Here is a 64,139-nt window from a genome sequence, read left to right as displayed (position 1 = left end):
TGGGTTGGTTGTTTCTGTTTTTTGAGTTTTGTTGTTTTTTTTGTTTTGTTTGTTTGTTTTGTTTTTTTGTTTTTGAGACAGGGTTTATCTGTGTAGCTCTGGCTGTCCTGGACTCACTTTGTAGATCAGGCTGGCCTCGAACTCACAGCAATTGACCTGCTTCTGCCTCCCAAGTGACGGGATTAAAAGTATGTACCACCACCGCCTGGCTCTGTTTTGTTTTTTGAGACAGGGTTTTTCTGTGTACCCCTGGCTTTCTTGGAACTCACTCTGTAGACCAGGCTGGCTTTAGGCTCACATAGATCTACCTTGCTTCTGCCTCCTGAGTGCTGGGGACTAACAGTGTATTCCACCATGGCCCAGCTATTTTTAGGATTCTAATCATATTGGTTACACCATAAATTAAAGCAAAGTTCCTTTTCCCCTCCTTACATGGCAAGTTTTTGTGTCTTAGACGTCTTTGCTTTTTAGTTAAGTATTTGAAAAGCAGAAGAAAGAACAGGACCACAAACAGAGAGAATGAGTTCACCGTAAAACTCCCAAACAGAATTGGGGAACCTGGTATATCACGAGCTCAGTGGGTTTTTTGTTTTGTTTTGTTTTGGGGAGGGGGCGGTTTCAAGACAGGGTCTCTCTGTGGCCTTGACTATCCTGGTCTCGCTTTGTAGACCAGGCTGGCCTCGAACTCACAGCGATCTGCCTGCCTCTGCCTCCTGAGTGCTGGGATTACAGGCGTGCGCCACCACGCCCTGCTGCCTGAAGCATTCTCTAGAGAGAGAAGTATGACAAACAGCAAGCAGCTGGGAAAGCTCTGAGTCCTGAAGGCTCCCTTAAGAGCCCAGCTACTCATGAAATATTTAGAGCTGAGGGAATATAGCTTGCTTATCACTCATAGGGTCTCGAGCTCACTTCCCAGCATTGCATAAACAGGGTGTGGTGGCATACTATGTAATCCCAGTACTTGAGCAATGACAGCAGGATCGGTTAAAGATCACTTTCAGCCGGGCGTGGTGCCTCAAGCATGTAATACCAGCACTTGGGGAGGCAGAGGCAGGGGGATCTCTGTGAGCTTGAGGCCAGCCTGGTCTACAAAGTGAGAGCAGGACAGTCAAGGCTACACAGAGAAACCCTGTCTCAGAAAACCAAAACCAGGGCTGGAGAGGTGGCTCAGTGGTTAAGAACATTGTCTCCTCCTCCAGAGGTCCTGAGTTCAAATTCCCAGCAACCACATAAATGTGATCTGATGCCCTCTTCTGGCCCACAGGTGTGTGTGAATGTATGTATATGAATAGAGCATTCGCCGGGCATGGTGGCGCACGCCTTTAATCCTAGCACTCAGGACGCAGAGGCAGGCAGATCGCTGTGAGTTCGAGGCCAGCCTGGTCTACAAAGTGAGTCCAGGATGGCTAAGGCTACACAGAGAAACCCTGTCTTGAAAAACTAAAAAAAGGGCCGGGTGTGGTGGCGCACGCATTTAATCCCAGCACTCGGGAGGCAGAGGCGGGCGGATCGCTGTGAGTTCAAGGCCAGTGAGTCCAGGACAGCCAAGGTTATACAGAGAGACTCTGTCTCGAAAAACAAAAAAAAAAAAAAAGAAAAAAAAAGAAAAGAAAAGAAAAAGAAAGAAAAACAAACAAAAAATGAACAGAGCATACATAAAATAAATAAATATTTAAAACAACTCGGGAGGCAGAGGCAGGTAGATCTCTGTGAGTTTGAGGCCAGCCTGGTCTACAAAGCAAGTCCAGGATAGTCAAGGCTACACAGAGAAACCCTGTCTCAAAAAACCAAAAAAAAAAAAAAAAAAAGAAGAAGAAAAGAATTTAGGATAGAGCCAAGTCTGGTGATTGATGCTTGTAATCCCAGTACTTGAGAGGTAGGGGACAGATTGCCCAAAGTTTGAGGTCAGCCTGTTTAATTTAGCAAATTCCAGGCCAGCCAAGGTTCCATTGTGAGACCTTGTTGTAAATTAATTGCCCTAAATTTTCAGATAAAAGACTTGAAAATCCAGAGTGCTTATTAACCTTTATCTATCTGGTTTTGGCCATATTCCCACTCCCCAGCCACGCGACTCGGTCCCTGGATCCAATTCTCAGTACCAGAAGGAAAAGCAGAAGTTACCAGGGGTGTTCATTCCTAGCAAAATCCTCACTGTACAAGAGACTAAAGCAGGAAGCTGGAAAATGCTGCTCTTTCAGAGGACCCACTGTAAATCCCGGCACCCATAGGGTGGCTCATAACCATCTGCAGCTCCAGTTCCAGAGGATCTGATGCCCTCTTCTGACCACATGGGAACCAGAGATGCACATGGTACACATATATACGTAAGGGCAAAACACTCCTCTAAGGAAAACAAACTTTATTTTTTAAATTTAAAACAAGCCAGGAAGTGGTAGCCCACGCCTTTAATCCCAGCACTTGGGAGGCAGAGGCAGGCAGAGACAGGCAGATCTCTGAGTTTGAGGCCAGCCCCATCTACAGAGGGAATTCCAGAATAGCCAAGGCTACACAAAGAAACCCTGTCTCAAAAAACCAAGAAATAAAAAATAAAAATAAAAGCAAAAAGAGGAAACTAAAGCAGAGTGACTACCACTGGTGTGAGGTCCAGGCTGGTCTACACAGTGAGGTCCAGGCTGATCTACACAGTGAGGTCCAGCTTGAGACACAGAGTGAGGTCTTGCTCATTCTCACACTTTCCAGCCTCCCAAACAAAAGAAATCAGTTGACTAATAGTTTTCAAAGCAACCATTACATTTTCCTTTGTGATCTTTAATGACACTAATGCAACCGGAAGTAGCCCTGAAGGAGTGGGTGCACGGGTGGTGGTCACCTGTAGTCTGAGCTGCCGGTGTGGGTGGCCTAGGAGGATGGTTTGAGCCCAGCCGTTTGAGTCCAGTCTGGGCAACAAAGTGAGATTGCTGGGCTGGAGAGATGGCTCAGAGGTTAAGACCACTGGCTATTCTTCCAAACGTCCTGAGTTCAGTTCCCAGAAACCACAAGGTGGCTCACAATTATCTACACTGAGATCTGGTGCCCTCTTGTGGCAGGCAGGCAGATGTTCGGACAGAATCCTTCCGAACATTTTTTTTCCTCCTTCGAGACAGGGTTTCTCTGTGTAGCCTTGGCCATCCTGGACTCACTTTGTAGACCAGGCTGGCCTCGAACTCACAGCAATCCACTTGCCTCTGCCTCCTGAGTGCTGGGATTAAAGGCATGGGCCACCACACCTGGCCTCATGAATAAATAAATCTTAAGAAAACAAAACAAAGGCCGGACATGGTGGCACACACCTTTAATCCCAGCACTCAGGAGGCAGAGGCAGGCGAATCGCTGTGAGTTTGAGGGCAGTCTGGTCTACAAAGGAAGTCCAGGAAAGCAAAGGCTACACAGAGAAACCCTGTCTTGGAAAACAAAACAAAACAAAACAACAAATGAACAAGAAAAAAAAAGTGAGATTACTGCTTCTACTGACAAGAAGACTTGATAGGGCAGTACACATCTGTAATGGTGCACATCTGTAATCCCAGGAAGCTGAGGCAAGAAGATCGCTGCCAGTTCAAAACCAGCCTGGGCTGTAATAGTGAGAGCCTGCCTTAAACAACAACAATAACAACAACAAAATATATGCTAAATTTTTCCTTGGTAGACTCCTCAAGAATAAATCAGTTATTTGTGATGTGTTTTCTTTTCTTTTTTTTTTTCTGTTTCCCTCCCTCCCCAGACTGGGTTTCTCTGTGTAGCCCTGGCTGTCCTGGAACTCATTCTGTAGACCAGGCTGGCCTCGAACTCAGATATCTGCCTGCCTCTGCCTCCCTGAATGCTAGGATTAAAGGCCTGTAACCTAAAAGTTCTTAAACTGAGCCTGACTATGTAGCTGAATGAAAGATGTACAACCAGGTATGTCTTCCGGCATTTTCAGAATTTCAAAGAAAACTACACCTGGTGACCACACCTGTAATCCTGGCACTTGGAGAATCAGAGGCAGAGGGAATCTCTGTGAGTTTGAGGCCAGTCTGGGACAGCTAAGGTTACACAGAGAAACCCTGTCTCAAAATAACAAAACAAACAAACAAAAAATCAAAACAAAAAAACCATCAAAGATAGAAGTTTCTAGAATTAACAATGCAACCAGAGCAGGGAGTGGTGGTGGCACACGCCTTTAATCTCAGCACTCAGGAGGCAGAGGCAGGCAGATCCCTGTGAGTTCCAGGCCAGTCTGGTCTACAAAGCAAGTCTAGGACAGCCAAGGCTACACAGAGAAACCCTGTCTTGAAAACAAACAAACAAAACCCAAAACAAAACAAAAAAAACCAATGAAACCAGGTCCTCACAAATGTATATTGTTTAGCAGTTATACTGGAAGGTGGGACATGATTTACAGACTTAGAGAAAAGTAATTTCCAATTTAGAATTATATACTCAGATAAAATTATGACATTAATCAAGTGAGGTGTTCAAATAAAGATCTTGAAATTTTTTTTTTATCAACTTACCCCTTTCCAGAAACTTACTGGAGGATGTGTTTTACTAAAATAAAAGACTAAAATAAATACAGAATCCAGAATACAAGGGACTCACACAAGAAGGGAAGTCCCAGGATAACAGTGAAGAGAAATCCCAGAACAACAGTTGTGCAACTGGCTTAGTATTCAACAATTAATATCATATTACGAAGGCATTGTGAATATTTACAGTTCTAACAGAGCTTTTGAGGGTAAACAAAGCTTAAGAAACTAAAAATTGCAATAACTGATCCCGGGGGAAATATAAGTTTGATAAAGGAAATACACACACCGTCTGTGAATAGTAACTTTGAATTCATAATAATGTAAATTAAAATTTTATTTAGCTTGCGAGCGAGTTGACATTTGGAGAGGGTGGGGAAAGATGAATGAAGGGCAGAACTGGCGAGGGACCAATAAGAAAATACCACAGTTAGTGGGAAGCCGACTCCGGCTGGTCTCCGTAAAGATAGAGGAAGTTTCCCTGCAGTCTTGAACCCCATCGCATTGATGGAGACTTTATAAGGAAGATCAGGGATGGAGAGTGGAGGGGTTGGTGGAGGGGACTTGGGGAGTGGGAAGGTGCGGCCCCCATCTGTCCTAGAGGAAGCGGCAGGGGGTGCTATCCCCAGCTCGGAGCCCCCGCAGGGGCGGGCGTCTAGGAAGCCTGCCGCCCTGGTGCCGCCCAGGGCCCCGACCTGGCCCTACTTTCACAAGGAACCTGTGGCCGTAGAGGCCGATCCGCCTGTGGGCAGAGGTGCTCTGCGGTTGGGCAGGAGCTGCTGGCGCGGACCCCCCGCCGCTCGGAGACAGACCATCGGGATGGGCCCGGCCGGGAGCTTGAGGCCCGACCCTGTAGTCCGGGCGCAGTCCGTGGTCTGGGGCTAGCGGGAGACTTCCGTAAGGCGGCGCCTGCCGCAGGAGGGAAGTGTCAGTCCCCCCCCCCCGTTCCGCCCCCCCCCCCAGGCTGGACGCCTAGCTAAACTAAGACTACACTCTCCCGACTCCACCCGAAGTCTTCTGCTCCCGCTCCCACCTCACCTCAGACCTGTTCCCTCTCCCAATTCTAGCCTTATCCAGACCATCGCTTAAGACCCTCAGATCCATCCTCCCCAGGACTTTCCCTTCAGACAAGGATCCCTCTCGCCCCATCACCTCAGATCTCTCATCCCCACCGTAGGTCTCTCTCTCCCCAGCCTCACACCAGACCTGGAACCCTCTCCACACGAAGGACCAATCCCCCCATCCTCACATCAGACTTCACCTCTCCCACCTGGCCCGGCTGAGAGTCTCGCTTCTGAGCGGGATCACTCACCCAGCCCTCAGCCTTGAGCGCTGCCCCGGCTTGTCCTTCTCTCGCCCCACCCTCAAACGGCTGGGAAAAGCCAGCCAGCCGCAGGCAGGAGGAGGGCGAGTGCGGGCTCTGCAGCCGCTACCCGGGTTCGTCTCTCAGTCCTGGCTCCGTACCCACTGCAGGGAGTGTGTATTCGGACCCCAGTGAGCCACAGCGGGGGATGGTTCTCGACGGAAAAGCCGGGCCCAGAACAGAGCCGGCAACGTGGGCAACTGCAAGAGGAATCCTGACAGGGATAGAAAAGAAGCGAGGAGGCTCTCGGGAGGGTGGTATTTGGGCAACGTCGAGGTGCCACGCGTTGGTTTTAAGGAGCATCTATAAATTTGGTGGGAAAATCAGCAGAAATAGCTGGAGAAGTTCCATAGGCTCGCTCAGTGAAGTTCAAGTGTGAGAGAGGGATGCAAGCCCGCAGGGAATGCTGGGTTTTTTTTGTTTGTTTGTTTGTTTTTTGTTTTTTCACAACCTTAGAACGCTCCTTGGCTTTTAAGATGAATGTAACAACAAACAAAAAACAAATAAACAAAACAAAAACTGTTGAAAGGAACCGTTAGTCACCTTTGTTTCTCCAGGTCTTAAATTTCCCAGCAAGCTCCCAGCTTACTAGCTGTGTGATCTTGGCCAAGTGACTTCATTGAGAGCCTGGCTTGCTTCTCTGTTAAATGAGGGTAGCGACACACAGCTGCTTAAGAATTCATGACAAGGTAGGCAAAATGCTTTGTGATGCCCGTGATGGGGACAGACTGGCCGTCCAACGAACCCCATGAATAAAGTTATTCTAAATGAATAAGGCAGTTTGTAGTCAAAAGAGCGGCCTCTGGTCCACAATACCTGTGTGTTGAAGAGCTGCAGCGGAGGCGATCCAATTTGAGTGAGGGGTTTTCGAGCTGAGCAAAGTTGTAAAAGAGCGACCGATAATAGAGCTGCTTGTGTGAACAATTGGAGGTCTTTTAAAATGTTAATTTGTACCTGGACAGTTCCCAGGTTGTAGAGGCTTAGGGTGAGATGGGGAACAAATAGAGACAGAATCTTCCAGAGGGGCATTACTTGTTATTATGAGAATCGCGTTTCACCTTACAAAAAGTGTTTCTCCTATGAAAAAAATGAATCTTGAGTTTCTCTAGGCAGAAGGGATCTTGACAATTACAGCTAACAATGTCTAGAAGAAACGCTGAGGTTATTTGCTGTGAATTATCAGAGAGAAATTCACATAGAGTATAAACTGCCCTTTAATATTGTAGCTAAGCCTAAAATTATACTGAACATGGGATTTGAACCTTAGCTTAATTTTGAAGCTTTTTTTGTTTCTTTCTTTCCTTCTTGTTTTTGTTTTTGTTTTTGGTTTTTTGAGACAGGGTCTCTCTGTATTAGCTTGGCTGTCCTGGACTCGCTTTGTAGACCAAGCTGGCCTGGAACTCACAGCGATCCACCTGCCTTTGCCTCCCGAGTGCTGAGATTACAGGTGTGCACCACCACGCCTGGCCTTTCTTTCCTTCTTTTTTGGTTATTTGAGACAGGGTTTCTCTGTGTAGCCCTGGCTGGCCTAGACTTGCTTTGTAGACCAGGCTGGCCTCAAACTAACAGTGATCTGCCTGCCTTTGGCTCCTGAGTACTGGGATTAAAGATGTGTGCCACCACGCCCGGCTTAAAATGTTTTCCTTAAACAGAAATTACAAAACCAATATGCCTTTATTATATTATTCATATCAGCTACACAGTTCCCTTGATAAGGAATATGAATGGTCTGGGGAGCAATCCTCCAAGATTTATTTACCAGTGAAATTCTACTTGTTTGTTGTATGTGGGATTGCATGATATGTGTGTGTAGCACTCCTGTGGCGGTCAGAGGGCAACTTTGTGGGGTTTATTCTTTTTTCTTTTTTGGTTTCTTCAAGACAGGGTTTCTCTGTCTAACAGCTCTGGCTGTTCTGGAACTCACTCTGTAGACCAGGTTGGCCTTGAACTCACAGAGCTCCGGCTGCCTCTGCCTCCCAGGTGCTGGGATTAAGGGCAGGCGCTGCCGCTGCTGCCACCACCACCACCTGGCTGCAGTTCATTCTTTTCTCCCACTTTTATGTGGGTCCAGGGATCAAATTCAGGTGGCCAGGCTGAGCAGCCAGTGCCTTTACCCACTGAGTCACCACGCCAGGCTTAGCCTGCTTTTATTTATTTTGTTTAAACATCTCCCAGATACTCCTAAAGTAGATTGTACAACACATTGCTCTTCGATTTGCTATTGAAAACATTTTTTTTTTATTTTTTAAAAATTTAATTTTTTGAAAACTTTAACAATGTTAAATGTTAAAGGTTAACATTTCTATTTCATAGTATATGTATATTCACACACTCTCCGTTCTTTTCATTGTTGTGGCTCTTCTATTCTGTTGTTGTTTTTGATGCTGAGCCTTTCTGTGTAGTTGAGGCTGTCCTTAAAATTACGATCCTGGGGCTGGAGAGACGGCTCAGTGGTTAAAAGCACTCACTCACTGCTCTTCCAAAGGCCCTGAGTTCAATTTCCAGCACCCACATGACAGCTCGCAACTGTCTGATGCCCTCTTCTGGCGTACTGATGTAAATGCAGACAAAGTACTCATACACATAAAAACATAAATAAATCGGAATAAAATACATAAATTAAAAAAAATTATGGTTGGGCGTGGTAGTGCATGCCTTTAGTCCCAGCACTAGGGAGGCAGAGACAGGCAGATCACTGTGAGTTCGAGGCCAGCCTGGTCTACAAAACTTAGTCCAGGACAGCCAAGGCTACACAGAGAAACCCTGTCTGGAAAAACAAAAACAAAGCCGGCGTGGTGGCGCACGCCTTTAATCCCAGCACTCGGGAGGCAAAGGTAGGTGGATTGCTGTGAGTTCGAGGCCAGCCTGGTCTACAAAGTGAGTCCAGGACAGCCAGGGCTACACAGAGAAACCCTGTCTCGAAAAACAAAAAAACAAAAACAAAAAAATTCAATGTAATTCTAATAGCAATTAAATACTTAGCTGGGGGTTGTGGCACACACCTTTAATCCCAGCACTTAGAAGACAGAGGCGGGCAGATCTCAGAGTTTGAGTCCTGCTTGGTCTACAGAGTGAGTAACAGGAGAGCAAGGGCTAGACAGAGAAACCCTGTCTCAAAAAAAAAAAAACCAAAACAAAAAAAACCCAAACAACAATAAATATGCATAAAAATAATGAAAAAACAAAAATGGGTAAATCATCAAAGACTAACATGCAGGCTATAAAATGGATGTAAATTATCAACACTATCGTTATACGCACCACTATGTATGTAATATTATATTACAAAAGGACAAATGACCCTGGGGTCATGAAAGAGGTAACAAAGCTAACTTGTTTTTCTAGTTTCTTTTCTTTTTCTTTTTTTTTTTTTTGGCTGACATTTGGGGGCAGAGCCACATTATTTTAGTATATACAGACAGACAGACAGAGAGAGATGGAGAGACAGATGGACAGATAGACAGATAGGTACACGCACGCACACACGCACACACACACAGAGGCCGCAAACTGTAAACTACACCAGTGTTTTCTGACTGAGCATGTGGTAGTGAGGCCAATCAGAGCGGGTCTAATTGGGAAGCAGGATGAGAGGAAGGTAAAAGAATTTTCCTTGTCCTTGTAAGTCGTGAGTGGGAGCAGGTGCAACAGCGAGGCCTCCAGAAAAGCATACTGCTTCCCAAGGTCTTTTCAATGATAAAAAGCAATGTGATACGCACTTTGGTTTCGTGAGAGTTTTGTCCAAAAAGGATTTAAAAGGATAGGACATAATTTTGACTACAACGGGGTAGGTTGGGGGAAAAAATAGCTGTAACTAATCAGGCATAGCTTTGCTAGGGTTGCATTCATTCACGCACAGACAATTGCTAGGTCTAGAAGGCTGTCTTTCTGGAATATGGTTTTCAAAGATGGCAGCTAGTTTTAATAGTTAGGTTGTTTACCCAAACTGCCACATTCTTGCTCTTCCTTTCCTCACCTGCTCCTGCTCCTTTTATTTATTGATTGATTATTTTTGAGTTTACAAAAGCATAACTTCAACTACAGAAAAGAGACACAAAACTAATGTTTTTCCAATTAAGAGAAGACCTTTCTACTTACATGTGCTTTGAACTACAGTAACTTAAGAATGTGAAGATTTCATTAGAGGGTAAAAAAAAAAAAGTTAAGAAGTAGAATCTACGAGAACCTCACATTGTCACGCTGTGCTCCTGCAGTTAAAAACCGGCCCATTACTGCCATTATACATACTTACCTCCTAATTTCCAGGCCTTATTAGCTGGGTTGTAAAAACCTGTTCCAGTTGAATTCTGGCAAGCTGACAAAGGCTGAGTGCCAGGAGTAATTTACTACCCAGAGTAGTTGGAGGAGCAAAGGGAGCTAGAGATAATAGAAAAAGAAATGAAATGTTGCTCGTTCCAAGTTTTTTAATGCATGTAACATATGTCATCCAAAACTTGGACGCTTTTGTTTTCCACGCTTGCTAGATGATGTGGGAGATTTGAAAAGTGCAGATGTTCACTTTGGAATCAAACCTAGGGCTCTGAAGTTCTTAGCGATCAAAGGCCCGGCTGTGTCTATCGCTTCTGCCTAACTTTGAAGTCTATCAGGCCTCTGTGTGTGGGGGAAGCAGGCAGGGGGATTTTGAACAAAGTGTGGAGTGGGGGGATGGGATTCCAGGTGCTCTGCCTCTCTTTGTGTCTGAAATTAGGCATTTTCCTTTTTCAAATAATAACAGGGTAGGCTAGCGTTCTTTCTTCGCTATTCAGAGCCACCGAGCTCGTCTTCAGATGCACAAGTGACCATTCCAAGGAAAAGTTCAACTTTACTTTAAAGTTGGCATTCAAGCGCTTTCAACGCAAGAAGAGATATTTCAGCCTCTGGTGGGCTCCTTATGAGATTGTCCGGGACCTTAGCTGATGGCTGTTTGCTGTTTTCCCACACGGGCTCAATCAGGACCAAAATGGGACCAACTGTTCCTCGAGGGCTACGGCTGATGAGCAGCAGTATCTTTCCGGCATCGCTCTTTCTTGGTAATCAGAGCACGGGGTGTGGATCATGAAAAGCTATATTAAAATAAGCACTGGAGGGGCTGGAGAGATGGCTCAGCGGTTAAGGGCACTGACTGCTCCTCCAGAGGTCCTGAGTTCAATTCCCAGCAACCACATGGTGGCTCACAACCATCTATAATGTGATCTGATGCTTTCTTCTGGCCTGCAGCCAGAGCACTGTATAATAAATAAATAAATAAATAAATAATTTAAAAAATAAGCACTGCCGCCAGGCGTGGTGGCGCACGCCTATAATCCCAGCACTCGGGAGGCAGAGGCAGGTGGATCGCTGTGAGTTCTACAAAGTGAGTCCAGGACAGCCAAGGCTACACAGAGAAAAACCCTGTCTTGAAAAACAAAACAACAACAACAACAAAACAAAAAACAACAACAAAAAATAAGCACTGGATTTGGGAGCTGGTTGTGTAGGTAATGTGCTTATCATACAAGCACGAGGACTTGAGTTTGACTGCCCGGAAACGGAAATCCCTAGAATTCATGCAAAGCACCCGCCCGCAATCCAACTTCTACACGAGTGGACAGAGGAGAGTCCCTGACCTCAAGGGCCAGATAGCTGGGTTCAGGCAGCAACTGGAGGAAGGTGGAAAGTAGGAACCAATAGCTGAAGTCCCATGGCTCCACACACTCACACACACAAACACACACCACACACAAAGGATTAAAAGCAAACAAAACAACTACTTAGAAAAGCCAAGCCCGCCGGGAGCCGGAGAGATGGCTCAGCTCGGCTAAGAGCCGAGTACTTGCTATTCTTGCAGAGCACTTGCCCCAAGGTAGCCCACAACATCAGTGACTCTAGTTCCACGCTGTCTGCCGCCTCCCTCTGACTTCCTCGGGCATCATTAGGCACGTGAGTGGCGCACATACATAGATGTGTGCAAAACATTCATATACATCAAAAAGAAAAAAGCAAACCGTGGTCGCCTGTAGTCCCAGCACTTGGAAGACAGAGGCAGAAGGATCAGAACAAGCTCAGTCTTGGCTATGATAGCAAGTTATATGAAATAGAGTGCACAGCTCATGCAAATTCTCAAAAAGACTTACTCATTTGTCATCATGCATACAGTGCTCTGCCTGCTGTACACCTGCAGGCCAGAAGAGGGAGTCAGATCACATTATAGATGGTTGTGAGCTACCATGTGGTTGCTGGGAATTGAACTCAGGACCTCTGGAGGAGCAGTCTGTGTTCTTAACCTGTGAGCCACCTCTCCTGCCCTCATGTAAGTGGGTTTTTTGTTTTGTTTGGTTTGGTTTTGTTTGGTTTGGTTTTTCGAGACAGGGTTTCTCTGTGGAGCCTTGGCCATCCTGGACTCACTTTGTAGACCAGGCTGGCCTCGAACTCACAGTGATCCGCCTGCCTCTGCCTCCCGAGTGCTGGATTAAAGGCGTGTGCCACCATGCCTGGCTCATGTAAGTGTTTCTTAAATGTTTTAGAATAAGAGGAGACTTGATACCCTATGAGCATATAAAGGGGGAGGAGGTCCCCCTCAGTCACAGTCATGGGGAGGGGAGTAAGGGGAAAATGGGAGGGAGGGAGGAATGGGAGGATACAAGGGATGGGATAACCATTGAGATGTAATAAGAATAAATTAATAAAATAAAATTAAAAAACAAACAAAAACAAAATGTTTTAGAGAAGAAGGCTGATATGTTTTTTTCTTATTCCCTTCTTTTTTGGGGGGGGGAGGTCCTGGGGATTGAACTCAGGGCTTTCTGTATTCTAACTCCATCACACTGATCTAGATGTCCCTCTCAGTCCTCAGTAGGTGATTTTAACTTTCTTAGGATATTTGAGAGGGGGTGTGTGTGTGTGAAGGTGCATGTCTGTAATCCCAGCACTCAGGAGGCAGAGGCAGATGGATCTCTAAATTTGAGGCCAGCCTGGTTTACAGAGTAAGTTCCCAGAAAGCCTGGGATGCATATAGAGACTCTTGTTTCAAAAACATAAAACAAAACTCCAAACAAATAAGAGGCCACCTGTGGCCCAGCATGTTGGTGCATGCCTTTAATCCCAGCACCAGGGAGGCAGACGCAGGTGGATCGCTGTGATTTCAAGGCCAGCTTGGTCTACAAAGTAAGTCTAGGACAGCCAAGGCTACACAGAGAAACCGTGTCTAAAAAAAAAGAAAAAAAAAGAAAAGAAAAGAAAAGAAAAAAAGTACTGGTGTGGTGGCAGAGGCCTTTAATCCCAGCACTCAGGAGGCAGAGGCAGGTGGATCATTGTGAGTTCAAGGCCAGCTTGGTCTACAAAGCAAGTCCAGGACAGCCAAGGCTAACACAGAGAAACTCTATCTTGAAAAATCAAAAAACCAAACCAAACCAAAACAAAGGCTGGAGAGGTTAAGAGCACCGGCTGTTCTTTCAAAGGTCCTGAGTTCAATTCCCAGAAACCACATGGTGGCTCACAACCTTCTATAATAAGATCCAGCACCATCTTCTGGTCTGCTGGCTCACAATAAATCAATAAATCTTTTTTTTTTTTTTTTTTTTTTTTTGGTTTTTCGAGACAGGGTCTCTCTGTGTTAGCCTTGGCTGTCCTGGACTCACTTTGTAGACCAGGCTGGCCTCGAACTCACAGCGATCCGCCCACCTCTGCCTCCCGAGTGCTGGGATTAAAGTCAATAAATCTTAAAAAAGAAAAAAAAAAAAAAAAAGAGGCTACCTATTTCTGCTTTCCAGCTGCTGGGATTAAAGGTGTGGCTACCAGAGCTGGCCAAATAGATAAAACATTTATGGGACGTGATTAGGTGATTTGACACCTAAAGGTCTTAGAGAATGTTGGTAGGATTTCCCACAGAGTGAGGAAGGGGTGAAAAGGAGATTTTGCCATTTTTATTAAAGTAATTCTATAGTAATAGCGGCAGGATAAATACGACATAGTGGGCTGGAGAGATGGCTCAGAGGTTAAGAGCACTGGCTGCTCTTCCAAAGGTCCTGAGTTCAATTCCCAGCAACCACATGATGGCTCACAGCCATCTATAATGTGATATGGTGCCTTCTTCTGGCCTGTAGGTGTACATGCTGACAGAGCAATGTATTTATAATAATAAATACATCTTTTTTTTTTTTTTTGAGACAAGGTTTCTCTGTGTAGCCTTGGCTGTCCTGGACCTGCTTTGTAGACCAGGCTGGCCTCGAACTCACAGTGATCCACCTGCCTCTGTCTCCCAAGTGCTGGGATTATAGGTGTGCGCAACCATGCCCGGCTATAATAAATAAATCTTAAAAAAACAAAAACAAAAATAACCAAACCAAACCAAAACAAGAACAATCTGTCACCGCTTGTTGACTTCCTTGTACTTAACGAAATGTGTAAATGCCTTGCACTTGTGAATTTATTTGTTGGTCTATTCCAAGCTGGGCATTTCTCTGCCCCTGAGTGTTGGGGACTCCCTGTCCCTGCTGGGCTTGCTGTTCACCCTCATCTCTATTCTGGCTACTCCTAAGTCTTACTTTCTAGTACAAAGAAATTGTATCTTTAAATTGCTTACGTGGTTTCCTTCTACTTCTCAGATCTTAGCGCTGAAGGGGCTGAGAAGTGATGAAACCCACATCAACCTGTCTCAGTTCTGACCCCAGTGGGACAGAGAGGTGAGATAGAAAGAAAGGGGCAGCAAGGACCTGGGCGCATCCGGGCAGCTGCTAAGTCTAGCTCTTTCATAAATTACACGAAGGACCAAGGTGATGGCGCCAGTGTTGTAACAACAGGTCAAGCAAGAAGCCCTGCTTTCTTTCGCGTTTTATCCTCTTCTAGGACCTAAAAGAGAACCAAACCACAGAGACTTTTAGATGTTGTCGTAATTAAGCCAGTAATATTGCTTTCAAGTTGGGTTCTATTAGAAATTTTAATTTGCGCAAGGCGTGGTGGTGCACACCTTTAGTCCCAGCACTTGGGATGCAGAGCCAGGTGGATCACTGTGATTTCAAGGCCAGCTTGGTCTACAAAGTAAGTCTAGGACAGCCAAGGCTACACAGAGAAACCGTGTCTAAAAAAAAAGAAAAAAAAAGAAAAGAAAAGAAAAGAAAAAAAGTACTGGTGTGGTGGCAGAGGCCTTTAATCCCAGCACTCAGGAGGCAGAGGCAGGTGGATCATTGTGAGTTCAAGGCCAGCTTGGTCTACAAAGCAAGTCCAGGACAGCCAAGGCTAACACAGAGAAACTCTATCTTGAAAAATCAAAAAACCAAACCAAACCAAAACAAAGGCTGGAGAGGTTAAGAGCACTGGCTGTTCTTTCAAAGGTCCTGAGTTCAATTCCCAGAAACCACATGGTGGCTCACAAACTTCTATAATAAGATCCAACGCCATCTTCTGGTCTGCTGGCTCACAATAAATCAATAAATCTTTTTTTTTTTTTTTTTTGGTTTTTCGAGACAGAGTCTCTCTGTGTTAGCCTTGGCTGTCCTGGACTCACTTTGTAGACCAGGCTGGCCTCGAACTCACAGCGATCCGCCCACTTCTGCCTCCCGAGTGCTGGGATTAAAGTCAATAAATCTTAAAAAAGAAAAAAAAAAAGAGGCTACCTATTTCTGCCTTCCAGCTGCTGGGATTAAAGGTGTGGCTACCAGAGCTGGCCAAATAGATAAAACATTTATGGGACGTGATTAGGTGATTTGACACCTAAAGGTCTTAGAGAATGTTGGTAGGATTTCGCACAGAGTGAGGAGGGGGTGAAAAGGAGATTTTGCCATTTTTATTAAAGTAATTCTATAGTAATAGCGGCAGGATAAATACGACATAGTGGGCTGGAGAGATGGCTCAGAGGTTAAGAGCACTGGCTGCTCTTCCAAAGGTCCTAAGTTCAATTCCCAGCAACCACACAGTGGCTCATAACCATCATATAATGTGATATGGTGCCTTCTTCTGGCCTGTAGGTGTACATGCCGACAGAGCAATGTATTCATAATAATAAATACATCTTTTTTTTTTTTTGAGACAAGGTTTCTCTGTGTAGCCTTGGCTGTCCTGGACCTGCTTTGTAGACCAGGCTGGCCTCGAACTCACAGTGATCCACCTGCCTCTGTCTCCCAAGTGCTGGGATTATAGGCGTGCGCAACCATGCCCGGCTATAATAAATAAATCTTAAAAAAACAAAAACAAAAAAAACACCAAACCAAACCAAAACAAGAACAATCTGTCACCGCTTGTTGACTTCCTTGTACTTAACGAAATGTGTAAATGCCTTGCACTTGTGAATTTATTTGTTGGTCTATTCCAAGCTGGGCATTTCTCTGCCCCTGAGTGTTGGGGACTCCCTGTCCCTGCTGGGCTTGCTGTTCACCCTCATCTCTATTCTGGCTACTCCTAAGTCTTACTTTCTAGTACAAAGAAATTGTATCTTTAAATTGCTTACGTGGTTTCCTTCTACTTCTCAGATCTTAGCCCTGAAAGGGCTGAGAAGTGATGAAACCCACATCAACCTGTCTCAGTTCTGACCCCAGTGGGACAGAGAGGTGAGATAGAGAGAAAGGGGCAGCAAGGACCTGGGCGCATCCGGGCAGCTGCTAAGTCTAGCTCTTTCATAAATTACACGAAGGACCAAGGTGATGGCGCCAGTGTTGTAACAACAGGTCAAGCAAGAAGCCCTGCTTTCGCGTTTTATCCTCTTCTAGGACCTAAAAGAGAACCAAACCACAGAGACTTTTAGATGTTGTCGTAATTAAGCCAGTAATATTGCTTTCAAGTTGGGTTCTATTAGAAATTTTAATTTGCGCAGGGCGTGGTGGCGCACACCTTTAGTCCCAGCACTTGGGATGCAGAGCCAGGTGGATCACTGTGAGTTCGAGGCCAGCCTGGTCTACAAAGTGAGTCCAGGACAGCCAAGGCTACACAGAGAAACCCTGTCTCAGAAAAAAACCAAAACACATATATAGTTAAATTTGCTTGGACAAAGCTGTAAGGAAGATCTGTGTAAATACTGATTTATTTTACCGACTTTCAAACATTTCATCATCAAAGTCCTGTCTTCTAAAACAAATAACAGTTTCTGCTATCTACCCAGTGCCTAATATTTTGAAATAGTTTGTCTATGTAAGTCAAGGTATTTATTTCTTATTTTATTTTTTGGTTTATTTATTTTTTGAGACAGGGTTTTTCTGTGTAGCCTTGGCTGTACTAGACTCTTTTTCATTTTTTCGGGACAGGGTTTCTCTGTGTAGCCTTGGCTGTCTGGACTCGTTTTATAGACCAGGCTGGCCTCGAACTCACAGCGATCCGCCTGCCTCTGCTTTCGGAGTGCTGGGATTAAATGTGTGTGCCACCACGCCCGGCTCGATGGCTAATTATTTAAATGAAAAAAACCTTTCACCATCTTAAACCCAATCAGAGTCTTTATTTTTTATTTTTGAGACAGGGTTTCTCTGTGTAGCCTTGGCTGTCCTGGACTCCCTTTGTAGACCAGGCTGGCCTCGAATTTACAGTGATCCGCCTGTCTCTGCCTCCCGAGTGCTGGGATTAAAGGCGTGCGCCACCACGCCTGGCTCCAATCAGAGTCTTTAATTGCCACATGAAAATCCACTGTTACGGGCTGGAGAGATGGCTCAGTGGTTAAGAACACTGACTGCCCTCCCAGAGGTCCTGAGAGAGGTCCTGAGTTCAATTCCCAGCAACCACATGGTGGCTCACAACCATCTATACTGAGATCTGGTTCACATGCAAGAAGAACACTGTATACATAATGAATAAATCTTAAAAAAAAAAAAAAGAAAGAAAATCCACTGTCACCACACTGGTTTTACAGACGCTAAGACTGGGGAGGCTCGTGCTCCGTGTTAGAGCCTCATCAAATTTGCATAATTAACAATATCATCTTCAATTACAATTTTTAGTTTTTAGGTTCTCGGTCACGGGAGCACCATGAACACAGATGAAGTTCAGTAGGAATCCGACCTCAGGGCTCCTCTCAGGTAATCCCGGAGGAGCCTGTTCCGGTCTCCGTGGCACGAGTACTTGGCCCCGCCCACAACCCCGCTCCGCCCCCTCCCGTACGAGTTGCGTCCCGGACCGGAAGGGGTCCTCGCTGCAATCCTACAGTCAACCACAGGGAGGCGACAGAGGCTCCGATAAGGAAGAGGACGTTCCCAATGGCGGAAGCGGAAAAGGCGGGACCTACGAAGCACGTTCAGATGGTCACTAAGCTTTTAGCCTGAAGGCTGAGAGGTGGGCGCTTCTTTCGCGTGTCGGCCGCCCCGCGCGGCTTGTGAAGTTCCAGCCTCATGGCGGAGATAATTCAGGAACGCATCGAAGATCGAATCCCAGAGTTGGAACAGCTGGAGCGCATCGGACTCTTCAGTCACGCGGAAATTAAGTGAGAGGACCCGGGAAGGGGAGGGGCTGGGGAGGGCAGAGGGGAGCTGGGGCGGCGTGTGTGTCCGACGGTCGGAATTCAGCTGTCACCCATCGCTGGGCGACACTGCCTACCCATCAGTCATACCGAGAGTCATTCAGTGCACAGGGTCTTGGGGCCATAGCGGTGACAGAGCTGGGATTCCAGCCCATCAAGGACTTCCTGGCAACGTGAATGGCTGGTTAAGATAAAAACAAACAAAAATTGGTTATGGTTTAAAAAGTTTGGGGTGTACAACTTTTAGAGATTGGAGTCCAGCGCTGTGGAAGCCCAGGGAGAGTGGGTAGGACTTCCTAACTAAATCTGCAGGGTGGAGACCATTTAATTCGCTTCGTATGCTTTCTTTAGAGCCTTGCCACCGCAACCGGCATGTAGTTGGCGTTCTGTAATTTGTTAAAATCAAGGACTTTTAATGATTTTCTGAGACAGTTCACTTTGCCATGACTCCGGATGAAGTGCAGCCATGGGATTTTCGGTTACTCAGAGTAAACTTTAGGAAACGAAGAGGGGACTCTTAGAAAGTACAGAATGTGTTTCCGTTCTTAAATATTGCCCTGAATATTCTGTAACCAATTGTCCTAAAACACACGTGTGTTCACTCCTTAACTAAGGATGGGCTGTCTTCTACTATAAATGTTTTGTAGTAATAAAGCTTTTTAGATAAAGATAGGTTAGGTTTTTAAGAATTTTCAGCGGGTCGCAGTGGCGCACACCTGTAATCCCAGCACTGGGGAGGTAGAGGCAGGTGGATCTCTGTGAGTTCAAAGCCAGCCTGGTCTACAAAGCAAGTCCAGGTTGACCAGGACTACAAGAGAGACCCTGTCTCGGGGGGGGGGGGGGAAGATTTTCATACTGAAAATATAGAGACTACGATTTTAGGGTAGAGATTTGGTTATCAAAAGCCCAGCTAACGCTTACCTGGCCAGTGGTGGCACATACTTTTAATCCCAGCACTGGGGAGGTAGAGGCAGACTGATCTCTGAGTTCTAGGCCAGTCTGGTCTACAGAGAGAGTTCCAGGAGAGCCAAAGCTACACAGAGAAACCCCAGTCTCAAAACAAAACTAAAACAAAGCCAAAAAACAAAACACAAAACAAAACAAAATTAAAAGAAAGAAAACCTAAGCTTTGAGGGTTGAGGATGCAGCTAAGAGCAGTGCGGGGTGCTTGATTAGTTAGCACAAGGCCCTGGGTTTGATTCTAGGGTGTGCACAAGGGGGAAAAAAAAAGTCCCAAAAGTAACTGAGAGTTGGAGAAGACGCCTTTATAATGGTATGTATAAGTAATGTACATTAGACCTTACTCACTTTGCTGGTGGGAATGACACCCGCCCTGGCAACTCAGGTGACTTTTCCCAAAAGTGTACAGATACATCTGGGTGTCCCTAACAGCACTTGCCTGTGGAAGATTACTGGATTCAGGAAATAGGTGTTGCTGTTAAATTTGTGTTTTCAGTATGTCCAGAATAAAAAAAGTCTTAAGTTCCCATCTAACTTTAGAAAGAAATGTCACCGTGTAATCGGCTCTGTCCACAGGGCTATCATCAAGAAGGCGTCTGACCTAGAGTACAAAATACATCGGAGAACCCTACTCAAGGAAGATTTTATCAGCTATGTTCAAGTGAGTGATTGGCTTTTTTAGTCCCTCAGGAATTTTAAGTCAGACAGTGATGAGCTTCACAGTTTTCTACAGATTTCTAGAGTTATGTGATTGCACACACTTTAAAACAATTTTTTTATTAAGATCAGAGACAATCATGTAGAGTGGTATTTATTACCCACTAAGATGTAGTCCTTGTCAGAGTGAACTCTTTTTTCCTGCTGAGTCACTAGATCAGGGATGTGGTTATGTATTGGGATTTTAGCAGGAGGCTTGCCTTTTGGGAGTGGGCAAGGTAGAGGCGTGGGAACTGGACAACAGCAAACCGTTGGACGGTCTGCACGGTGCTTGCTTAGCACTGTCAACTTGCAGGGAGGTATGCTCCAAGGTTCTTCCATCTTCTACATTGGCAGGAGAGTGACGGGAAGATTTGACACACACACACACACACACGATGACTTGTGAAGTGAGGGAGAACAGCTACTATATAAGATTCAGAACCAGGTAATCCCAGCACTCGGGAGGCAGAGGCAGGCGGGTCACTGAGTTCGAGGCCAGCCTGGTCTACAAAGTGAGTCTAAGACAGCCAAGGCTACACAGAGAAACCCTGTCTCGAAAAAAAACAAAAACAAAAACAAACAAACAAAAACTAAAAGATTCAGAACCAGAGAGACAAAAGCATTTCGTTTGTGTGTACAATGTGGCATGTGGTGTCCTCTGGATGAGCCTTTACCTGCTGATCCATCTTGCTGTCCCGCTAACCCTTACTTTTTGAGACAGGATCGCACTGTGTAGCACGGGCTGGCTTTATACCAGTCACACATCTCATCTCATGTTCCCGAGTGTCAGGGAAAAGCCCGTGCCATGAGGCTGTGGAGATGGCTTAGTTGTCTAAGAGCACTGCTGCTCATCCAGAGGACCTGGGTTTGGTTCCCAGCCACACGGTGGCTTGCAGCTGTCTGTCACTGTGGTTCCCGCGGGATCTGATGCCCTCTACTGGCTTCTATGGGTACTGCATGTACATAGTGCACAGGCATGCAGGCAAAAAAATACACTGACTCCCAGCCTCCCTGAGGGCTGGGGCTCCAGGTGTGTGCCACAGCTCCTGTCTTATTTCTAATATTTTATTTGTGATGATTTGAAACACGTACAGAGTATAAGCTTTGATATAACTGTGGTAGCTACATGGGGTCTTCTTATTTCATAAACCAATTTTTTCATTTTATTTTTTCCTTCAGGAATCATAATTGGGTCTGAGCTCTTGTTTGTATACTTTATAAAACAGGTTTTTTTTCCTTATTTCTTCTTCTCCTCCTCCTCCTTCTTCTCCTTCTCTTTCTCCTTCTTCTTCTTCTTTTTTTGGTCCTTGGAGACAGGGTTTCTCTGTGTAGCCCTGGCCGTCCTGGACTCACTTTGTAGACCAGGCTGGCCTGGAACTCACAGCGATCCACCTGCCTCTGCCTCCTGAGTGCTGGGATTAAAGGCGTGCGCCACCACTGCTTGGTTCTATAAGCCTTTTATTGCTACTGTATATACTTGTAGGTTTTATGGAGCTAAAATGAATTTTCAGTGAGTTCTAGAAATTTATTGTGAATTCTGCCTATTGATAACAAATGATCTTTGAGTTCGTGTTGGTAAATTTTTATGCATTTCCTGTCTTTAAAAGGTTAAGCTTTTCATGCCTCTCTCTCTGTATTTCCCCACAGTATGAAATTAATCTTTTGGAGCTGATCCAGAGGAGAAGAGCAGTAAGTTAACTTTTTAGGTTGGTTTCATGTTGGGGAGACACTGACTGTTGCTCACCAGTGCTGTGGCCAAAGTGCATGCTTGTCATTGCCTGAGTTGTTTTTTGCTGGTGCTGAGAGTGAGCACTTGCGAGTGCTCTTGTGCATGAGTGAGATGGCTGAGGCTTTCTTTTTGTCTCTTTTAGAGAATTAAATATTCATTTAAGAAGGATGAGATTGAATATTCTATTGTACATCGGGTACAAGGCGTCTTCGGTCGAGCTTCAGCAAAGTGGAAAGTAAGTGATCAGTGCATGCTGGAGCCCTGACGGTATACAGTGTGCACACTGTGAGTTAGGTGGATGCTTAGCTGTCTAAGTGCCGTGTTCTCTCTGTTCTGCTCCAGTTTTCCATACTTATTTCCATGATGGTACCATTACTTGAAATGGATTAAAAAAAAGTTTTGTTATTTTTAAGATTTATTTATTATGTATTCAGCATTCTGCCTGCATGTGTGCTAGAAGAGGGCACCAGATCTCACTATAGATGGCTGTGAGCCACCATGTGGTTGCTGGGAATTGAGCTTATCACCTTTGGAAGAGCTGACGGTCCTCTTAACCTCTGAGCCATCTCTCCAGTGCCTTGAAACAGGGATTGTGCCACCTAAACCTTTAAGAAAGTTTATCTTGCCAGGTGTGGTGGCACACCTTTAATCCCAGCACTTAGGAGGCAGAGGCAGGTGGATTGCTGTGAGTTTGAGGCTAGCCTGGTCTACAAAGTGAGTCCAGGACAGCCAAGGCTAACACAGAAACCCTATTTGGAAAAACAAAAACAAAAATAAGAAAGTTCATCTTGGCCTGGAGAGATGGTTCAGTGGTTAAGTACACTGGCTGCTTTTCCAGAAGTCCTGAATTCAATTCCCAATAACCCCATTGTGGCTCACAATGATCTGTAATGGAATCTGAATCCTTGTTGTGATGTGCATTAAAAAAAAAAAAAAGAGTGCTCATATACATAAAACAAATAAGGAAATATTAAAAAAAAAGGGGGGGGTGAGTGCTCGAGAGATGGCTCAGAGGTTAAGAGTGCTGTCTGCTCTTCCAAAGGTCCTGAGTTCAATTCCCAGCAACCACATGGTGGCTCACAGCCATCTATAATGGGATCTGGTGCCTTCTTCTGGCCTGCAGACAGAACACTGTCTACATAAATAAATTTTTTTTTAAATATTATATGAGGTTTATTAAGTGAGCATGGGGTGAGAAGGAAAGGGGGGAGGGGTACTCCAGAGAGAGAAAAGAAGAGGGAGGAGCAGGTAGAGGCGGGGAGAGAGGTAAGAGAGCCGTAAAAAAATTTTTAAAAAAGTTTTAAAAAAAGTTCATCTCATTACTTGTTACTCTTGAGGCTGACCTTGAACACTGGATTTAATACATTATCAGGGGTTGAAAAAATCAAAAGAGAGCTGGACATGGTGCTGCACACTTTTAATTCTAGCACTCAGGATGCAGACGCAGGTGGATTTCTGAGTTTGAGGCTAGCCTGGTGTACATAGTGAATTTCAGGACAGCCAGAGTTACATAGTGAGACTTGGGGGCAAAAGGGGGTGAGGATGGGGTTGCTTAGCATGCATAAAGCCCTGAGTTCAGTCCTTAGCACCTCATAAATGTGGTGTGGCGGCACAAGCCTGTAATACTGGAGTTAAGGTGGAAGCAGGAGGGTCAGAAGTTCAAGGTTATCCCCTGCTTAGACAGTTGACCTCACTGGTTTCTGCTGACTACCTGACTCTTACTTCATCTCTACTTATGTATTACTAGCTACTGTGCCAGATACTGTATTTGTGAAAAAGAAGGTCTGTCTAGCTTGGGCTACATGAGACTCCGTCAGGGAAAGGGCAGTAAAGAAAATCACCAGGGAGGGGTTGGAGAGATGGCTCAGAGGTTAAGAGCACTGACTGTTCTTCCAAAGGACCTGAGTTCAATTCCCAGCAACCACATGGTGGCTCACAGCCATCTATAATGAGATCTGGTGTCCCCTTCTGGCTCTAGCATGCAGGCAGAACACTGTATACATAATAAATACATTAGTCTTTTTTTTTTTTTTTTTTCAGGACAGGGTTTCGTTATGTTATCTTGGCTGTCCTGGATTCGCTTTGTAGACCAGGCTGGCTTCGAACTCACAGCCTGTCTCTTCTCCCTGAGTGCTGGGATTAAAGGCAGGTGCCACCATACCTGGGTATAAATAAATTAATCTTTAGGGGGAAAAAAAAAGAAAATCACTAGGGAGATGGTTGGCTGATGGCTTAGAGATGGGCAGCACCTCAATGAGTTGATGCTTAGTTTTGATGGGGACGGATGTATTTCTGAAAAGTGCTTTAGAGGGGGCTGGAGAGATGGCTCAGAGGTTAAGAGCACTGACTGTTCTTCCAGAGGTCCTGAGTTTAATTTTCAGCAACCACATGGTGGCTTAAAACCATTTGATCTGAGGCCTTCTTCTGGCTTGCAGATGTACATGTAGGCAGAGCACTCTGTACATAATAAAAAATAAAGAAGTCTATTTTTTTTTTTTAAGTGCTTTAGATTTCTGAGAAGGTAAGGTTTTGTGGTTCTTACCTGGTTTGAGAAGCTTTTAGAATTGCACCAGAGCTGGGTGTGGTGGTGTGTTCTCATAATCCCTGTAATCTGAGCACTTGGGAGGTAGAGGCAGGCAGGTTTCTGTGAGTTCAAGGCCAGCCTAGCAGCCAAGGCTACACAGAGAAATTCTGTCTGGAAAAACCAAAAGGGAAGAATTTAAAAAAAAAAAAAAAAAAAAAAAGGAAATTAGTTAGCTACAAATTTTGTCTTGGAACATGGCCGTTGGGAGTTGAAAGTTAGATTGAATTCTCATGGGTAAAGAGATCTGAGCTTCAGTGATGAGGACGCTCATAGATGAAGAGTGGGGGGCACGCTGGCTCTGTTTCCACTGAAGTGAATTAATCCATGTAAAGGTGAAATTCACACAGCTTATCCTGTGCTTGCTTTTCTTGCAGGATGATGTTCAGCTTTGGCTGTCCTATATAGTGTTTTGTAAGAAATGGGTAAGTAAAGCCACTTGTAGCTTCCTCTTCTCTTTCTGTAATCTGCCCCTTACATTGCATTCTGTGTTACTGAACTTTATGTTTTTCAGGAGGCTAACAATTGGAGAAAGAACCCAGGGAGACAGAAGCTGGGTCTCAGTGTCACATTTGTATATCTGACCATGTGAATGATTCTAAATCAGTTGAAAAGAAAGTCATTTTATACATATTTGTTCAGTTAATGTTTAATAGTTTAGGTTAAAAAAAACTGTGAGTGTGTCTTTTTGTTGTTAGTTTCTAGCAATAGCAGATCTGTGTGTGTGTGTGTGTGTGTGTGTGTGTGTGTGTGTCTGTCTGTCTGTCTGTCTGTCTGTAGTGCCAGCTGACCTGTCTGTCTTGTCTCACTATGTAGCCTCAAATGACTTGGAACTTGCTATGTAGATAGGCCTGGCCTTGAACTCACAATGCTACAGCTGCCTCTGCCTCCCAAGTGCTGTGTTTAAGGCATGAACCACCATGGCTGACCTTCCAATTGGATTTTATAGTTAGTAAGAGATATATATTGCTTTCAGATGAATAATGATTTTTCTATGCAGGATGTAAAGTGTTTTCCTTCTCTTCTACAGGGCACTAAAGCTCATCTTAGCAAGATATTCTCGGCCATGCTCGCCATTCATTCAAACAAGCCAGGTATATCAAAATCTCTTCTTTTTTTTTTTTTTTTTGCCATTTTTCTTTTTTTGGTTTTTCGAGACAGGGTTTCTCTATGTAGCCTTGCCTGTCCTGGACTCGCTTTGTAGACCAGGCTGGCTTCGAACTCACAGCTATCCGCCTGCCTCTGCCTCCCGAGTGCTGGGATTAACATTTTTCTTTTTCTTTTCTTTTCTTTTATTAATTTATTCATATTATATCTCAATGGTTATCCCTTCCCTTGTATCCTCCCATTCCTCTCTCCCTCCCTCCCATTTTCCCCTTACTCCTCTCCCCTATGACTGTGACTGAGGGGGACTTCCTCCCCCTTTATATGCTCATAGGGTATCAAGTCTCTTCTTGGATCAAAATCTTTTTATTTTTTTTTGAAACAAGGTTTCTCTGTGTAGTCAGGCTGTTCTCTACTCACTTTGTAGACCAGGCTGTTCTACATCTGCCTTCCTCTGCCTCCAAGTGCTGGGATTAAAGGCGTGCGCTACCACTCCTGGCCTTAAAATCCTAAACAGTTTTTTTTTTTACACATTTTATTCAAACTCAAGGCCATTTAGGAATTTACTGTGCTCAATGAACCTTGAAAATATTTGGAGGACTTGAGCTTAGATAGTTTGCTGTGTCTTAGTTTATCTATCACTGTGCCAGGTGTTGCATTTGTGGGCAGGAAGGATGGTATTTCTTTTTAGCTGGTGGAAAATAAGCTTGCTGGTTCTGTGGGGGAACATTTTATTTGGAGGCAGTAGGTTCTGAGTGATTCCAAAAGTTAGAAGGAGAAAATACTAAGATTTACAAAGTTGGCTGGCACAATGTATATACTTTGGCTAATTTTTTGTTTGGTTGTTTTTTTTGTTTTTGTTTTTGGGATTTTTTTTTTTTTTTTTAAATAAGGTTTCTCTGTGTAGCCTTGGCTGTCCTGGAACTCCTTCTGTAGACCATGCCGCCTTGAACTCAGAGATCCACCTGCCTCTTCCTCCCAAGTGCTGGGATTAATGGTGTGCACCACCACTTCAGCCCAGCTTTTGTGCTTGGGTTTTATAAGAGAAAGATTCTCCTGTGCGTGGTGGGTAAGGGGCACACTGCTGTCTAGTGAAGGTGCTCCAGTAAGTGTTTATGGTATCTGGCTCAACCAGAAATTTCTATGACACAAGACTCCAATGATCTTAGCAATTTGTAGCTGTCTCTGTAGTCCCTAGAATCAGTGTGATTCCTGAGTTGATGTTTCTGGAGGGACTATATAAGTTGGTAACCACTTTGGTAACCAAGGGCACAAGAGATTGCCAAATTTCAGGAGTCACATGCTCAAGAAAGCCACAAGCAATGGCTTGACACCATTTGTGACCCTCTCAGAAAGTCTGGACAGATGTGATTACCAATAGCAGTCTTGCTTTTTGCGGTACTTATGACCAAACTCAGGGCTTTGTGCAGTCTAGGCAAGTGTTCTCTCGCTGAGCTATTCCTCAGCCCTCTCTAATTAAAACTTTTTAAAAATAACATTATTTATTTTGGGTATGTGTCAGCATGTGTGTGTATGCATGGGTATGCACATGCAACGGCACATTATGTGTAGTTCAGAGGAAAATTTGTGGACATCAGCTCTTGTAACTATGTGGGTTCTGAAGACCAAACTCAGGTCATTAGACTGGTGGCAAGCACCTTCCCTGCTGCGCTTCCTTGCCAGCCCTTTTTCTAGCTTTAGATAGAGTTGCCAAACTTACTATTAGAAACTCCTTCTTTTTCTTTTGGTAAGATTAACAAATGATTCATTAAGTATTAAAATTGGAGCATTGATTAATTTACTGAAATTAAGTCTGATTTTTTTTTTCTCCTATAGCTTTGTGGATTATGGCAGCCAAATGGGAAATGGAAGATCGCTTGTCTTCAGAAAGTGCCAGGCAGTTATTTCTTCGGGCTCTACGCTTCCACCCCGAGTGCCCAAAGCTCTATCAAGAGGTGAGTTTTGGCACACAGAATGCGAGCCATAGCTCTGTGGCCCTTAGAATGAGAGAGTGATAGCTCTGTGATACGTAGAGAACAAACGCTGCCTAAAATGAAGTTACCTTCCCCTTCCTGCGCACTTTTTTTCCTCATGGTTAATTGTTTCTGAAAATTTTGTTGCCACTTTAAAAAACAAAGTAGAGGGGCTGGAGGGATGATGCAGCCGTTACCAGCACTGGCTGCCTTTGCAGAGCATCCAGGTTCAATTCCCACCAGCACTATGTTGGCTCACAACCATCTGTAACTCCAGGGGATCTAGTGCTCTGTTTTTGCCTCCAAGAGCACCAGGTGGTTCACCGGCATACATGGAGGCAAAACACCCATATACATAGCTATAATTAAATTAAATAAAAACAAAACAAGTAGAGTAACACTGAAACATGTTAATTAAATTAAAAGTTTTTTTCCCTTTTTTGAAGTAGAGACTTGGTATGTAGCCTTGGCTGTCCTGGAATTTTCTGTACGGACGAGGCTGGTTTCAAACTTAGAAAGATCAGCTTTCCTTTGCTTTCCAAGCGCTAGGATTAAAGGCATGTGGCACTATGTTCTGCTATTCTGTTTATGTGTCTGACTGCTTTGCCTGCATATAAGCATGGGAACCACTTACATCCCTGCCCGAAGAGACCAGAAGATGGCGTCAGATACCTTGCAGCTGGAGTTACGGACATGTGGGTGCTGGGAGTCAAAGCTGGGTTGGGTTCTCTGCAACCTGGTACCCTAAACAGGCAAGCCCTCTTTCTCCAGGCCAAATATGACTTTTGTTAGTTGTGTGTGTGTGTGTGTGTGTGTGTGTGTGTGTGTGTGTGAGAGAGAGAGAGAGAGAGAGAGAGAGACAGAGAGAGAGAGAGAGAGAGAGAGAGAGAGGGAGAGGGAGAGACAGACAGACAGACAGAGAGAGACAGAGAGACAGAGAGACAGACACGGTTTCTCTGTATAGCCCTGGCTGGCCTAGAACCCCCTCTGTAGACCAGGCTGGCCTTAAATTCAGAGATCTGCCTGCCTCTGCCTCCCAAGTGCTGGCATTAAGGTATGTGCCACCACTGCCTGGCAAATATGACTAATTTTTAAAAATGAAATTATTGGTTGTGTGTATGTGCATGCTCATGTGCATGAGTGTGCACATGGAGGCAAAAGGTTGACATTTTGGAGCCATGTGTATATGCATTGATACTTTGCTGGATCTTGGTATGATTAGTGATCCATCATGTGGCTATTATTTTGGGAGACTAAATGTCTTTGTTACACTTAGTTTCTCTTTCTTTCTTTCCTTTTTTCTTGTGACAAGGCTTCTCTGTGTAGCCCTTGCTGTCCTGGAACCCACTCTGTAGACCAGGCTGGCCTCGAACTCAGAGATCCACCTGCTTTACCTCCCAAGTGCTGGCATGGTTTTTTAGTTTTTATTTTATTTTATTTTTTGTTTTTTTGAGACAGGATTTCTCTGTGTAGCCTTGGCTGTCCTAGACTGCCTCCTGAGTGCTGGGATTAAAGGCGTGCACCACCACGCCCAGCTTTATTATTATTATTATTATTTTATTTTTGATGTAGGGTCTCTCTACATAGCCCTGGCCATCTTGGAACTCAATAGTAGACCAGTCTTTTTATTGTCCTGACAAAATACCACGACCAAGGGAATTTATGAAAGAAAGCATTTAATTTAGAGGCTCACGGTTCCAGAGGGTTAGAGTCTATGCATGTCATTGCATGGAAGGTGCTGGAGCAGTACCTGGTCATCACACCTCGTCAATAGCAGCTAGTTTCATTCCAGAGTAAAATATGGTCCTGTCATTTTCCTGTATCTGATACAAATGGCTTTTTTTCAGAAGGCATCTTGATTATTTTTTATTTAAAAAGCATCTCTAAGGACTTTTAGGTCATTAATTTCTTCTTTTAGTACTTTAGGATGGAGCTGATGCATGCTGAGAAACTGAGAAAGGAAAAACAAGAATTTGAAAAAGCTGCAATGGATGTGGTAAGAGCTTAATGCATTGTCAATATTTAGTCTCTTTACAGATAAAAGAATGTATTTTTAAGATATATTTTTCACTTTCAGATGAATTTGTAATGTAATTGTTTTGTTTTGTTTTGTTTTTTTTGAGACAGGGCTTCTCTGTGTAGCCTTGGCTGTTCTGGACTCCCTTTGTAGACCAGGCTGGCCTCGAACTCACAGCGCTCTGCCCTGCCTCTGCCTCCCGAGTGCTGGGATTAAAGGCGTGCGCCACCATGCCCGGAGGTCAGAGACAGCTTAAGGGAGTCAGTTTTCCACTGTGTGGATCCTTTTTCCCACTGAGCCATCTTGCTGGCTCAAACCTAGATGTCCTTTTGTTTTTGTTTTTTTTTAAAGGTTTTTCGGGACAGAGCTTCTCTGTGTAGCCTTTGCTGTCCTGGACTCACTTTGTAGACCAGGCTGGTCTCAAACTCACAGCGATCTGCCTGCCTCTGCCTCCCAAGTGCTGGGATTAAAGGCGTGCACCACTGCTGCCTGGCCCGACATAAGGTACTTTTATTCTTGTGTGTGTGTGTGTGTGTGTGTGTGTGTGTGTGTCTGTGTGTGTTTGTTTTGGGGGGTGGATCACAGGCACCATAATATCTGTGTGGCCAGGGGACAGCTTGTGGGAGTTGGTTTTCTCCTTCTACCGTGTGAGTCCCAGGGAACTGAACTGTCACAAGCACTGGTGGCAAGTGCTGGTACCCTTTAAGCCATCTTGTTGGTCCCTTCCCACCTTATTTTTTGAGATGGGGTTCTCTCACTGATCATGGAACTCACCAGTTTGATCAGACTAGCTGGCCAGTAAGTAGGCCCTGTTGATCCCTGTCTCTTCCTCCTTAGCACTAGGATTACAGGTGTGTGCCTCCATACCTGGCTTTTTGCATGAGTGCTGGGGATACAAACTTGAGTCTTTAAACTTGTGTGGCAAGCACTGAGCCATTTCCCCAGCCCTCAACTTTTTTATTAAAAAAACAAACAAACAAAAAACGACTCTATACAGAAGGATAATTGAGGCCTGCCCAACCCGCTCTGCTCTGTCCTGAATGGACGTGAGGCTAGGAGGACATGCCTCTGCCTCCTGGTGCTGGGACTAAACTCATGCACCACCACGCCTGGCTATGCCCTTACATTTATGAAAGTTAAGAGTAGTTAAAAATGGCTGGATGGCCAGTGATATTCAGCCTGCACACTTTACAAGTGAGGGGACAAGCCTTGGAATTGTGATTTGTCAGAGGTCCTGTGCTGTTGCTAGTGTTGGACTGCTAATTTCCATCCTGGTGGTTTTTTGTTGTTTTGTTTGCTTTTGTTTTGTTTTTTTTTGGGTTGTTGTTGTTGTTGTTGTTCCTGGCACTGCCTTTTCAGTTATGGTTGATGTAATACTTTTAGGTGAATTTTGATCATCCTGAGGAAGTCCTTAAAGGCGAGTTGGCACGGATCGTTTACAAAAATTCCATAAGCAAGATTAAAGGTAGGTACTCTCTGGGTACTCGTGTTTGGTAGGTGTTATGTTTGTGTTGAGAAGGACTGTTAGCTAGTAGGCAGAGTGTACTGTGTCTTAAGAGAAAGCTTCCCTCTGAGCTATCATTGGGCCTTCCTTCCTTCCTTCCTTCCTTCCTTCCTTCCTTCCTTCCTTTCTTTCTTTCTCCCCCCCCCCCCCCCCGAGATAGGGTTTCTCTGTGTAGCCCTGGCTTTCTTAGAACTCACTTTGTAGATCAGGCTGGCCTTAAACTCAGAGGTTGACTGCCTCTGCCTTCTGAGTGCTGGCGTTAAAGGCATGTGCCACGCTGGTGGCATGCTCCTTTAATCCCAGCACTCGGGAAGCAGAGGCAGGCAGGTTGCTGTGAGTTTGAGGCCAGCCTGGTCTACAGAGTGAGTCTAGGACAGGCTACACAGAGAAACCCTGTCTCGAAAAAAACAAACAAAAAAAAAGGGGGGGGGGAGGCATGGTGTGCTACCACCCCCTGGCTTCATTGGACATTTCAATAAGGTTTTGTTGAGTATTCAACTGATTTGGGGGAGTTGAAAAGGAGTAGATGATATATATAATCTTGGCCTTATGCTCTTAAGGTCTTTTTTTGTTTTTTTGGTTTTTCAAGACAGGGTTTCTCTGTGTAGCCTTAGCTATCCTAGACTCACTTTGTAGACCAGGCTGGCCTTGAACCCACAGTGATTCGCCTGCCTCTGCCTCCCGAGTGCTGGGATTAAAGGTGTGCGCCACCATGCCTGGCACTTTTTTTTTTTTTAAGACAGGGTTTTTCTGTAAAGTAGCTTTGGCTGTCCCGGAACTCTCTTTGTAAACCAGGCTGTCCTCAAACTCACAGAGATCTGCCTGCCTCTGCCTCCCGGTGCTGGGACTAAAGGAATGCACCACCATGCCCAGCTATGCCCTTATGTTTATGAAACTTAAGAGTAGTTAGAAATATTTCAAAATATTAATGTTTTTGCCTACATGGCAAGGATATAGGATGATATTTTCTTTCTTTGAACTGTGAGGCCAGTCTGTGATGGGGCTTGTAGCTTAGTGCTTGCCTAGCATGCACAAGACCCTAGGTTTGCACACTAGGAGCCAGGGGAGGAGTAGAAGCCAGCCACAGTGAAGCCCTGTCTCAAAACAAAGACAACAGCTCCCCAAAGACTGACTGCTTTGAAAGTAAAGTATGTCTTTAGAATTTGCCTAACAGAAAACCTTCTCCCCTCAATTTTTACCTTTTAGGAGCAGAATTTCATGTGTCACTTCTTTCGATTGCACAACTGTTTAATTTTGCCAAAGATCTACAAAAAGAAATTTATGATGAGTAAGTAAAATAGTGATAAGACGAACATGTCTATTTTTGGTCTTCTGATTAAGATTTGAGACTGGGGAGAAGTGAAAAAGAATATTATACTTGGTGGTAGTGCAAGCCTTTAGTCACAGCACTTGGGAGGCAGAGGCAGGTGGATCTCTGTGAGTTCAAGGCCAGCCTAGTCTACAGAGTGAGTCCAGGACAGCCAGGGCCACACAGAGAAACCCTGTCTCAAAAAGCAAAAATAAAACAAAGCCCCGGCCCCCCAAATATATATATCCATATCCTTTACAAACTTTAGGAAAGATGTTATATTATGAATAAAAAATGTATATTCCTGCAGCGATTCTTTGACATAATTGGCTTTGTTTCAGAAGTGGAATGCATCTTACAAGCATATCTTTTTAAAAAAGATTTATTTATTATTATTATGTATACAATGCTCTGCCTGCATGTACAGCTGCAGGCCAGAAGAGGGCATCAGATTACATTATAGATGGTTGTGAGTCACCATGTGGTTGCTGGGAATTGACCTCAGGACCTCTGGAGGAGCAGTCAGTGCCCTTAACCTCTGAGCCAACTCTCCAGCCTCATAAACATATCTTAAAAGCTTATCAATACACATTCTTCTTTTCTATAAAATCAGTTGTATTCATTTCATAACTCTTTATAGTTAAGTGCTGTAGATAATTTAATTTGTCTGACTCTGATATTTAAAAATTATATGTGCGTATCAGTTAACTTTTGTGCTGTGATGAAACACTATGACCAAAAAACAACTGACAGAAGAAAGAGTTTATTTAATGGCTTATGGTTCCAGAAGGCTAGAATCCACAAGCATGGGAAAGACCTGGCATACTGGTACAAGCAGGAAGCTGGCTGATCTTTGCCTGCACACAGGAAGCAGAGAGTGAGCAGGACGTGGAGTATGCCTATAAACCCACGAGCCCTGCCCACAGTGATGTCCTTTCTCCAGCTGTGCTTTGTAAAGATTCCATTGCCTCCCCAAGTAGTGGCACAAACTGGAGACCAAGTGTTCCAGTCCATGGGCCTTTGGTGAGAGGTGTTTTACTAAGACCAAGGCGTAGTGCCTGCGTTAGGCACTTCTCTTGCTAGGTTCTATTTCTTTTTATTTGTTTGTTTTTCGAGACAGGGCTTCTCTGTGTACCCTTGACTATCCTGGACTCGCTTTGTAGACTAGGCTGGCCTTGAACTCACAGTGATCTACCTTGCCTCTGCCTCTGCCTCTTAAGTGCTGGGACTAAAGGCGTGCGCCACCACCGCTGGGCTTAGGTTCTATTTCTTGATGCCATAGGAGATAGGCTGCACTGCATTAGTTTGCTCTTTGGGTGTCTTCAGGGTTTTTCTCTGCTTCTGTTACAAGAATTCAAGAGCCCAGGCACTGCAGGGTTCATGGAGGCTTCTATGGTTTCAGATAACTACCGATTTGAATTGGAGAGCTATAATGATTTTAAGTTAATATTTGTTAGGTTTTTAAAATTTTATATAATTTTTTTTTTGGGGGGATAGGGTTTTGAGATAGGGTTTCTCTGTGTAGGTCTGGCTATCCTGGAACTCACTCTGTAGACCAAACTGGCCTTAAACTCAGAGATCAGCCTGCCTCTGCCTCCTTAGTGCTGAGATTAAAGGTGTGTGCCACCACTGCCCTGCTGTATGTTTATTTATTTATTTATTTTAAAAAGGGTTTGGAAACCTGGTGTGATGGCACATGCCTTAATCCTAGCACCTGGGAGGCAGAAGCAGGTGGATCTCTGTGGGTTTGAGGTCAGCCTGGTCTACAAAGAGAGAGCAGGATAGCCAGGGCTCTGTGTAACGGAGAAACCCTGTCTCATAAAACAAAACAAAACAAAACAAAACAAAAAAAGGGCTAGGAACTCACTAGGCTGCCTTTAATTTGTGGGAATCATTCTGCCTCAGGCTTCAGAATGCTGGGAATATAGGCTGTGCTGCAAAGCCCAGCTAGAAGTCAGCATTTGTGAATGATGCTCAGAACATTCTGAGGTGCAGTGGGTATAATGGAACAACTCTGTTCCATTGATAAGTCTATTAAGCTAGTCTGGAAGGCCTCCTGGGAAATTCCTCTGTGGTATTGCAGCTTTAAAAGTGTGTCCTGTGTCCTTTCATAGACCATAGGAACTCTATTATTCTCTGTTAGTTTCTTATCATGGGGCAGGTGCCAGTAAGATGTCATTTTCAGCCTTCAAGCTCTGCACACTGATGACCCACTCACCTGGGATTATGTGGCACGGCGAGAGTTAGAGATTGCGCCCCAGGCAGATGAAGAGCAGCCTGCATCGAAGCAAGCTAAAGCAGTGGAAGTGGGCCGAAGGGAGGAAAGGTGCTGTGCGGTGTATGAGGAGGCAGTGAAGACTCTGCCCACAGGTGAGTCTGTCTTGTGGTGTAGGAGCACATGAGTGTGACACTGACATTCTCAGTGTCAACACTTAGATTGGAATGGGAAGTCTGCACAGAGGGTGGGGATGCAGCTCAGTTAGGGCACTTACCCAGCAGCATGTGCCCTGAGTTCAGTCCCCAGTGGAGGAGAAGAAAGGAAGAGAAATCTCTGTGTAAGACAGTTTACAGTGTGCCTGCTTTCTTTTTCTTCTTTTAAATTAAAAAATAAAACATGCTTATTGTGTGTGTATGTGTGTATGCTTGGCATCAAGAGCCTTTATGTGTTGAGCTGTCTCACCAGCCACTTTACACTCCCTTTCCTTTTTCTTTCTTTCTTTTTCTTTTTAAGATTTATTTATTATATATATAATGTTCTGCCAGAAGAGGGCACCAGATCTCATCATAGATGGTCATGACACATCATGTGGTTACTGGGAATTGAACTCAGGACCTTTTGGAAGAACAGACAGTGTTCTTAACCTCTGAGCCATCTCTCTAGCCCCCCTTTTCTTTTTTGAGACAGGACCTTATGTATCTCAGGCTGGCCTCAAACCACTCCACAGGCCGTGATGACCTTGAGCTCCTGGATCAGTATGTGTGGTGCCTCATGCACGCTAGACAATCACTCTACCAACTGAGCTATATACTTATCCTGTACGCCTCTATCTAGTTGGCCTTCTGTGATGGTTAGAAGCTAGAGATTTTCATGGTGAGATTTCATATAACCTAGTCTGGCATTGAGCTCCTGACCACCTGCCTCTGCCTCCTGCACACTAGGATTACAGGTGTGTGCTAGAGCTTTCATGAACTTCTTCAGTAATGGAAGTATTTATGCTCATTTGTTGGGCAGAAATAATACAGTATAATTTAAGTGGTGGGGATGTAGCTCAGTTAGAAAGTGCTTTTGTAGAGCATGAAGCCCTCGCTTTGTTCCCCAGCACGGCAATAACCTGCAAGTGGTGATGCGTACTTACAGGCTCAGTACCTTGGAGGTAAAGGCAGGTGGGCCCAGAGTTCAAGGTTATCCTTAGCTAGATAGTGAGTTTGAGGCAACTCTGGCTTCCTGAAACCCTGCCTTGGAAACAAAACAAAAAAGTAAGGCAACCCCAAGAAATTATAATTCAGAAGATTGTTTAAGTATTATCCTATGTCTTTTTTTTCTTTTTAATGTATTTATTCTTATTTATGTGCACTGGTGTTTTGTCTGCACGTATGTCTGTGTGACGGTGTCGGATCTTGGAGTTACATACAGTTGTGAGCTGCCGTGTGGGTGCTGGGAATTGAACCTCGGTCCTCTGGAAGAGCAATTGGTGCTCCTGACCACAGAGCCATTGTCTAGTCCCTTCTTTTTCCTTTTTATTTGGAGACAGGGTCTCACTTTAGCTTTGGCTGGCCCTGAACTTTTTCTGTAGACTAGGCTGACCTTGCACTCACAGAGATGTGCCTGCCTCTTACTTCTGCCTCGTGAGTGCTGGGATTAATTGGGTGAGTCACTACATGGGCTTTTGTTTGTTTGTTTGTTTCTTAGGTTTTCGAGATGGTTTCTCTGTTAATAGTCCTGGCTGTCCTAGACTTGCTTTGTAGTCCAGGCTGGCCTCGAACTCACAGCGATCCACCTGCCTCTGCCTCCCAAGTGCTAGGATTAAAGGCGTGCGCCACCATGCTGCCATGCTGGCTTTACATGGTCTTTGTTGCTGTTGTTCTTTTGAGACAGGGCTTCTCTGTGTAGCCTTGGCTGTCCTGGACTCTATGCCTGGCTTACTATATGGGCTTTATCCTATATCTTTCATTAGAGATTTCATTTTTATTTGGTAATATGGGAGAATAAAGACAGTAGGGATAGAAAACCTAGACAAACAGCCAGGCGTGGTAGCACACGCCTTTAATCCCAGCACTCGGGAGGCAGAGGCAGGTGGATCGCTGTGAGTTCGAGGCCAGCCTGGTCTACAAAGTGAGTCCAGGACAGCCAAGGATACACAGAGAGACCTTGTCTAGAAAAAACTGAAAACAAAACAAGACAACCTAGACAAGGAGTTCTGAATTCGTGTCAGTCAGTTGCTTTTCCCCAACGTCTGACATGTTTGGGTTGATATAATGGGAGTGTGTCACCCCCTCTCCTTTTTTAGCTAAGTTAATTTAAACTGTTTTTAAAATTATTTTTGTTATTTTTCTTTCATGTATATGTGTGTTTGCCTCTGTGAATGAATAAGGACATGTGTGTTGGTGCTGGTATCCACAGAAGCCAAAAGAGGTTGTCAGATCCATTGGAGCTGGGGTTAAAGGTGGTTGTGAGGCACCCAGTGGATGCTAGGACCCTAACCCAGGTCCTCTGGAAGAACAGCCAGTGCTCTAACCACTGGCCCATGTTCAGCTCCTGAGTCTAACTTTTCTTTGAGAGGTTTCCCCTTGAGAGGAAGATGTTTGAATTAAGAGGATTGGGAGCCTAGTTGATGACGTCTGTCTTTCAGAGGCCATGTGGAAGTGTTACATCAACTTTTGCTTGGAAAGGTTTGCTAAGAAGACCAGCAGTGTGCCTCTCAGAGGGCAGGTAAGCATTTGCACGGCATAGCTACAGTGAGCAGTTAGTGTCTGTTCTCTAGAGAAGGACAGGTTTAGGGGGTCTGGGCAGTGAGAGTTTCAGGCTTAGTCACTTGCTTTTTGCTGTGGGTGACCTGTCATCATGAAGATCTAGTCTGGCTTACCCTTCTCCTGGATACGGGGTCAGAGGGCTTTCTGCTGATTGGACTGTGTCAGGTGCAGGCGCTTAGCTCGTCTCATCATGTGTGATGCCCATTTGGAACTCAGTCCTGGCTGAATTCTCAGAAATGTGCAAAATCACTTTTGCCCAGCTCAGTGCCAGAGGCCCCTGCTGGAATCTGTTTACTGACTTGACAGATGTTTCTGGTTTCAGAGGCTGGAAAGAGCCATGCTTGCATTCAGGAAGGCCCATGAACTGAAGCTCCTTTCTGAAGTTCAGTACAAGCAGTGGGTAAGGCCACAGAAAGTACATTCACTGCCTGTTACATGTGCTTTATTCTGATTTAAAATATATGACACCAGAACAAAAAAGTCAGAACAAGCCTATTTGGCATTCCCTTTCTCCTCTTTTTTTCTTTCCTTCCCTTTTCCATATCCTCCTCCCCCTCCCCCCCTTTTTGGGTTTTTGAGACAGAGCTTTGCAACAGAGCCTTGGCTATCCTAGTCTCGCTTTATAGACCAGGCTGGCTTTGAACTCACAGATCTGCCTTCCTCTCTCTCCTGAGTGCTGGGATTACAGTACATGCCACCACACCAGCTGGCTTTTCTTTCTTTTTTGTAAAGGATTTGTTTTTGTTTATGTGCATGACTGTTTTGCCTGCATATATTTATATATACCATGTATATGTAGGTTAGAAGAGGGTTTGGATCTCCTGGAACTGGATGGAATTACAGTTGGGTGTTAGCTGCCATGTAGGTGCTGAGAATTGAACCTGAAAACAGCCATTTTTCTTAACTGCCGGACCCTCTGTCTCTTCAGCCCTCCTCTCTCCCCTGTCCTTTCCTTCTCTTCCTCCTCCCTCCCCTTCCCCTCTCCTCCCCTCCTCCCTCCCCTTCCTCTCTCCTCCCCTTTCTTTCCCTTCCCCTCTACTTCTCTTCCTGGGTTCCCTCCCTCTCACCTCCCACTGGACTCACTTCATAGACCAGGCTGGCCCCAAACTTACAGCAATCCACCTTCCTCTCCTTCCCGAGCGCGGGGCTTAAAGGCATGTGCCACCACTGCCCGGCTCACTCTTCCTTTCTTGACCGCCTTCCTTTCCCTTTCCCCTTCCCCTTCCCGCCTCTCCCCTCCCTTTCTTTCCCTCGCTCTTCTCCCCTCTGTGGTGCTGCACTGTAATCCCAGGCTGGGAAGGCGGATGCCTGGAGCCCATTCATTCCCTTCAGCTGACTAGATGAGGGCCAGGTTCAGTGAGAAACAGGATCTGAAGTGTGAGTGGAGGGCTGGGAGTTACCTGTTCAGTTTAGCTGCTGAGTGCTTGCTGTGCGGTGTACGGACGAGGCCTTGGATCCCAGCACACATGTAAATGCCTAGAATTCTAGTGTGCTGACGGTAAAGATGGACTCCCAGGGTAAACTGGCCAGTTAGATTAGCTATGTGGTGAGCTCTGGGTTTAGCTGAGAGACCCGGCCTCAGTGAATAAGGCGGATAGCTATGGAGCCTTGAACATCCATACAGATGAACACACACATGTGCGCCAGCTTACACATTTGTATCCATATACGTGTGAACACACACATGTACACACATCACACACATAGACACATGGAAAAAAATAGAGGGCAATTGTGGAAAACACTCAACATCGACTTCTGGCTTCTCTGTGTGTGTGTGTCTCTCTCTCACACACACACACACATACACACACCTATATTAGCATGTGTATGTGTACACTCAAACGTCTTTTTTTTTAAGATTTATTTATTTATTATGTATACAATGTTATACCTGCATGCACACCAGAAGAAGGCATCAGATCACATTATAGATGATTGTGAGCCACCATGTGGTTGCTGGGAATTGAACTCAGGACTTTTGGAAGAGCAGCTTCTTCTCTTAGCTTCTGAACCATCTCTCCAGCACCACATGTGTCTTAAAAATTATAAGATTATAGGCCAGGCATGGTGGTGCACACCTTTAATCCCAGCACTCGGGAGGCAGAGGCAGGTGGATTGCTGTGAGTTCGAGGCCATCCTGGTCTACAAAGCAAGTCCAGGACAGCTAAGGCTACATAGAGAAACCCTGTCTCGGAAAAAAAAATTAGGGGTGTGTGTGTGTGTGCATGTGTTCTTGTTTTCCCGTAATCATTCAGGTAAAGTTACTCAAACTTTTTTTAAACTTTACTCTAAGTTCCTAACTTGATCCCTTCCAGAAACATCTTTTATTCTAGTCTTGTTGGCATCCTACCCTCCAACATGCTACATGAATTTCCTCTTGTATTATACTGTCTCGCATCTTCAGCCCCTGTGCAAGCTGGTTGGAGAGCCTTCTCTCTCCTCCCTCCTCCCCTTTTTTTGCCTTTTTTTTTTTTTTTTTTTTTTTGAGATGGGGTTTCTCTGTGTAGCCTTGGCTATCCTGGACTCACTTTGTAGACCAGGCTGGCCTTGAACTCACAGCGATCCACCTGCCTCTGCCTCCCGAGTGCTAGGATTAAAGGTGTGCGCCACCACCGCCCGGCTGAGAACCTTCTCTTTTCTGCGGTTCTGTGTTTACCTGTCTGACACCTGCTCTCCCTTATGTCTTAGCTTGAATGCTTCCTTTCCGGAAGGCCTTTCCCATCACAGCCCTGCTAGTCCTTCTGCACTGCACTCTGTAGCAGGGCGGCCTGGCAGGCGACTTTCCATGCCATGCCCTCAGTCTCTTCAGCCCTCTTCTTTGATTTCCTGATAGCCCTATGGTCACGAAGGGGAAGGAGGCGGAGTTCCGCATGCTCTTTGTGCCTGTTGAGCAGCTGTGGTAAGGTCTAGTGGGAAGGCTGTTGAGAATATTGTCATAAATCGTCTCGCTATGCCCCTGTTATGTATGTGATTTTGCTTCCAGGGGTGCTTTACAGTGTGCTTTGTCTTCCTTAGATTGACTTGTTGCTACGCCAGGACCTCTTTAAAGAAGCTCTGCAGGCGGCAGAGGCTGGGACGGACTTGTTCAAGGACTCCGCAGCAATGTGGCAGCTGAAGCTGCGGGTGCTGATTGACTCACGGAGCCCGGACATAGCTGTGCACTTTGAGGAAGCCTTTGCACACCTCAAGCCCCAGGTCTGCCAGTTGTGCCTTTTATATTTTATTCAGTTTTTAAAGATTTATTTATTTATTTATTGGTTTTTCGAGACAAGGCTTCTCTGTGTAGCATTGACTGTCCTGGACTCACTTTGTAGTCCAGGCTGGCCTCGAACTCACAGCGATCCACCTGCCTCTGCCTCCCGAGTGCTGGGATTAAAGGCGTGCACCACCACGCCCGGCTCAAGATTTATTTTTATATTTTACGTGTATTAGTATTTTTTCTGCATATGTGTCTGTCATCCATGTGTGTGCTTGGTGCCTGAGAAGGTGCTGAGCCTCCATGTGGGCTCCGAGTGCTCTTGACACTGAGCCAGATCTCCAGCCTTCACAGTCCACTCTTTTAGGAAAGCTGTTTTGTTTTTGTTTGTTTTTAAAAGACAAAATTTCATGTAGTTCAGGCTGATTTAGGCAGAAGCTTGAACTTTGATTTTTCTGCATCTACCTCCTGAGTGCTGGCATTACAGTCATCCTTCGCCATGTCTGACTTATGATGTGCTGGGGATTGAACCCAGGGCTTCCTGCAGGCTGAGTGAGCACTCTGTCAGCTGAGCTGTATCTCCAGCCCTCTTTTTGGGAATCTTTTATGATTTTAGTGAAAACTCGTATGTGATATGCTTTAACAAGAGTAACCCTAGAGTAATTGTTGTTAACTTATGTAATAGTTAAAGGATTGAATAGAAAACCATTTTATCTCTAATCCTTGATTTGCAAGTTTACTAAATCATGTAAAGTTTCTTATTCTAGCTGGGTGTGGTGGCTCACACTTGTAATCCCAGCACTCAGGGAGGCAGAGGCATGTGGATCTCTGAGTTCAAGGTCAGCCTGGTCTACAAAGCAAGTCCAGGGCGACCATGGCTACACAGAGAAACCCTGTCTTTTTTTTTTTTTAAACGCTGTCTTGAAAAATCAAAAAAAGGGGCTAAAGAGATGGCTCAGCGGTTAAGAGCACTGACTGCTCTTTAGAGGTCATGAGTTCAATCCCCAGCAACCACATGGTGGCTCACAACAACCCACAATGAAATCTGGTGCCTTCTTCTGGCCTGCAGGTGTACATACAAGCAGAACACTGTATACATAATAAATAAATATGAAAAAAAAAAAAGAAAAACAAAATTTTTTTCTTATTTTGTTTAAATGTCCTACAAATAAAAATTAATAATAGAATATTCTCACTTGCATCCACATCTGATCATAAATTCAACTTGCAGTCACAAAAATCTAAACTTTTTAAAAAAAAATTCATTTATTTATTTAATGTATGTGACTTCTTTATACCTGCAGGCCAGAAGAGGGCATCAGATCACATTATAGATGGTTGTGAACCATCATGTGGTTGCTGGAAATTGAACTCAGGACCTCTGGAAGAGCAGATGGTGCTCTTAACCACTGAGCCATCTCTCCAGCCCCGAAAACCTGGGGAGCAAATGTTACTGCTCTCTGCTGTCTGTCTCTATACAGTGAAGATCAGGCAGGCCAGCCCCCATCAGTCCTTATACGGTGCCTCCCAGACCCCTGGCCCATGAGGCTGAGTAGGAGTGGCTGCTTATGCCTGTTAGTCAGGAGTCCCCATCAGAACCGGACTAAATGCTCAAGGTGTTGCTCTGGATGCCTTGGCTAGGGGGCTGCAGTGACCCTGTCTTTATAGTGAGGAGTTTTCAGAGCACAGTGCTGAGGGGTCTTATCTAACGGCTTTGTTTTTGTGAGCAGGTTTGTCTGCCCCTGTGGATTTCTTGGGCAGAGTGGAGTGAAAACGCTAAAAGCCGGGAGGAGACTGAAGCAGTCTACCAGGTACAGGCTGCCTCTTCTGTCCCTTGTGTGCAGGACATGGCTTTTCCATGCCCTGATCACTACTTGGTGGCTTGGGATGGGACTTGGTACTGTGTCCCTTTATACAGCTTGTCCTTGTTTTTTCTCTTAACTATAGAAAGCTGTTTTAGCTGTCACTGGTGCGGGTTCTGTGACCCTGAAGGAGAAATACCTGGATTGGGCTTATCGATGTGGCGGCTACAAAAAGGCCAGAGCAGTGTTTAAAAGGTACTTGTAAGTGTTCATAGCGGTTTCTGGTCTTTCTGCCTACACTCAGCCCCAGACTTTGTGGATTACAAATAGTGTCTGAAGTGGTGATCTAAGAAACCTTCAAAACTTACTTCCTTTTTCTGGTTTTGCACACTTAAAGCATTTCATATACATGGGGAAATGGTAGGTAGCTGATTGTCACTGCTGGTTGTAATCGTGTCATTTTTACAAGCAGCTCTGTGTGTGTATGTGTGTGTGTGTGTACACACCACTGAACTCTGTCTCCAGCCTCATGCATCCTAAGACACTGCAGGTTTGGATACAGTTGCAGATGCTTGTCAGACAGCCTTCTGTCCTCCTCAGTAAACACTCACAGCAGCACTCATTTAAAATGGGCGTGTGGAGCCCCACATGCTCGTAACCTCAGGAGACTGAGGTAGGAGATGATGTGAGCCCAGAGAGACCAAGCAGCAACACAGAGAAGCATGTTGTAAAAACAAAACAAGTGAACAACCACAACTGTGCGTGGGAAAGTGTTGAAGCAGGTGAAGGGTCAGTCACTCTAATATGGGAGAGACTCCATCAGGTCTGGGTTGGCCCGAGATTGCTGCCCAGTTTTCTTAAAGACCTGTTGGGAAGCAAAGCCTGGTTCTTTTTACGTTTGTGGGTTTACAAGGCTTCCTGTCACTGTGGGAACTAACATTCCCCCACTCCTTTTTAGTTTACAGGAAAGCCGGCCATTCTCAGTTGAGTTTTTCAGGAAAATGATGCAGTTTGAAAAGGAGCAGGTGAGTATTCTGAGCACTTCCTGCCTGCAAACAGGGCTCGGTGGTCAGGTCCAGAGCAGCCTCTTGTTACTAGAGTGGGTGGGAACTCCTGGTTCAGCCTCTTTCCATAGAGCTGTAAGAATGGTAGTCAAGCCAAGAGGAGGCAGTCATGTGTGGGAACAGAAACCTAGACGCCACAGGAAGTGTCCCTGCTAGGCAGGGTGAGGGCCAGCTGCTGCTTGTCTAACACTTAATTACTGTTTCTGGTGGTTAACTGTAATTTATGATTAGAGTGAAAATGTAGGAAATACACGGGGCTGGAAAGATGGCTCAGTGGTTAAAAAAAGCACTGGCTGCTCTTCTAGGGGTCCTGAGTTCAATTCCCAGCAACCACTTGGTGGCTCACAGCCATCTATAGTAAGATCTGATGCCTCTTCTGGCCTGCAGGTGTACATGCAGATGGAGTATTCATACTACAAATAAATAAACATTTAAAAAATATACTCAGGGGGCTGGAGAAATGGCTCAGTGGTTAAGAGCACTGCCTACTCTTTGCAAAGGACCCAGGTTCAATTCCTAGCACCACATGGCAGCTCACAACTGTCTGTAACTCTAAGATCTGACACCCTCACACCAACACACATAAATTAAAATTAAATAAAAAAATTAACAAAAAATATATACTCAGGTAATTAATTTTATTCCTTCTTAAGTCTCTGATGGGGTTGAAGACCAGATAGTCTAGTTTTACAATCAAGCTTAGTTGTTTAGGGGTTAAGATACTTTTAGGTGTAGATAGATATTTTAAGTTGCTAGAGATAAGATAGATATTGATTTACATTCAGAATTTTAGACTCATCAAGATAGGAAATATGTTTTCTTCAAGGTTGCCAAATACAAATATCCAAAACACTATGAATATAACATTAATATAATTCCTGATTGTTTCGTGGTTCTTCTTACTGTATGTAGCTTATTTTATATGTGTGTAATAATATCAATGTATATGTAAAAAAATTTTAAACATATTTTTTAAACATATTTTTAAAAGAAAAAAATATAAAAAAAAGAGCAATACATAGCTCAGTGTGTTGGTGTAGTGTATGCCTTTAATCCCAGCACTCAGGATCCCTATTGGTTTGAGGCCAGCCTATTCTATGTAGTGAATTCTAGGCTAGCCAGGGCTACATACATAGTAAGATCCTGGCTCAAAAAACAAAACAACGGAGGCTGGAGGTTAAAAGCAGCTTCTGCTGGCTGCTCTTCGAAAGGTCCTGAGTTCAATTCCCAGCAACCACATGGTGGCTCATAACCATCTATTATGTGATCTGATGCCCTCTTCTGGCCTGCAGGCAGAGTGCTGTATACATAATAAATAAATAAATATTAAATAAATAAATATTCAAACAAAAACAAACAAACAAAAACAAAACAACTCGAGACTGTGTTTCTCTGTGTAACAGTACTGGCTGTCCTGGACTCACTTTGTAGACCAGGCTGGCCTCAAACTTACAGAAATCCACCTGCTTCAGTCTCCCAAGTGCTGGGCTTACAGATGTGCACCACTTTCCTAGCTAGCATTTATATTTTTAATTCATTAACTTTGTGTATCGATGAGGGTTGAATTTAGGACCTTGCTAATGTTAGATCAGAGAGCCATCATTGAGCTACATGATTTCTTATTTAAAACAAGAACAATACTTATTCTAAGCTTGTTTTGTTTAGATAGATTCTCTGTGTAACAGCTCTGGCTGTCCTGGAACTCACACTGTAGACCAGGCTGGCCTTGAACTCAAAAAGATCCGCCTTCTCTGCCTCCTGAGTGCTGGGATTAAGATGTGCACCATTACCACCTGGCGCTGAGCTTTTTTTAAAAAAGTGATTACTCAAAAATGTATTCATTATCAAATTTCCTGACCATGGTTGATTTAGTATATATGTAGTATACACACACACACACACACACACACACACACACACACACACCTGTTTAACTCTGCCTCCTAAGTACTGGGATTAAAGGTGCATGGTACTATGTCCAGCCTAAAAAATACATTTTACACTAAAAAAAAATGTGCTTTAGAATATTGTCAGATAGGGGCTGCAGAGGCGGCTCAGTGGTTAGGATCCCTGGCTACTCTTCCAAAGGACCTGAGTTAGTTTCCCAGCTCCCTCATGACGTCTACAACTGTTTGTAACTCCAGTTTCAGGGAATCCAACACTCTCTTCTGTCCCCAATAGCACTGTATGCACCCGATATACATACATATGCAGGCAAAACACTCACATAAAAATCAGATAAATCTATAAAAAGAATTCTTAAAGTCAGATGTGTGCTACCAAATGTGTTATATATACTAACATCCATGGTAACGTGCAGCTTTCCAAAAGAATTATAATTGTTTATAGAGATAGTCAACTAGCAGATGAGTATGTTTACTTCCTCATAGCTTCTCTAAGTAGTCAGCTTGGTGGTTTTTTTTTCTTTGATTTTGATTTTTCAGTTAGTATTTATTTTTATTTGAGCTTTGAAAAGTTACTAGTGCTGGGCAGTGGTGGCGCACGCCTTTAATCCCAGCACTCGGGAGACACAGGCAGGTGGATCCCTGTGAGTTTGAGGTCAGCCTGGTCTACAAAGTGAGTCCAGGACAGCCAGGGTGACACAGAGAAACCCTGTCTTGAAAAACAAAAAACAAAACAAAACAACAACAAAAAAAGTTACTAGTGAGGCTGAGCTCTTGTTTTGTGCTGAAGTATAGTATAGTCTTATACGATGAGACAGTTTGGCATATTGTTTAATTATCAGCCTCTGGATTATTAATATAATAATTATGCCTTGGGCAAATCACTTCATTGTAAGTCTTACCATCATCAATATGGGAAGGCTCTGTCTATATTAATATATATAAGGCTCACTGGGCTACTTACTGGATAGGAAAGAAAATGTGTATAGTGCAGTGTGTATTAAGACCCCTTAGGAGAGTGTGTTTGTAATTTATGCGTGTGAGGTTAAACTGACTTCAAGATACGTGGTTTGCAGAAGGGAGATTTGAATAAAATTTTCTATTAATTTATTTTTAATGATATTAGGGATTGATCTCATGAAATGGTTACTTTATACTAAATGTTTCTTTAAAAGATAAAATTATGTGTGCATGTATGTCTGTGCAGAGGTATTTATTTCATTTAATTTTTTTCCAAGACAGGGTTTCTCTCTGTATCCCTGGCTGTCCTGGACTCACTTTGTAGACCAGGCTGGCCTCCAACTCACAGTGATCCACCTGCCTCTGCCTCCCGAGTGCACAGACCACCACGCCTGGCCCGTGTAGAGGTATTTATATAGGAGTCCCCTGATCTGGCGTTACAGGTGCTCGTAAGCTGTAGGACTTGGGTGTCAGGACAGGAGCTGAACTCAGGTCCTTCGCGAGATCAGCAAGTGCTCGTAACTGCTGAGCAGGTCTCTCCAGCCGCATACAGTTAGCCCAGCTAACTGGGCAGGGGTAGCCAGGAGACAGAGGCAGGTGGATCTCTGAATTGGAGGCCAGCCTGCAGAATGAGTTCCAGGACAGCCGTGGCTGTGCACAAAAAAGCTGTAGATGGTGTTAATTTACTTTGAAAATGTCCTTAAAGGACTACACTTAATAGTAGAGGTGGAACTGGAGGTGCAGTTGGTAGGTGCTTTCCTAGCGCGCACAAAGCCCTGGGTTAGATCCCCTCCTCCACATAAAGTGGGCATGGTGATGCGCACGTGCTATTTCAGCACTCAGGATGTAGAGGCAGGAGGATCAGGTGTTCAGGCCATCCTTGGTTACGTAGAGTTCAAGGACAGCCAGAGCTACAGAATGCTGCCCCTTTAGTAGCTTGTCACCACTATGGAAGTGGGAGACCCTGGGAGAATGGAGCCAGTAAATGAGGTGGAGCAAAGTCTCACGCAATAGGCAAGTTTATGCAGCCCCTCACTTTATACTAAGTGTTAGAACAGGTCTCGTGAGTAAAGTTCTTCTGAGTTCAGACCGTATACAATCGCAAGGACAAGCCACCTGTGGCAGCACTGTTTCCCCACAGAGGCATATAAAGGATAATTGAATAAGAACAGCAAGCAGGTATGAGTCATCTGAAGTAACATTCCTCCCTGCTGCACTTGGGAGGAGCAGGAAAACACACTCCAAGAACATTGCTGTCTTTTTGAAGAAACTGAGGTCACTTAAATTTGTTTACTTTACATCCTGATTGTAGTCCCCTTCCTGGTCACCTCTGCATCCTGCCCTCCCTCCTTTATACCCTTCCCTCCCTCCCCTCGTCCTCAGAAAGGGAAGGCCTCCTCCCCTATCATCTGACCCCAGCCTGTCAGGTCTCATCTGGACTGCCTCGCCACAGGGAAGTGATCAAGGAGTGGGCACCAGGGTCCATGTCAGAAGCAGTCCCTACTCCCCATGTTATGGAACCCACAGGAGACTGTGCTGCCTGTCTACTACATCTGAGCAGAGGGCCTAGGTCCTCACCATGCATGGTCCTTGGTTGGTCCATCGGTCTCTGCAGCATCCCCTCCTCCGCCTGGACAAGACTGCCTTGCTGTCTTCGAGTGTCCTCACAAGCACTCAGAATTCTTCTCACATGCCTCCATTCCTGGACTGGTTCCAACAGTAGCTCCCACCTTGTTACCTGTAACGGTGCTGAGGTGTTCTCCAAGTGAGGAAGCTTTAAAAAGAAGATCATGGACTAGTATTCATGTGTTTTTGTGATACACGAGTTTTAGAGGCCGGTCTGGTGGTTCATGCTTTTAATCTCAGAACTCAGGAGCATTGCTGTGAACTCTGTACCAACCTGGGCTACATAATGAAACCATGTCTTTAAAAAAAAAAAAGTGTTTTAAGATGGTCATTACTGTTTCAGAGCACAATTTCTCATCACCCCCTCAAAGCTTTCAAGGGTTATTCCTGTTACACTTCTCAAGTTAGACTTCTCCACGCCAGCAAGGTGAAGTGCTTTCCTGGTTGGTCTGTCTGTCTTTTCTTTTTTTCTTTGTGCATGTGTGGTGGTGTATGCACATGCTCCCCAGTGTACATGTGAAGGTCAGAACAATTTTCTGCCATGTGAGTGTTGGGGATTGAACTCAGGCTGTCAGGCTTGGTGGCAGGTGCCCTTTGCTGCTGAGCCAGCCCCAGCCTGGTTTTGGGGTAAGTTGAGAAACTAGGTTGGTCTGGTCCTCTTTCCCCCCTCTAATGATTTATTTTTTTATTAATTATTTTTATTTTTTTTTGTTTTTCGAGATAGGGTTTCTCTGTGTAGCCTTGGCTGTCCTGAACTCACTTTATAGACCAGGCTGGCCTCGAACTCACAGCAATCCGCCTGCCTCTGCCTCCAGAGTGGTGCTGGGATCAAAGGCGTGTGCCACCATGCCTGGCCTGATTTGTTTATTTATTATCATGTATTTATTTATTTATTTTTATGTATATGGTACTCTGCCTGCACATACACCTGCAGGGCAGAAGAGGGCATCAGATCACATTATAGTTTGTTGTGAGCCACCATCTGGGAATTGAACTCAGGACCTCTGGAGGAGCAGTCAGTGCCCTTAACCTCTGAGCTATCTCTCTCCGCTCTCTCTGGGGACTCTTTCAAGCACCTAACAAATAGTGGTTGCTTAAAATACAGTCAAAGTGAGTTTATGATTAGATGGATGAAACCAAACCTGCTTGTTTTTATAGGAAGCCTCCAAGATGGCAAACCTGAGGGAATATTACGAGAGGGCACTGAGAGAGTTTGGGTCTACAGATTCTGGTAAGCAAGCTTCCGTTATGGGGCGTGAACATTGCTTGCAAAGCCTCTGACCTGTTACATGGTTAGAATATTGTTTCTGAGCCGGTGTGGTGGGGCATGCCTTTAATCCCAGCACTTGGGAGGCAGAGACAGGCGGATCTCTTAGTTCCAGGCTAAAAACAAAGTAGAAAGGTAGAAAGGAATTTGAAAGTCTCCATTATAAAGAAATGGTAAGTGTTTGAGGCAACAGATAGGCTTAGCTTTATTTAAACGTTAGACAGTGCTTAAATGTATTACATGGTACTTCATTTTATTCATTCATATTTAAAATGTTTTCTTACATTAATTTTCTGTGTGGAAGTTTCTTAGAACTTTTTAATTGGCTTAGTATTAAATGAATTTGCCTAATAAAGCCTTCCCAGTTTTCTAATTATGTTCACAGTAATTGTTGTTTTCTCTTAAAGATCTTTGGATGGATTACATCAAAGAAGAATTGAGCCATCCCTTCGGGAGACCTCAGAACTGTGGGCAGATCTATTGGCGAGCCATGAAAATGCTGCAGGGACAGTCAGCCGAGCTGTTTGTAGCTAAGCATGCCATGCACCAGGCTGGCCACTAGCAAAGAGCACCAGCAGTGGGCGCAACTGTATGGCCAGCCGCTGGGCAGGTTTGTAGCGAGAGTTGTCAGGAGGGCTGACTGAGGTTTGTAACATACTTAAATTTGGCTTTAATCCTTGTTTCCGAAAAGAGAACTGCTGCTGCCACTTAAATCTAAAGCACACGGACATCATTTCTTGTTTCAGGCTAAGCACACACAGCTCTGATCTAGACTGGGTACAAGGGAACCTGTTCAAACCCACAGGAAGTACAGTCATGTGTCTTGTAACTGTGTGGGCCTGCGTAAGACCTGTGGTGACAGGAGGGACTAGGGCAGTGCGGGGCAGACGGCCATCTGTAATCTAAGTGAGGTTGAGCAAAGCGACTTGATTTCCTGTATCAGAACTGGATGTGTGCTTTAGGTCAACCATTCAAGAGACACGAGCCTTCCTTCTGCAGGAAGGAAAGGAGACTTGGAAGACGAGTAGCAGGAGGAGCTGTGGGTATTGGAGGAGCTTGTCCTTTAGGAGGGTTAAGATAACGCAAAAAATGATTTTCCCCTAGGATTGACAGGCCAAGAACAGTCTGCCTGGAGGAGGCCCAGCAACAAGCAGACAGGGGAGGGAGAAGTGCCTCAGTGGGAGGGATGCAGGGTGGAGGGTGGAGGGTGGAGGGGTGCAGGGTGGAGGGTGGAGGGGTGCAGGGTGGAGGGGTGGAGGGTGGCTTCGAGCAAAGGGGCCATTTGGGGAACAGGGGAGAAAATTGTTTGAAATAAATTCTTTCACTTTTCTTTTTTTTTTTCTTTTTTTCTTTTTTTTGGTTTTTCGAGACAGAGTCTCTCTGTATAACCTTGGCTGTCCTGGAGTCACTTTGTAGAGCAGGCTGGCCTCGAACTCACAGCGATCCGCCCGCCTCTGCCTCCCGAGTGCTGGGATTAAAGGCGTGCGCCACCACGCTCGGCTTCTTTCACTTTTCTTATACTGGGTTTTTTTGTTTTGTTTTTGTTTGTTTTTTTGAGACAAAGTTTCTCGGTGTGTAGCCCTGGCTGTCCCAGAAACTCACTCTGTAGACCAGGCTGGCCTCAAACTCACAGAGATCCGCCTGCCTCTGCCTCCCGAGTGCTGGCATGACAGGCGTGTGCCACCACGCCCAGCCCTAGCCCGCTGCCACACCCGGCCCTCTTTTACTCTTTTAGCTGGCTTCACGAGGTTCCAACGGTTGGCCTTCCTTGAAAGTCCTCAAGTTTAGGCAAATCTTGAACTTTGAATTCTCCTGCCTCAGCCTCTCAAGTAGCTGAGATTATAGGCCTGATCCACTAGACCCAGTTTTAACTTAACATTTTGGTATCATTGGGAAAGTATTCAGAACAAGTTACTTACATGATTTCCCATGTTATTAAATAAACTTAAAAAGCACCTAATGAATTCATAGCGCCCCATTGTCTTTATTAATCACCTGTGGCTAGACCTTTCCATTTGTTATTTGTTTTAAGTATAAATGCTTTTGATGAAGATTCATGTCACTCTTTGGTCACATCCACGGGTACTTCTTAGGGGACTTATTTGACAGTGAGATTTCTGGATCTAAGTAAAAGATAGAAAATACTGATGTTTTATACCAACTTGTTCTTTTCTAGCCTCATATGAAAGAGGTAACACCCTTGTCTGCATTGGAACATTATATATTTCATTTTCATTGTTTTATAATTTACCATTTAGTAGATGAAAGTGATGCATCATTGTTTAAACTGCTTTTGCTTGCTAATTTATGTTCTAAAAATACATTGAGAATGTTAATCTTTTGTTTGTCTTTCATTTCTTACAAATAGGTCTATGTTTCTTCCCTTCGTTTGGTGTTTTTGATGCCAGAAGGATATTTTTGGTGATTCTCCTTCTCTCCCCTGCAGTGCTGAGATTAGACCTAGGGCTCACACATGCTGAGTAAGCACACTCTTATGTTATACCCTCAGTTTAGGCTGGTACAGTCTCTCCTCTTGCCTAGGACAACGGGGTCTCTTGCTTAAGCATTTGACTAACTGTAGACCAGGCTGGTCTTGAACTCATAGAGAGCCATCTCCCAAGTGCTGGGATTAAAGGCGTGTGCAACTACTGCTGCTGGGCCTTGTCATTTGTTTTAAAAAATTTAATTTTATAGAGGGGTAGTGATGGTAGCATACATCTTTAATCCTAGCACTTGGGAGGTACAAGCAGACAGATCTCTGTGAGTTCAGGGCTAGCCTGATCTACTTACATATGCCTTTAATCCCAGCCCTCAGGGAGGCAGAGACAGGCTGTGAGTTTGAGGCAAGCCTGGTCTACAAAGCAAGTCCAAGACTGCCAGGGCTACAAAGAGAAGCCCTGTCTCAAAACACCAAAGGGGGGGGTATTTTAGATTTTTTTTTGCCTGCATGTATATCTGTGTTGATATGTGTGATCACTTGCATGCCTGGTACCCTTTGAGGCCAGAGTTGGTGTCAGAATTACCTGGTTGTGTGATGTGGACCTGGGAAGCTCAGCTTTCTCAGTCTATTATGTGGTATTCTTATTTTAGGAGGAGATGCATGTTGCCTGTAGGATAGAAAGCAAAGAGGATGGTGCTTAGCGATTTTAGGAGCAAGGGCACAAATTTAGGTCACCTAGTCTGACTGTGCACATAGTGCGACCATGAAAATGCATCTAGCTAGTTCACCTATAGTTACATTGATATCTAAAGTTAAATAATCCAGTTTCCTACTCACACTGGCTACCTTTTAAAAAATTTTTTTGAGACAGGGTCTGGCTGTAATCCTGTCCTGCCTAGAACTCAGGGGGACCAAACTGGCCTCAGATTCACAGAAATCCACCTGCCTGTCTCCCTGGGTGCTTAAAGGTCTGTGCCACTACAAGGGGCCACACTTGTCACATTGTAAATGCTTAACTGGCCACATGGTTACAATGTTGGACAGTACAGATAATAGAGCTTGTATTTCAGCCATTGCAGAAGATTTTGGTAGGGATTGCAGTGACAGGAGGTCAGGCAGCTGAGTCAGCACAGCAGAACAGGACATTAGTTGGCCACATTCTCTTCACAGGAAAGTCTACATAGAGGGAACAACTAACATTGAGTATTATGTGTCAGCTTTACTTTATTTCTTTTTATTTCCTTGTGCTATTCATAAACAAGTTCTTTGGGGTCAAGTTGAAAAGACTCACTAATGTACCAAAAGACTGAGACGGTTCCTTGGCGAGCAAAGCTAGAGTGTAGGCAGTGCTGGGGTGGGGTGGGGTGGATTGGGTTGGGGGGAAGGCAAGGATGGTGAAGGTTGACAGTTGTTTTGATTTTCCCTGGGGATATTGAACAAATGCCTATTTGCTACAGACCAGCACTGCCAATAGGCCATGCCAGGTCTAGCCTGGGGAACCAGTGGGTTTATTGGGGTGACTTACGGGAGCATGGTTGATTCAAAGGCACCACTGAAAAGCTGTATTTCTCCCCAGCTTGCAGGCAGCCCCAGAAGGTTCTCCCCCAGCACTGTCTGATTGCTTATATAATCTTGGGGTGGTTGAGCACTTCCAGAGTCTTCAGGAGGGTGTGCATGAGTGAAAGCTGTCTACACTTGGGTTATTCCCCCACCCCACCCCCAAGCCCTGTTTGTCTCAGGTGCCACCTTTACTTGCTTTGAGGCAACAAGGAGAGTGTGACCAGGCTCTGGTAAGATTCTGTGACAGCACAGAATGTTGAGGGTGTCATTGTTTATACTGGGCCCACAACTTTGATCAACTATTGTGGTGTAGAATGGGTTTAACCTAAACATCATCCTTGACTCAAGGTGGGGGACTCGGCTGCTGGGTTCTTAGCCATTTGTGAATGAGTTCTAGTTGAATTGCATTCTAGAATTACAGAAAAGCCTGTGAAACGATAGGGTGAAGAGTTGTTGGTGCTTCAGAGTTATTTCCATCCCATAGGCAGAGCCGGGGCATTTTAATGCTGTGATGGGAATTGAAGGGTTGAGGCTGAGGTGCACAGCAGCTGTAGGGTAAGGAAGGCACTTGCCGTTTCAGACCAGCTAGTCGTCCAGCCTTAAGATCCACACAGGATGGGCTGGAGAGATGGCTCAGTGGTTAAGAGCACTGACTGCTCTTCCCGAGGTCCTGAGTTCAATTCCCAGCAACCACATGGTGGCTCACACCCATCTATAATGAGCTCTGGTGCCCTTTTATGGCCTGCAGGTGTACATGCAGACAGAGCACTGTATACATAATAAATACATCTTAAAAAAGATCTATACAGGTAGTTGCTGGCAGATTCAGTACCCCAGAAGTCCTTTCTGTACCAGCAGTCTGTCAGCACACGATGCCCCCTGCACTGCCCTGCCTTGCCCGTGTGTCTTCTTCACAGCAAGCTTTCCCCTTGACCTGGAGTAGCCATGGCCGAGGCCAGACCTCTGCAGTAGATTCTTTAGCTGGCAGCCAGATCCTGGGTCCCTTGTGGCTAAGCAGCTCCCCAGCTGTGGAGCCCTGGCAGTGGGGTTTGGACTCTCAGGCAGCTGTGGTCAGTTTCTGGAGGCCACGTGACTACCTCAGGCCAGCAGCTGTGGATCTTGCAGGAAACGTCCTCTAGCTCAGAAGTGAGCTCTGCATTTGTTGCCTGTGGGGGTGGGGTGAGAAGGTGGGCATGTGCTGTGCATCAGGGAGAGCCCAGGAGAGCAAGCTGAGGCAGGTAGCCTGTGCAGAGGCCTCAGGGCAAGGAAGCCCGTGAGTGTTGACTGGCACTCTGAAGGCAAACAAGAGGCAGCAGGTTCCTCTGTGTGCTGGTGACTTGAAGCTGATGGCCGAGCTCAGGACATCTGCTGGGGAGCCTGGTTGAGGGCCAGGTAAGGGCAACAGGAAAGAGGGCTTTACCTAGAGATGCCTGTGGCATGGATTGCTTGGCTCACTCTGAACACCAAGTCACACGTGTGTGTTCCTTGCATCTAAAGAAACACAAAGACCTTTCCTTTTTTGGGGGTGGGGGTTGAGACAGGGTCTTTCTGTGTAGCCTTGGCTGTCCTGGATTGCTTTGTAGACCAGGCTGGCCTTGAACTTACAGAGATCCACCTGCCTCTGCCTCCCGAGTGCTGGGATTAAAAGCGTGCGCCACCACCGCATGACTCACAAAGGCCTTTCAATTCAGGGTCTCCAGAAATGTATTTCCACATTGTCCCTGTCAGTTTCTATTCTTTTCCAGGCCCATTACTGCGCTCTTCTCCCGCCTTTGTTGAGGGTCAGCCCCTGACTTATCAGTGCGCTCCTTGCAGTAGGACTATGTTTAATAAAGCTGTATCTGGCACACTGCATATGCATATTAATTGGGCCGGTGATCCAAGATGGTATTTACTGGAGATTATGAAGATAGATTTGCACAGAAAACCACTTTGGGTTGCAGAGTTGGGTGAGACTAATTTTGCCAGGGCCGAGTGGGACAGGTTGGGCTGTTCTCCACAGCGGGCAGTGGCCTCCCGAGAGCGGAATAAAGAGAAAATGCAGGGCTAAATGGCCTTGGAATTTGGGTCCCAGAGCAGATACAGGCAGACAAATATGTTTTAGCAAGTAGATGGCTGTGCAGATGTGTAAATGTGACAGGGCTGATCTTGTGATAGTGGAGAGCTGTTGATTCAACTTATTTTATATGTATCTGAGTGCCTGCGTGTGTATATGTATGTGTACCGTGTGCTGTCTGAGGGCTCCACAGACTCCCATATAGCGCCTCCCACTGGGGAGCAAGTGCTCACGCATGAAACTGTGAGGGCCATTTCACATGTATCTTTAATATGGGGCTGATAATAACTGTCTCTTAGGGGTTGTTCTGAGGATGGGAGGATTTAGAACTGTACTGACCAATTGAGTAGCCAGTAGCCACCAATCCTTTTTAAGTGTGTTAATTATAATTAAAGCGAGGAATCTTGGCCACAGTTCATGTGCTCAGTGGGCACACATGGCAGACTGTTCACCAGACGGATTTGAAAGCATTTCCAACCTTGAAGAAAGCTCTCATGCGTGGTGTTGGTTGAGGCCGATGAAGCATAGAACTTACTTTTGTTGGGTACCCACAGGGGACTTTAATTTTTTTTCCTTAAAAAAAAACAAAACCCAGACTCTCACAACAACCCTATGTCCATTTTACAGATGAGGAAACTAGGCACAGAGTAATTTTCAGTTGTTGCAAAAGATGATTAACCATAAATCTATCACTTAGCTATTTGGGATGTACATGCCAGAGGCATCTGTCACAGTGACAGTGTTCTATGACCATCGTAGTCTGGTTCCAGAACATTTCACTGCTCCAAAAGCAAATTCTGTGCATTTCCCCCACCAGAGCCTACTGCCATTCATTGGCCTTCTCTCTCCATCCATTTTCCTATTCTGGGTAGGAAAATGTGAATTGACTATAAACAGAGTCAAGCAATATCTGGTCTCTGGTGCCTGGCTTTTTTCAGCTCAGCATAGTTTTGAGATTCATTCAGTTGCAGGATGTGTCAGCACTTCGTTCCTTTCTGCAAACGAAGACTTCCGTCATTGGCTCTACCACTTTTTGTGGATTGCTCTTTATCCACCAATGGATGGATGCCTGCAGTGTGTCTTCCTGTTGGCAGCTGAGCTACTACAAGCACCCTTGTTTTGTCTAGTGCTGTCTTCAGTTCCTGTGTGCATGCGAGCGTGTGTGGGTGTGTGCTCACGTTCATTTAAAGGTAGAGTTGCTGGGTCCTGTAATGCTGAGTTCCTGAGGAATCAGCTAAGTGAATTGCAGCTCAGTTCCACATTTAGTAGCTGGCAGAATGGATTTGGACCCAGCCAGTCGGCCTCCAGACCCTGTGCTTTGAATGTCACTTTACTGCTTAGAGCTGTTGTGACTGCTACAGTCCCCTAACACCGTGCCTTTTTAGGCTGATTCCCTTCCCACTCTGGTCCCTGGCAGCACTAGCACATGCTACTTAGAAATTCATTGTATTCCTCCAGGCTTTCTTCCAGTATTGTGAGGCCTTTTAACAATGTACGTTCCAACTTCCCAGAAGGCAGGAGGACTGCGGGGCTGCCCGCTGTGAGTGGACAGGCCCTGCTCTTCTCCCGGCACCTCTGGTCTCCCAACTCTCCCTTTATCTGCACACGCCTTTAATATTCTTTCTGAGGTGGAAGGGCAGAACTGAAGAACAAAATTCAATACAAGCTTGTGTCATCTGCTTAGAGGCCCTTTGGCTTACTGGCATGTAAATGTCCCTGAATTGCCACCTGTGTGAGGCTCCCCATGTGGACTTGGGGGCTTGGCAATTAATGGCCTTGTTTGAGACAAAGCATCTTGTTAAGGAGAGGTAACTAGTCATATTTCTAAAAGCATCAACCAAGCAACGTGTTTGTGAGAGCTGGGATAACACAAGAGTGCCAAAGGCTGTTCGGCTGCTCTCTTGGGAAGTCTGCCCAGAGTTTAATAAGGACCCGAGCGGAGCTGCGGTTTATCAGTTTTAAGACCTTCCTTCGTTAGTTTCTCAGCCAGTGGTGTCCAGGGCATCCTAATCACATGACTCATGGGAAGGACCCTCATTTAGAAAGGGAAGGCTTGCTGTGGAGACTGACGGGGCACGGGTACCTGGGAGCTGTCAGAGGAACATGCTGCCCACTCCAGGAAGAGACGGACTGCTGTTTTACCTCTGCACTTTTGGACTTTTTTTCTTTATGTGTATGTGTGCTGGTCTTATTTATTTATAGACAAGGTCTTGCTAGTTTGTGTTAGCCTCTAGATCTAGTGATCCTCCTGGGATCACTGGGATTGTATTGATACATCTTACACGTATTTTTGGCTTTTTAAAGTTGATTTCTGTTTTTCTTTTCTTTTTGGTTTTATAAGACATGCTCAGTTTAAAATTCAGGGTTTTTTTTCCTGCCTTTCCTCAGTAAGATTCGTGATAAAGACATGAGGCTCATTTTGATGAAAAATGTTTTCACTATAGAAAAATTTTAATCCTCCCTTCCTCCCCTGCACCACAAATGTTTCAGGCCTTGACCTGGACAAGGGAACAAAAGTAAAGTAACACAGGACTCCACATTATAACCTAACTCTAATTACTATTTTTTTAGTTAAAAAAAAAAAAAGAAAAAAGAAATAACATTCAGGGGTTTAGTTGTAGAGCACTTGCCCAGTATGCATGAGGCCCTGGTTCTATCTCCAGTCCCATGTAAAACAACAACAACAATTAGCATCCATCTTCAACTAAGTTGGAATGAAACTATTTCCACTTTATTTTTTATTTTATTTTATTTTTTTATGGCTCTTTTCAGTTTATTGCATGAAGGAGTTACACTAGTCCAAGTTAAAAGCAGACCCCAAGTGGTTACATTATACAAGCTGTGAGGTTTTTAAACTTGTGACAAGGGACAGAAGGGAAATTCTACTCATTGCAAGGAAATCCTCACTTAAGCTTCAGAGCCACAAGCACTTAAAACCCATGACCCTTCAGCTGGTCATCCTTAGCCAGTCCAATCTCCATCAGGAACTGGCATATGTTCTTTATTTATTATTATGTATACAGTGTTCTGCCTGCCTGTACACCTGCAGGCGGGAAGAGGGCACCAGATCACATTATAGATGGTTGTGAACCACCATGTGGTTGCTGGGAATTGAACTCAGGACCTCGGGAAGAGCAGCCAGTGCTGTTAACCTCTGAACCATTTCTCCAGCCCCCGGGAACTGGCATATGTTCTTGCGCTGGTCACCCTGTAGCTGAATTACTTCTCCATATTCTAGATGCTCAATTACAGTACCATTGCAGGCAAATTTCTTCTTAAATGCCTTCGCTAGTTTCTTTTTATCGTGATCATCAGCGATCCCTTGGACAGTAGTAAGGATCTTCCTGCCGTTTCTCTGTTGAATTCTTATATGGATATAATCCTCAGTGCCAGCAGGAAGCAGGTCATCACCCTTACTTGCATCAGCAAAGGATCGAAAGAGTGGCGGTTCTGGATAGCGGACATACAATATGATTCCTTTTCCTCGGTGGAAACGGCCTACGGAAGGCAGCTGCGGGAGAAGGCGGGCGGGGGCACTGAGCGTCAGGAAGCGAGGGGGCAGGAGGGGGAGGCAGCTGAGTCCTCAGTGACTGGGGCCACTGTTTCCACATTAAAGTGAGAAAAAATATATAAGACCAGTGTTTGTCTAACGGCCTAACATATAAGTATTACTCTAGTAGCATTAGGTCAAGAGGTAACAAGGGACAAGAAGTGGGCAGGTTAGGTGGCTCAGTGGGTAGAGGTGCTTGCTGCCAAGCCTGAGGACCCGAGTTCGATCCCTAGAACCCAGGGTCCCTGCAAGAGCAGTGTGTGCTCTTAACTGCCTAGCCTTTTCTCCAGCACCGGCTGACTCCTAACTTTTTACATTTTATTTGTTTGTACATGTGTATGCAAACTGTTGAAAGTTTCACATTTTTATTTGTATACCCAAGAGTGCAGAAGTCCAAGGACAAAGCACAAGTTGTCTCTTTTCTTCCTTCCATGATATGGATTACCAGGGAAAACACTTGGTGGCAGACTCCTTTGCTGAAACTTTTTTTTTTTCGAGACAGGGTAGTTTTGTCATCCTGGACTCGCTTTGTAGACCAGGCTGACCTTGAACTCACAGAGATCACCTGCCTCTGCCTCCCAAGGGCTGGGATTAAAGGCGTGCGCCACCATGCCCAGCTGTTGAACCATCTTACCAGCCTCACTGCTGACGGTTTTACCTTTAAAGCAGCGTGAAGGGTTCCTTCCACACACAAACAAGCTTTACAGACACTGTAGAGGGCGAAGGTCCTCGTGCACACACTCTGGAGATGCCAGGAGAGTTACATACACAGGCATCCTTCAGAGGAAGGAGATGCTTGCCTGTCCCCTGGAGTGCTGGGAATGGATGTGGTTTACAAGCTGGTGATGCTCTGCCTCCTGATGAGCTAGGCTTCATCCATCTCTCAGAATCTGTGTCTTATTTATCCCAGATCCTTTCCCGCTACAACCTTGAACATTACTTCTAGGCCATTAAACTCATCCTTGTTAGAGATGCCATTTGTACCTTACAAGAGCCTTAGTGACTTCTGTGCTATCTTGGGGCCAGGCGTTGTGTTTACCACAGCCGTCCTCCCTAGACTCTTATCTAGGGCACCGTGTCTAAGTCAACAAGAACCCATCTCAAGGACGAAGCCATATGTACTTTGTAAAGAGCTTCAATGTAAACATGTCTTTTTTTTTTTACTTTATTAATTTATTCTTGTTACATCTCAATGGTTATCCCATCCCTTGTATCCTCCCATTCTTCCCTCCCTCCCATTTCCCCCTTATTCCCCTTCCCTATGACCGTTCCTGAGGGGGATTACCTCCCCCTGTAAATGTTCATAGGGTATCAAGTCTCTTAAACATGTCTTAAGCTTTCTTCTGTACTCGTAGGACTGAGCTAATTCTTCTCTAGAAACTTTTTCCCGTAATTGTGCTATGCTTAAATATGGCAAAAACACACGAGCTAACGTCAGACTCCAGGAAGTCTTGGCCCAGCACCAGTTACCAAAATTGGTCTGATCTGAGTTTCATTCCTACCCTGACTGTTTCCCTGCCTGCCGTAAAGCCTGAGGGACCCTCCCGCAGGTAATGGTGCTCAAAACCCGGTCATGGCTTTTGATTTAGCCAGGGGACAGGGATTTCTAAACTAGACTGTTCTGTAGGCTGGAGAAATGGCTCAGCAGTCAAGAGCACTTGCTCCCCTCCCAGCTTGACTTCTAGCATCTACACCAGGCCGTTTACAGCCTCCTGTAACTGCTTCTAGGGGAATCTGATGATACACTGTTCTGGCCTCTATGGGTGCCCATATACACATGATACATGCCTGCACATAAATAAATGATAATGCGTAAGTACATTTGTATACGTGCAAGGTGAAAAGAAAGGATGCGAGAAGCCGTGTAGTTGGAGTCCCTGGGATAAGAGGCCTGCCAGGAGTTAGTGGGTATGAGCACATTAAAGTCACAGGAATAGAGATGCGGGTCTGTGGTGGTCACGTCTTCCCTTCTCTCACTGGGTTGTCCATCTTGGGTGCCTTGAAGGCTGCAGCTATTCCACTGGCCTAGGCTTGGATCAGCTCTAGAGGCAAGAGTTTCTGGGCTCCTTTCTCCTCCTGAATCCCATGCTTCTGCAGAGGTCCTGGGCCAAGGAGAGTCCATTGATTTGGTGTTCTGCCCCTAGCCATGCCTCCAGGATCCATGGTGCCTAGGAGTTGGGCTAGTTAAGGCTATGGAGTAGGCACTTCTAGGGGACTGGGCTAAAGCAAGCTGCTGCTTTTGTCACCTCTTCTCTGGCTTGTACAGTACTTCTGTCACTTAGAGGTACTTGGGCTCCTGGGTAGTGAACCCTTGCCTGTCGCTCAAAAGGCTGGGCATTTTCCTGGGTCTGGTTTGTGATCAGAGAATTCATAGGCCTGAGTAGCTTTAGGCTTTATCACTATATAGTTCTGGTTGTCCCTGAGCTCACTGTAGATGAGGCTGGCCTCGAACTCACGGAGGGATCCACCTGCCTCTGCCTCCCGAGTGCTGGGATTACAGGTGCCCAACATGAATTATGCTTTAAGGACTGAAGGACTGGAGACTACTCTTGCTTTGCTTCTGTGTATTTGGCATTGTTGAGCAGGGATTGGAATCCGACAGACACTGGTGAGTTTGTGGGTGAGTGCTAGCTATTTCTACTGATGAAAGTGGAATGTTTATTCAGCTTTCAAGAACTTTCTGTTGGCTAAGAAACTAAGTGGCAAATTAAGGCGGCAATGATATAATCATTAATTGGCATGAAATTCTATTTTCTGCATAATCTTTTAACCCTTATAATTATATGAAGCCACTATTTTGTTGGTTTTGAGACAGGTTCTTTTTGCTTAGCTCTAGCTGTCCTGGAGCTCACTATGTTGACCAGGTTGGCCTCAGATTCACAGAGATCCACCTTCCTCAGCCCCCAAAGATGCGCACTACTACACGCAGCTTATTTTTAGTAAGGGAGAAAAAGCTTACTTAGTACACATAGTGGGAAGTGGCTAATTTACCTTTAAAGCTGAGAGCACATGACTTCTCCAGGATCACGTGGCAAGCTGCGAACAGGGACGCAGGCACGCACGCACCCACACACACATGGAGAGGAGTCTGGTAGCCTCATTGGCCCCACTGGTGTGAAGCCTGGCAGAGGAGGTGTAGGGGGGGCACACCCTGGCATGTCTGGGGACCACCAGAGTCAGCCACCTGTGCATCCTTGACAAGCCAAGGGCTTGTTTCTTTTTCTTTTTCTTTTTTTTAAGATTTATTTATTTATTATGTATACAGATCTCATTATAGATGGTTGTGAGCCAACATGTGGTTGCTGGGAATTGAACTCATGACCTTTGGAAGAGCATCTGAGCCATCTCTCCAGCCCCAAGGGCTTGTTTCTTACCTGCTTCAGAAAAGATTTCGGATCTGTAACCTGAGAATTATAGCAGTTAATTAAATATTTAAGTTGCTTTCCAAGTGCGCCCTGAAGAATGTGGACATATATTCTCTCCCTCGCTCCCTCCCTCCCTCCCTCCCTCCCTCTTTCTCTCTCTCTCTCTCCTTCCCTCCCCTCCTCTCTCTGTGAGCATGCATGCTACTCAGTTTGGTCTATTCTGTTTGCACATTTTCCTCATACTTACTTACGTGTGTGTGTGTGTGTGTGTGTGTGTGTGTGTGTGTGAGTGTGTGTGAGAGACAGGGTTTCTCTGTGTAGCCCTGGCTGTCCTGGAGCTCACTCTGTAGACCAACCTGGCCTCAAACTCTCAGAGATCCACCTCCCAAGTGCTGGGATCACAGGTGTGCGCCAGCACACTCAGCTGGTCTGTACATTTTCTCTGCTGGCTTCAGTCAGGCCTTTTCCTACCACAGAGGGAGCCATCATGGCCGCCTGGTGTGCTCTTTAGACAAGTCTTCTTTGTACTGAGTTGGGTTGGGCCAGCTCAGCCTGGTCCTATTATTCTTTCAAATACTGGAAGTTAGCAACCCTCTCCTCGCTCTGGCTCTGTTATCCCGGCTAACCAGTCAGCAGGCAGTTGTGTCTAACAGTATGAAACCAAGAGGGGAAAAGGGAGGGAGGAGGTGTGAACCAGGCTGGGACAGAGGAGGAAACAGAGAGAAGGGCAGCCACTGAGGAGCAGAGGGCTGTCAGGAACAGATGAGAAGAATCCTTGTTTTGGGCAGGATAGAATCTGTCTGTCTGTCTGGCCTTTAAACCTGAGGTCTTGGAGATGTCCACCACACCTGGAGGAGAAGCTTTTACTTTTTATTTTTTAAAAATCACATTAAAAAAAAATGTCTATGAAGCCGGGCATGGTGCCACAGGCCAGGCTGGCCTGGTCTATAAAGCGAGCTCTGGGAAAATCAAGGCTACACAGAGAAACCCTGTCATGAAATACCAAACCAGGGGGCTGGAGAGATGGCTCAGTGGTTAAGAGCGCTGACTGCTCTTCCAAAGGACCCGGGTTCAGTTCCCAGCACCCACATGGCAGCTTACAACTGTCTGTAACTCCAAGATCTGATACCCTCACACAGACATACATGCAGGCAAAACACCAATGCACATACAATAAAAGTAAATAAATTAAAAAAAAAAAAACAAACCAACCAAAAACTCAAAAAAAAAAAAAAAAAAACCAACCCCAAAAAAACCTAAAACCAAACCAAACCAAAAACATCTACAAGTGTGTTGCTTGCACATATGCATGTGCAATACATGTGTGCTTGTGCCTTTGAGTCCGGAAGAAGGTGTCAGAGCTGTGGGAACTGGAGTTACAGATGGTCTGTGCTGGGGACCAAACCTGAGTCCTTCACAAAAGCAGCAAGTGCTTTTAACTGCTGAGCCGTATTGTCTAGGCCTAAGAAAGTGTTATTTTGGCATTTCTTTTAAAAACTATCTTTAACCGAGAATTTTCTCCAGGCAGGCTGTGGGAGGGAACACCATGAACCAGGCGAGGTGGTGGTGATAGTCTGTACTCTACTGCTGAGCTACGATCCTAGCTCTTTACAGTTTATATAGGTAATTTTGTATATAATTTTATTAATTTAGTAAAGTGAGTGTGTGTGTGTGTTTGTCTATCTGTTGGTCTGTCCCTCTGGTAATGTCTGTCCATCTCCCTGTCTGTCAGTGGTACATGTGTGGAGGTCAGAGAACAATTCTTTCTTTCTTTTCTTTAAAAAAATTTTTTTATTTAATTTATGTGTGCTGGTGTGAGGGTGTCAGATCTTGGAGTCAAAGACAGTTGTGAGCTGCCATGCGGGTGCTGGGAATTGAACCCAGGTCGTTTGGAAGAGCAGTCAGTGCTCTTAACCACTGAGCTATCTCTCCAGCCCCCAGAGGACAGTTCTCAGGAGTCTGTTGTCCTGTCTGTTACTTTGTTTTTGTTTTTGTTGTTGATGTTGTTGTTGTTGTTTTCCTAGACAGGGTTTCTCTGTGTAGCCCTGGCTGTTGTAGACCAGGCTGGCCTCGAACTCACAGAGATCCGCCTGCCTCTGCCTCCCATGTGCTGGGATTAAAGGTGTGTGCAACCGCCCAGTTCTGTCTGTTACTTTATGGGATCCAGGGATTAAACTCAGGTCATCAGGCCTGTGTGCAAGGGCCTCTGCCTTGAGCTGTCT

At 45.1% G+C, this 64,139-nt stretch overlaps 1 protein-coding gene and 1 long non-coding RNA gene across 4 annotated transcripts; one reads left to right on the top strand and one right to left on the bottom strand.

Annotated features, from left to right (window-relative positions):
* Nucleotides 1-4,800: 4,800 nt before the first annotated feature.
* On the bottom strand, nucleotides 4,801-5,997 carry LOC311578318. Of its 3 annotated transcripts, none has more exons than XR_014772829.1 (2): nucleotides 5,776-5,997; nucleotides 4,801-5,414 (listed from the first exon to the last, which is right to left on the bottom strand). It is a non-coding gene; the product is annotated as an uncharacterized lncRNA (long non-coding RNA). The 3 variants fall into 3 exon arrangements; XR_014772830.1 differs by having other exon boundaries at nucleotides 5,818-5,997; XR_014772831.1 differs by lacking the exon at nucleotides 5,776-5,997 and adding an exon at nucleotides 5,658-5,772.
* A 12,014-nt stretch (nucleotides 5,998-18,011) lies between these two features.
* UTP6 (UTP6 small subunit processome component) lies at nucleotides 18,012-51,328 on the top strand. Its single transcript, XM_084750429.1, has 20 exons — nucleotides 18,012-18,241; nucleotides 19,814-19,898; nucleotides 21,584-21,625; nucleotides 21,808-21,900; nucleotides 24,624-24,671; nucleotides 25,277-25,340; nucleotides 27,187-27,305; nucleotides 29,242-29,319; nucleotides 30,724-30,805; nucleotides 32,051-32,132; nucleotides 34,339-34,523; nucleotides 37,004-37,083; nucleotides 37,447-37,524; nucleotides 40,143-40,322; nucleotides 42,054-42,134; nucleotides 42,271-42,380; nucleotides 43,084-43,150; nucleotides 48,838-48,910; nucleotides 49,354-50,153; nucleotides 50,190-51,328. Exons 1-19 carry the CDS (start codon nucleotides 18,150-18,152, stop codon nucleotides 49,506-49,508), a joined length of 1,794 nt encoding a protein of 597 aa, XP_084606555.1. The 5' UTR covers nucleotides 18,012-18,149; the 3' UTR covers nucleotides 49,509-50,153; nucleotides 50,190-51,328.
* Nucleotides 51,329-64,139: the final 12,811 nt, after the last annotated feature.

Source organism: Acomys minous (assembly GCF_964271855.1).
Source record: "Acomys minous genome assembly, chromosome: 12".
NCBI classification, from domain to species: Eukaryota; Metazoa; Chordata; class Mammalia; order Rodentia; family Muridae; genus Acomys; species Acomys minous.
The sequence above is the reverse complement of the archived record's forward strand: the minus strand, read 5'-3'. Positions and strand labels throughout refer to the sequence as shown.

What these genes read in the sequence shown, in the direction of transcription:
- UTP6 (XM_084750429.1), top strand. Translation starts at nt 18,150, where the DNA reads ATGGCGGAGATAATTCAGGAACGCATCGAAGATCGAATCCCAGAGTTG. An exon ending in TTCAGTCACGCGGAAATTAA is followed by an intron (nt 18,242 to 19,813) that starts GTGAGAGGACCC and finishes CTCTGTCCACAG; the next exon opens with GGCTATCATCAAGAAGGCGT. An exon ending in TTCCATAAGCAAGATTAAAG is followed by an intron (nt 30,806 to 32,050) that starts GTAGGTACTCTC and finishes TTTACCTTTTAG; the next exon opens with GAGCAGAATTTCATGTGTCA.